Below are 72,089 nucleotides of genomic sequence, written 5' to 3'. Positions count from 1 at the left end.
CTCACCATGAGCTCCCGGTCCTTTCCCCCTTAACCACGTCATTGTTTTCGTCCTGTAGCCACTGCCCCGCGAGTAACCGGAGCCACTGTCTGCCATGGCCGATGAGGTCCTCGCTCCTGAGCACCTCAGCTCCGACCAGTTGCACCAATGTGCTCCTGGAACGCTAGAGATGCCGCCCAGCTACCTCGCCGCTCGCCCGCAAGCCGCAGTGCCCCGCCCGTGCCCCACCGAACTTCGGCTGCCGCCTTTGAGCTCGTGGCCGTCGACTCCGGCCACCCCAGGCCCGGCTACTGCCACCAGCCGACGCGCTGCAATGCCAGCTACCCGTAGAGACCAACCGTGACTCAAACCACGACCTGTACACGAAACCCGAGCAACTCCGGCGAGTTACCGCCATGGTTTTGGTCGCCACCGGCTGCACTACGGTGACTCTGATGTGGCACATCATTAGCAGCTAACCCCACTAATTAACCCCACCCTCTAGACAATGACAGTGGGCCCTGCTGCCCAATTAAGCCGCTGTTTAGTTTTAAGCTAGTTAATTAACAAAACTAGCGGACCCACGCGTCAGGGTTGACTGGCTGACGTGGTAGTTGACCAGGGCCACCTGCCAGCGACACTAACTGGCCCTGAGTCACTGACCAGTGGGCCCCTTCGGTCAGGTTTGACCTCGACCGACCCAGTTGACCTACTGACATCGCAGTGACGTAGTGCTGATGCAATAATACATTTTCTGGATTAAAATAAACCAGGAAATTCCAGAAAATAGTATAAACTTCTAAAAATCATAGAAATTCAACCGTAACTCCAAATGAAATAAGTTATATATGAAAAATTATCAGAAAAATTCAAGGAATCTGTTTATGGCATTTTCATGCATAATTGAGAAAGTTAACATCACTGTTTAGGACAAACTAAGTGAATGGCATTTGAATTTTAACATATGGGGTTTGAATTTGAACCTAGGGTTCAAACCAACTTCATTTAATATGGTTGATAGTTGCACTAGTTCAATCAACAGTATATTTCCATGTCATGAGCATGCATCATATTGTTGCATTGCATTGATTGCGTTTCTTCCTTGTTTGCCGGTATTGTCCCCTCTTAGTAAACGTGGTTTCGACGATGAGTTCGATGACACCGATTGTTGGGGATATTACTACTGGAGGTAAACCGTCCTTATGTAGCAGGGTTGACTCCTTGAAGATTAGAAGCCCATAAAGATGCAAGGATGATGGCGCTTCATGGAGGCCCAAGGCCCAAAGGCGGGTTAAAGCCTGTAAATGTAAACCGGCTTAGTCATGTAACTTGTATTATAAGATAGGAAGGATAGAGACCGAACTGGATACATTTATGATCCGGCTTCGGGACTCTGTAAACCGGCGGGCGTCAACCTATGTATATAAAGGACGACCCGACAGCGGTTTAGGGACAGACAACAACTCGAGAGCCGGACAAAGCGGATTCGCTCCCTGGCCTTCGAAACCCTAGCAATACCAATCACAACTAGACATAGGCTTTTACCTTCCTCGAAGGGGCCGAACTAGTATAAAATTCCCCGTGTCCCCTTGTCTGGTTTAACCCCTTAAAGCTAACCCGTAGCGATGGCTCCACGACTAAGTGCTTTCACAAGGACATCTGCCGTGACAAACCCATGACAGTTGGCGCCCACCGTGGGGCTATCGCACGATGGTTTTGAGTTCTTGAAGGGCAGCTTCGATGGACTTAAGGGATACGCTGTGGGCCGGATGATGAAGAGTCGTCGCGGCAAGCTCTACATCGACAACGCAGGATGGGGTCCCGAGGCCGATTCAATCGAATGCGGGTACCGGGTCCCCTTTGGTGGGATTCACGTCTTCATCGGCAAGATCGGCGAACCGGCCCCTAAGCCAGACATCTACACCGACATCATCGAAACGGCTCGATGTGCAAGTTCTTCACTGGTTCAGCCCGAGGCAAGGCATGTTTTCATGGGTGTCATCCATGGATCGAGGTACGAGGACAGACCAGTGTCCGATGGAGAGACTGTGGTCTGTTCTTATGACAAGTCTTCTAGAGAGACAGAATCACTTTACCAGTTGCAGGACGGCCGGATTGAGGAAGGATCCGAGGGCAACAGTATTCCAGATTCCCCCGAGCTACCAAACCGGGTCGCCATCTTCATGTCCGGCACACAATCGGTGCCTCATTCATCTACCGCCGCAGCAATCCTCTCCGGTTAAACAACGGCCACACCAGCAGGGGCAGGAAGCTCGGCGCCTCCTCCGGCCCAAGTCCTATCTGATTTGTTCGACGCTTTGGCAACATTGATGGCCAAAGAGGTGGATGCAGCAGCCAGGGATCAGCACAATGCAGAGATTGCAAAGGTAAAAGATCAGATAGCCCAGGCTAAAGCAGACCTGGCAACAGAGAATGCTAGGATGGCTACAGAGCGGGCTGAATTGGAAGCACAGGCCTATCGGATTAGACTGGATCAGAATGCTTTAGAGGAAGTCATGAGAAGAAGGTATCGATCACGTCTCCCGTCGGTTTATGAGCCGCAGAATCTCTTCAACACACCAGGAGCAGGAGCTCGTAGCCAACCCACACTAAACCGGGCGGGGGCGCCGGGAACAGGAGCGCCGGTTCAACCGCGCATGACGGACCCGCCTCGCCAGAACAACGTTGTGCCACAGTATGTACCAACACCGCCCGGGCATTATTCCAACCCGTTGGACAACATTGTGGCCACCGCTTCACGCTTGGCGGCCCTCCCAACCAACGGAGAGTCACCAGTTGCAGTGGAAGCGCGTCGGGCCAGAGATCTCCTTCAAACAACACTAAATCAACAGCAGGCGTATTCACATAGTTGTGAGAGGATTCATTCCACTCCCCGTCCAAGCCGGAGTTATAACAGACACGTGGAGGACGAACCGGCCGTGTCTAGTAGTGCACGTCGCCGAAATTCACCACGAGGGAACAACCCGGCTGGGGGAGGTGCTAATGCGCAAGATGTTGTGGACCATGGCCGCGCATGTCGGGAGGCCGAGTTGGCGGCCCGACACGGAGCACGACAACATACTCCGGTTCACCCCACGACCTCCGTGGAGCCAGGAGTGATGTTCAGTTCCTTAGGGGTGCCGTGTCTAACCCCCGCTTTGCGTAATGTGAGACTGTCCAAGGATTTCAAGGGACCTCGTAAGGTACCAAATTACACCGCCAATTTGCAACCAGAGGCGTGGGTGGAGAGCTATGAGATGGCAATGGAGATGTTAGATGTGGATGAGGCAGTGTGTGCTAAATATTTCACCATGATGTTGGAAGGAACAACTCACACTTGGTTGAAGAGCTTGCCGACCAACTCTGTTGGATCATGGGCCGAATTGAAGCACCGGTTTATCCAGAACTTCAAGGGTATGTGTAAGTAGCCGATGTCAATCGTGGATCTGGCCACTTGTGTCCAAGAGGAAGGGGAATCCACGACCCATTTGGTCAAACGGGTCTCAGCAATTTTGCATTCATCAGATCATATCAATGCAGACACTGTAGTGTTAATGTTAGAGGGCAATTGTCGTTTCAAACCATTAAAACAAAAATTGGGAAGGCTCAAACATCACTGCAATGATATGTCAACACTCATGGCCGCTTTGGTTAAATACGCCGATTCAGATAATACCAAGGATCTGGATTCAGAGGAGGACAAACCGGAGAAAGGTAAGAAGAACGACAATGCCTAGGGTCAACAGCATAATCCGGCAGGCCATGGAAACGGTGGTAAGCGCAAGGCCGGCAGTAGCTTGGATTTTGTTGCAAATACCAACGCGCAGGAGAATGGCCAGCGCCGTAAGGGCAAGCAGCCCCAGAGGGGTGGAGGTTCAGGCCCCAATTTGGAGCGCTTGTTAAATCAGCCCTGTCCAAAGCATGGATCGAAGGAGAAGCCGGCATCACATCTTTGGAAGGACTGTTATATCATGTGGGATTTTAAGAATTCCAATATGTTCCAATATAACAATGGCCCGCCCGGCGGTTCAGGAGGAGGTTTCCACGGGCCGGGTTATGTAGGTGGTGGTTCCGGTTTAGGGTTTCAAGGTGGCCAAACCGGACACATCAGTCAAGGGCACCAAGGCAACCAGGGAGGTTACAACCATCAGGGGAATCAGCAGCAGCAGCAGTCGGGTTATTAGAGTAATCCCAAATAGCTGAACAGCAGGCAATATCATGTCTTCACTACTAGTTTGTGCAAACGTGATAAGACGCTTCACAAAAGGGCAGTAAACTCTATGGAGCCAGTAGTACCTCAGTATTTACGCTGGTCTGAGCAATCTATTTTGTGGAGTAGAGATGATCACCCACCCCGGGTTGATAATCCAGGTCACTTGGCCCTGGTGGTGGCCCCTCAAGTTGGGGGATACAAGTTTACCAAAGTAGTCATGGATGGGGGAAGTAGTATAAATATTTTGTATTATGATACATTCCGCCGTATGGGGTTGACAGATAAGGATCTTAAACCGTCGAATACGGTCTTTCATGGTGTGGTGCCTGGTAAGTCTGCATATCCTGTTGGCAAGATAGCTTTGGAGGTAGCTTTTGGAGATGACTATGATTCAAGGTCAGAAACATTGACATTTGAGGTGGTAAAGATCAAAAGTCCGTACCACGCCTTGTTTGGGTGGCCGGATTATGCTAAGTTTATGGCAAGGCCATGTTATGTTTATCTATAGCTTAAAATGCTAGGTCATAAAGGGACTATCACAGTACATGGAAGTAGAAAGATTGCTTTGGAGTGTGAAGAAGGTGATGCAGCTTATGCTGAGTCGGTTTGTGCCACAGAGGAGTTGAAATTCTATAAGGAGCAAGTTGATCCGGCAGACATGACCTCTTTGAAAAAGCCAACTACAGAACATGACCCAGCGTTGAAGTTCAAATCGGCTACTGACACTAAGATGGTTGACTTTGTTCCTGGCGATTCATCCAAACAGTTCAGCATCAGTGCTAACCTGGATCCCAAATAGGAAAGCGCGCTCATCGAGTTCATCCGTGAGAATCGGGACATCTTTGCATGGAAACCTTATGACATGCCAGGTGTACTGAGGGAACTCGCTGAGCACACACTCAACATTGATCCTAAGTTTAAACCGGTCTGGTAGTTCCTCCGTTGTTTCAGTGAAGAGAGATGTAAGGCTATAGGTGAAGAGGTAGCCCGTCTATTGGCCGCAGGGTTTATTGTCGAAGTTTTTCATCCAGAGTGGTTAGCTAATCCGGTGCTGGTTCTTAAGAAAAAGGGCACTTGGCGCATGTGTGTAGACTACACAGATTTAAACAAGGCTTGCCCTGCAGACCCCTTTGCTCTCCCTCGCATTGATCAGATAATTGATGCTACAGCGGGTTGTGACCGTTTGTGTTTTCGGGATGCTTACTCTGGTTATCATCAGATCAAAATGGCGGTTAAGGACCAGGAGAAGACATCTTTCATAACTCCCTTTGGAGCCTTCTGCTATGTTTCCATGCCTTTTGGACTCAAGAGTGCCCAGGCAACTTACCAGCGATGTGTTCAGAATTGCCTTCATAAACAAATTGGGCACAATGTTCATGCATATGTGGATGATATTGTAGTCAAGTCCAGAAAGGAGGAGACATTGATAGATGATCTACGAGAAACCTTTGACAATCTCCGGGTTTACAAGATGATGCTCAATCCGGAGAAGTGTGTCTTCGATGTCCCGGCAGGCAAGCTCTTAGGCTTTCTGGTATCAAACAGAGGCATTGAGGCTATTCCGGAAAAGATTGCAGCAATTACATCCTTGGCTAAACCGGCGTGCATTAACGATGTTCAATGTTTGGCCGGCCGAATTACAGCCTTGAGCCGGTTTATCAGTCGCCTTGGAGAGAAGGTCATCCCTTTATATCAGATGCTCAAGAAAACAGATAACTTTGTCTGGAGTGAGACAGCTGATAAAGCGTTCGAGGATTTGAAGAGGCAGCTAGCTGAACCGCCCGTGCTTGCAGCGTCGATCGATAAAGAGCCATTATTATTATATGTGGCTACTAATGCCCGGGTTGTTAGCGTAGCCATTGTGGTAGAGCGCAAGGAGATTGGCAAGGAATATCCGGTTCAACGGCCGGTTTATTATATCAGCGAGGTGCTCATTGAGTCAAAGCAGAGGTATCCGCATTGGCAGAAGCTGGTGTATGGGGTGTTTATGGCAAGCCGGAAGCTTAAACACTATTTTCAGGGCCATCCTATCACAGTGGTCAGTTCAGCTCCTCTGGGCGAAATCATTCAAAAAAGAGAAGCAACTGGCCAGATTGCCAAGTGGGCTATTGAGCTTGGACCTCATGGACTCAAATATATACCCTACACAGCGATCAAATCCCAGGCACTCGTGGATTTCATCAACGATTGGACGGAGTTACAGGCACCTAAAGAAAAACCAGATAATACATATTGGACTATTCATTTTGATGGATCCAGACAGTTGGAGGGCTCGGGGGCTGGAGTCATACTAACTTCCCCACAAGGTGACAAGTTTTGTTATGTCCTTCGTTTAATGTTCCCTTGTACTAACAATGCAGCTGAATATGAGGCTTTGCTCCATGGTCTTCGGATGGCTAAGGAGATGAATTTGAGTCGGGTTAAGTGCTTCGGCGATTCAGATCTAGTGGCTCAGCAGGTGTCTGGCACTTGGGATTCTAAGGACCCACTCATGGCTGCGTATCGGCGAGAGGTGGACGCAGTGGCTGGTCACTTTAAAGGTTATCAGGTGGACCATATAGACCGGCGGAAGAATGAAGCAGCAGACGCTTTAAGTCGTCTTGGTTCTCAGCGTAAACCGGTCCCGCCTATTGTCTTTCTTGATGTGTTGCATAATCCGTCAGTCAAAGTGCCAACCGAAGAAGATTTGGCTGTTCCTGATCCGGAGGCTCAGTTGGTGGCAGCTCTACATGCCGTACCGGATTGGACGATCCCATATATGGCTTACATGAACCGAGTCGAGTTACCAGATGATGAAACGTTGGCTCGACAGATAATCCGGCGTTCCAAGTCCATGACCATACTCAACGGGGAGTTACATCGTTACAGTGTTTCAGGAGCAATTCAGTGTTGTGTTTCTCCTCAAGAAGGTTGCGAGATTTTGCGAGAAATCCATGAAGGGGATTGCGGTCACCATGCCGGTTCAAAGTCGTTGGTTGCCAAAGCTTTTTGCCACGGTTTTTACTGGTTGACGGCGCATGCTGATGCAGAGGATTTAGTCAAGAGATGTGATGGATGTCAAAAATTTGCCCGCCGTGCGCACGTTCCGGCTCAAGAGTTGCGGATGATTCCAATTACGTGGCCGTTTGCAACTTGGGGGCTTGATATGGTTGGACCCTTCAAGCGTTCTAAGGACAAAAAGACCCACCTGTTAGTAGCAGTTGATAAATTCACTAAATGGGTGGAGGCAGAGCTAGTCAGCAAGTGTGATGCAGCCACGACAGTTCAATTCATCAAGAAGGTGATATTCCAGTTTGGTTTTGCACACAACATTATAACAGATAATGGTACTAATCTGTCAAAAGGGGATATGGAAGAATTCTGTCAACGTGAGCACATCCGGCTTGATCTAGCGTCGGTGGCTCACCCCCAATCTAATGGTCAAGCAGAAAGGGCAAATCAAGAAATTCTACGGGGTATCAAACCAAGGCTTATGGTTCCCTTAAAGCGGACGCCGGGTTGTTGGGTTGAGGAGCTACCTTCTGTGTTATGAAGCATCAACACCACACCCAATAGGTCTACAGGTTACACACCTTTCTTCATGGCCTATGGAGCGGAGGCAGTTCTTCCTAGTGACATCCGTCACGATTCGCCCCATGTGGCAGCTTATGTTGAAGCTGATAATGAGAAATCACGCCAGGATTCACTGGACCTGTTGGATGAAGAGCGTGATCTTGCAGCAGCATGATAGGCGATTTATCAACAAGATCTCCGACGTTATCACAGCCGCCGGGTTAAAACCAGAACCTTTCAAGAAGGTGATTTGGTGCTCCGGCTCATCCAAGATCAGACTGATATGCACAAGTTATCCCCACCTTGGGAAGGACCCTTTGTGGTCAGCAAAAATCTGCACAACGGATCTTACTACCTCATTGATGTTCGAGAGCATGAAGACTCACGTCAATCGGAGGAGGAGACCAAGCGGCCATGGAACATAGCTCTCCTTCGGCCTTACTATACTTGAAGCCATAGGCTCTTTATCTGTACATATTTATGACAGTGTATATATCATATAATAAACCGAAGCCTCCATTATAAGCGGGGTATCTGTTCTTTTTATATCCTGTATGTGCTTTTACAAGTTAACTGACAAAGCGGAGTTTTTGTTAATCCGACTTTAGCAGCTGCATAGATATAAAGAAAATCACTAGGGGGCTTGGTCATATTTGAACTATAGCTACACCTCTTGATTGGTTTTTAAGCCACGAAGGGATATCACTAGGGGTCTTGGTTGTCCTCACACCATAGCTACACCTCTTGATAGGCATTTAAGACACAAAGGAAATTTTTTTGTGGAGCCAAAGAGAGTGTTGTACACAGTACAGACTCAAACATGGGCACACACTGAGCATCGCTCACAAAGTTACTTGGGGGCTCTTTTTGCAAAGCAACAAAGAGTTTGAAAGGACCCTCGTAATTGGCTATCAAGCCATGGCTTGGAAGCCTGGTGTATTCACCTAAAAACCCGGGTTAACCTGCCTTCATCAAGTAAGCCACTCCTGTCCAAGTAATCCTGGTATGACCCATCGAACGTTTGACAAGTAAATCTTTTACAGACCCTGAACTTGTCACAGTTAAAACGATGATTGGTTAACTGGAGGCCCATCTTAAAAGGCTTTGTTAAATGGTTTAACTCAGAGGCCTGGCAGGCCATGAAAAGCCTCGATTTGGAGCCTGGCAGCTCGTAAAAAGCCTTGCACATTTCCCTGTTTGAATTTTGTTTGTTGAAAATCATAAGTATTCTTTGATAAACCGGCGTCCTTGACCCGGCTTGCTTTTCAACTACAAGTTGTTGGCACATGATAAATTATAAACCGGTGTTCATTGACCCGGTCTGGTTTGACTAAATCACTAGTGTTATAAAGAAAATCCGCTAGTTATTCCGGTCCGGTTTAATATATAGACCGGTATTATGAAGATGGAGTTATCAATGTTCTGGATTGGTATTAACACCTTTGCCGTATACACGTTGGTCAACCAATGAGGTATGTTCTGTACATTACTTTTTGTACAAACACTCGATTATTCATCTAAGTACTATATACTTCTTGGACATCATGACACGTCTAGCAGTAAACCGCTAGATACTTTTAAGTTGTTGTACCCAGGAACGCAATTCATCATGGGTTATGCATAAATATATCCCAAAGGGCGGCACAGATTGTAACAAAGTACTGCTCGATGACATGGCAGGTACCAGAGTTTAAGCTATCCTATTACATGAAGCTTCAAAGCGGCTCAAATAGTATCATTGTTTCTCACAGTAGCCATATAAACTGGTGACCGGATCAGGACTCTTCATCGCGACGGTTTGACGGTTGAGGGTCAGTTGGTGTAGGCACTTCTTCATCCCTCCCCAGACGCTGGAAATCAGCCGTTGACCAATCAATTCCAGTTAACGCTTGGAACACTGCTTCCTCATGGATAAGATTGGAAGGGTTAATATCAGGGGCGTAAGTGTGCTTACGAATCGGAGGCACAAGTTCTTCGACTTCATGGATGTCGACCGACTGTTTTTTCCCTTCTGCATCATAAAACGGTTGAAAATGGGACAAATCAGTATCATCAGCCAACTTGCTGGCTGCTGGCCGCATCTGTTTAGTCAGCCGTCGAAGATCATCATTGTTGAAGTTTGAACCATCTTATTTAACGCCTGGGTATCCTTTAATGATATCCTCCGCTTCAAGGTCTGGAATCCAGGCTTTGGCTCGAATAAGGGCGGTTAAAGCTCCTGCTCTGGCAGCTGCTCTCTTCAACTCGGCGATACGGGCTGGTAACATGCCCAGCTTCTCAAGGGTCTCCTTAATCAAAGTTGGAGCCGGTTTGTTATAAGCTGCCGTGCTAATAACCCGCTGCGACCCAGAGTATAGCTGTTCAACCAATGTATATGCCGCTTTGAGCTTCATCCGCATATCTGTACCAAGATGAGCGATCTGAGTGCCTGCCAAAGATTTTATCAACATTTTGGTCAGTTATAAGATTCATCGACTGGCGCAACACACATAAGCAGACACTTACCAAAGATAGCAGAGGTCATAGCATTGATTTGGCGTTTCAAACCAGCTAGTTCTTCAACCACTGGTTTCAGGGCTGCCATGGCTTCTATAGCTCTTTTGGTTAAATCGGATTTCTTGGTTTCCCATTCAGCACACTCTTGGTTGAAGGATTCTTTAAGCTTTTCCATTCCGGCCAGGGCCTGGGTCAGCTCATCTTTGGCTTTTGCAGCCTCGACTTGTTGAGACTTCACATTTTCTTGCAAGTCAGAATTTTGGGCATCTTTGCTTCTCAGTTCAGCCTACAACATTGAAGTGCTACAATTTGTACAAGTCTCCAAAAGAATGCAAGCATTATCCTTGACACTTGGGGGCTAATGTGCGTCGATTCTAAAGCGGAGGTGCAGATTAAAACCCGGATTAACCTTCTAAGTTAAACCGGTCTTTGGAGGCTATGCTGCAGAACGTTATCTAATTATTTCAAGATGAGTTTTATCTCTTATTGGAGACCTGCCATTGCAAGGATCAATGATGAGAAGTGTAAAGTGTCACAAAGACCCAGTTTATGATTAATAATCATGTAAACGGCCCTTGGGGGCTACTTGGGATAGTAATTCAGTTGTAAATCAATCAACAAAGGGAGAGGAATTTACCTCATATCATTCTTTCATCAAGTTCACCAAGCCGGCTTCATAATTCCGGTTTGAGTGCAGACGGTTCAAGAAGCCAGAATGAAGCTCATCAACGTTAAGATGAGCATAGCTTGATAAGTCGCTGCTCCATTTACCTTTATCCCGGGCAGCTTGCTCTTCTTTGGCACTATGCTGAGCCAAAATGACGGGCTGGCCAGGAGAGCTGTGGCCCATTCCAGTAATAATAACATCATCACCTTGGCCTTCAGGATTTTTGGTTGATGATACTGGAATTTTAGTGTCTTTCACCGGACAAGACCGGTTTGGTTCTGCCGGTTCAGTATCGGGTGCGGCAGGTTCAACATCTATTGGTTCATCGGTATGTTGGCCTTCAAGGGGTGGATCATCAAAAGTAGCTTCAGGATGAGGGCCTTCCGGTTCACCAGTCTGTTCCGGTTCACCTCTTGGTTCTTCTTCTTCGGCGACAGGGTCTTCTGGCGGATTGGTGACCCGAGCTTTCTTGCTGGGTCTGGCTTTGGCCCTGTAAACAGAATAAAAGAGGATTAACATCCTATTCAAAGGATTTATGGCGCATTGAAAGGAAAGGTTTTTACAACTCACCCGACCACAGTTTTCAAAGGAGGGAGTTGAGTTGCGGTCGATTCACTAGAAGATGAAGGAGGTGTCACCTGATAATTTGAATTGGACAGATTAAGAGGCTGTCTGAAATAACCTGCCTTGGGGTAAGAATGGTCAGAAGTAGGAGAGACCTCAGACCGGTGCTTCCGAACCGGGGTATCAGGTAAACCGGCTGAAGTGACCTTTTGGCCACTGTGCCGGGTTGTCCGGCGAGCTTCATGCTGCTGAGTCTTCAAAATAAATGTTGGATCCAAGTGAGCAAGAGGATGAGAAAAGCTTACTTTCTGGACTACTTGGCGAGTTTGTTGTGTTGGCATAGAGTGTGAACCGGAGGAAAACCTCTACGTCATCAGCTTGACTAGCTTCTGCATCCTCCTGAGGAAGATCATTGTTAATGAGATGCATGAAAAGAGAGCCAAGTGAGTCAAGTTCTACCTCAACTTCTGGATCATCAGTATCATCATGAAGCTCCATATTAATCCGGTCAGCCGTTTTCCGTTTTGACGTCCATTTTACGGCTTTGGTCTTTGGGCGGGATGGCTTGACCGTTTTATCTCCAATCGGTTTTGTCGCGTTCTCTACGGATTTCCGTTTCTAGAAGGGGTCATCACCCTACATATAAAGAAGAAGGGTTACAGGTTGCATAAGTTAAAGATATTAGATATGAAGAGGAAGTATAATACTTATAGCAGGCGGTTTGTTCTTGGCATAGAAGGGACTCAGACCGGTTTGACTATAGATCAGTTCCGACTCGTTCAGAATTTTCTTTACACGTTCAGTGACTTCTTCCTCAGATAATTAGATGTTGCAATGGCGTTGAGGGTCGTCAACCTCACCAGTATATTCACACATTAAACCGGGGCGCCGGCTTAGCGGCAAGATACTCCAGGATATCCAACAGCGCACAAAGTCCATGCCTGTTAAACCATTTGCCATAAAGGCCCGGAGTTTGGCGAGTTGAGGAGCGTATTTCGCCCTTTCCAAAGAGCTCAAGCGTTGTGGCATGGGGTGAGTATTGGATAGTCTGTGATCACGAAAGCCGGGGAGGGGATTTTCATCTTCAGGTGAAGTGTCTCTGCAATAAAACCAAGTTTGATTCCATTCCTTTGGGTGGCTATGATGATTGGCATGAGGAAATTCAACTTCTTTCCGCTTTTGAATCGAGACACCACCAAGTTCTGTGTTCGGGCCATTTACAAACTCTGTGCGCCAGTTTATGTGAATGAAATCCTGGAACAGTTCTGCAGTTGGTTCTTCTTGTAAATATACTTCACAGAAGACCTGGAAGTTGCATAAGTTGGAAACCGAGTTGGGACCAATATCTTGTGGATGAAGTTGGAAGCTGGCAAGCACATCAAGATAAAACTTTGACCTTGGCGGTTTGAAGCCACGACCTATATGGTCAACAAAGACCACCACCTCGCCCTGCCTTAGGGTTGGAGGATTTTCTGTCCCTGGAACTCGCCATTTGATTTCAGTTTTCTTAGGCAGGGAGCCGATGCTAACCATCTCATTCAACTGAGTCTCAGTAACCCGGGAACGAGCCCAGTTGCAGGCAGTGAATTGTTTGTCCATTGCGAAACAAACAAGCTGAAAATGAAGGGTCGGTTTATAAATTACGCCTGATTATATGCAATATACAAGGGAGTAAGAAACATACTGATATGTGAAATGGTGTAAACCAAAGACTAATGCAGTAAGGGAAAAAGGTAATACTAGCACAGATTACTCAGACACTGTTAAACCGGAGCATAGTTATGAAGGTAAAATGTTCCTCCAGTTTATCAGAGGGCTAAGGGCATAGACTGCTTATACGAGGTTAAACCGCCTATGTTGGCGTAAGGAGAAACAGACCTCACAGGGACATAGAAACAGATCTCACAGTGACATATGGAATTTTCGGATCTACGATAAGAAAGAAAAGTAAAAATAATTGGATCTAGAAGGGGTGCAGAACCGAAGCAACTTATGAAGGACTAGATCAGTTCTTTGCGCATAAGGGTTTGTGGTGACAAGGGAAGGTTAGCTACGGCAAGGAGTACGTCAGATATGAAGTATTCACCTAAAAGCCATGAAAGAGCAACACTGAAAGCTCCGATGAACCTCAAGAATAGTGAATAACAAGGAAACCCTAATGGATCTAAGAAAGAAAGGGGAAAAGACTTACTACGATGGCGGAAGCAGCGGAAGGGCGCTGTGGAACTTTGGTGCGAACAGGTTGATGCAGTGGCCAACGGTGAAGCAAGAGGCGGAGTTCGAAGATGACAGTGGCACTCGGGTGCGAGGTCGTCGAGAGGAAGAAGAAGAGATGAATGGGTAGCGGAAAGAAAAGAAAAGGGGTCCGCTGTCCCTATTTATAAGCCGAAGAGATGAAACAGCAAGTGCGGGAATCGAGGAGCTCAAAAATGGATAAGTTAATAGGGGCGTCACCTCGATGGCTGAAGACATATTAAATGAAGGTAATCTTCGACATCAACGGATAGATGACATCAGGATGGTTTATCATGATCTTGAAGTATGACGTCATGGCGGTTTACAAGATCGAGGTGAAGATATGAGGGAAGAATTTTTCTAACTATAGAAGATTGACATGAACGAGTTCAAACCAATCTGGGGCCTAACATTGGGGATATTACTACTGGAGGTAAACTGGCCTTATGTAGCTGGGTTGACTCCTTGAAGATTAGAAGCCCATAAAGATGCAAGGATGTCTTGTATTATAAGATAGGAAGGATAGAGACCGAACTGGATACGTTTATGATCCGACTTCGGGACTCTGTAAACCAGCGTGCGTCAACCTATGTATATAAAGGGATGACCCGCCAGCGGTTTAGGGACAGACAACAACTCGAGAGCTAGACAAAGCGGATTCACTCCCTGGCCTTCGAAACCCTAGCAATACCAATCACAACTAGACATAGGCTTTTACCTTCTTCGAAGGGGCCGAACTAGTATAAAATTCCCCGTGTCCCCTTGTCCGGTTTAACCCCTTAAAGCTAACTCGTAGCGATGGCTCCACGCTAAGTCCTTTCACAAGGACATCTGCCGTGACAAACCCACGACACCGATGAAGAACTATAATATCTTCAGAAGTGCCAGGCAAGCAAAACCCCATTGTTCATTCCGATACAATCCCACTCTCTCGCTCCTGCTCTCTTTTACTGCATTAGGACAACAACGATTCAACTGTTACATGCTGCGGTAGTTGAACCCTTTTCCTCTGCATGACCTGTCATTGCCACAGTAAATAGATGAAACCCACTAGCATGAGTAGGAGTTGTTTGAGCCCTGATGTGCCTATTCGTTCATGCTTGTTTATCATGCCTGCTATTGCTTAGAGTTGAGTCGGGTCTGATTCATCGGGGATGAATTGGAATGGCGATGAACATGTCCTACTATGTGTGAGCTAAGTGTGTGAACACGATTTGGTAAAGGTAGTGGTGAGAGGCCATGTAGGAGTACATGGTGGGTTGTCTCATTGAAACTGTCCTCAGGAACTGAGTTCTCTGTTTGTGATCCATGAACAGCTACTACCACTCATTGGGATCCTTAATCGATCCTCTCGACTGATTAACTGCCCTAGTCCTCTGTCCAGGAGTTGCAACTAGTTTCTGGTGTTTATAGGATATGTGTTGGCGGTCGTGCGTAGCGCTGACCCTAGGGGTGGGCTATGATGTGGTAGATACACCGTGGCACGGTGTACCGGGCGCCCGTTTGGTGTCTCGGGAACCCTGCACACATCGTTTGGGGCTGTGAGCGAAACTCCGGTCAGATCTCCTCGCAGATGGAACCCGAATAGGCGATAAACCTGGACTAGAGACTTGTTTGGTTAGTCAAGTCATGGCCGACACCCTCGCCAGGCTTCCACTTGAAGGTTGCCTAGATACATGACATGTATATGGTGATAAGTGGTGGGAGCGTGTGTGAAGAAGTACACCCCTGCAGGGTTATCATTATCTATTCGAATAGCCGGATTCCTCGGATATGGAAACTTGGACCCCTTGCATAGTTCATAGACAAGTGAAAGTGGATACTCTAAAACTCGCAAGATAAGCGTGAGTACTATGGATGGCCTTCTCGTAGGGAGACGGGAGCGGATCCATAGTGCTGTATTGATATGGTGGATATGTGGACTCGTGTGTACCACCTCAAAAGAGTTGCTTGCAGTCATAGTTCAGGTTAGCCACTGAGTCAAAGCTGGCTTGCTGCAGTTAAACTCCACCACCCCCCTTGTTGATTGATACGTCTCCGTCATATCTACTTTTCCAAACACTTTTGCCCTTGTTTTGGACTCTAATTTGTATGATTTGAATGGAACTAACCCGGACTGACGTTGTTTTCAGCAGAATTACCATGGTGTTGTTTTATGTGCAGAAAACAAATATTCTCGGAATGACCTGAAACTCCACGGGAGGTCTTAGAAATAATAACAATAAATCCTCGCCAAATATGAAGACCAGGGGGCCCACACCCTTTCCACGAGGGTGGGGGCGCCCCCCCTAGGGCACGCCCCCTACCTCGTGGGCCCCTTGGAGACCCTCCGACGCCAACTCCAACTCTATATATTGTATTTCAATGAGAAAAAAAGGAGAGAGAAGAAATCATCTCGTTTAACGATACGGAGCCGCCGCCAAGCCCTAAAACCTCTCAGGAGGGCTGATCTGGAGTCTGTTCGGGGCTCCGGAGAGGGGGATTCGTCGCCATCATCATCATCAACCATCCTCCATCACCAATTTCATGATGCTCACCGCCGTGCATGAGTAATTCCATCGTAGGCTTGCTGGACGGTGATGGGTTGGATGAGATTTATCATGTAATCCAGTTAGTTTTGTTAGGGTTTGATCCCTAGTATCCATTATGTTCCGAGATTGATGTTGCTATGACTTTGCTATGCTTAATGCTTGTCACTAGGGCCCGAGTGCCATGATTTCAGATCTGAACCTATTATGTTTTCATGAATATATGTGAGTTCTAGATCCTATCTTGCAAGTCTATAGTCACCCACTATGTGTTATGATCCGGCAACCCCGAAGTGACAATAATCGGGACCACTCCCAGTGATGACCATAGTTTGAGGAGTTCATGTATTCACTATGTGCTAATGCTTTGTTCCGGTTCTCTATTAAAAGGAGGCCTTAATATCCCTAAGTTTCCAATAGGACCCCGCTACCACGGGAGGGTAGGACAAAAGATGTCATGCAAGTTATTTTCCATAAGCACGTATGACTATATACGGAATACATGCCTACATTACATTGATGAATTGGAGCTAGTTCTGTGTCACCCTATGTTATGACTGTTACATGATGAACCACATCCGGCATGATTATCCATCACTGATCCGGTGCCTATGAGTTTTCCATATACTGGTTCTCGCTTATTTACTTTCCCGCTGCTACTGTTACAATCACTACAAAATACCAAAAATATTACTCTTGCTGTCTTTACTTTTGTTACTGTTACCACCACTATCATATTACTTTGCTACTAAACACTTTGCTGCAAATACTAAGTTTCCAGGTGTGGTTGAATTGACAACTCAGCTGCTAATACTTGAGAATATTCTTTGGCTCCCCTTGTGTCGAATCAATAAATTTGGGTTGAATACTCTACCCTCGAAAGCTATTGCGATCCCCTATACTTGTGGGTTATCAAGACCTTTTTCTGGCGCCATTGCTGGGGAGCATAGCTCTATTCTTTGAGTCACTTGGGATTTATATCTGCTGGACACTATGAAGAACTTGAGAGATCCAAAAACCAAGATCTATCCCTCAACTACGAGGGGAGGTAAGGAACTGCCATCTAGCTCTGCACTTGATTCACCTTCTGTTATGAGTAAGTTTGCGACACCTACACCTGCTTCTGCTATTCGTTCTGATATGTCGCATGTTATTGATGATGCCACTTCTGCTATGCATGATACTTATGATGAAACTGCTTCTATGTCTGATACTACTGTGCCCCTTGGTGAATTTCTTGATGAACAAATTGCTAGGGATGGAGAAAAAGAAATTATTGAATCTGAATACGATGATGATAGTGATGATGAAAACATGCATGTTATTCCTAAAGGTTATCTTTTTGATAGAGAATCTTCTACTGCTATTTTTGCTTGCAAACATAGATATGAGCTTAAGAGGTTATTAATTAAATGGAACAAAGAATCACTTAGAGATAGAATGAGACCCGACCTTGCTTTTGCTACTTCACCTATATGTGTTCCTGATAAAGATTATGAATTCTCCGTTGATCCTGATATAATTACTTTGGTTGAATCTGATCCGTTTTATGGCTATGAATCTGAAACTGTTGTGGCACATCTTACTAAGTTAAATGATATAGCTGCCCTGTTCACTAATAATGAGAGATCACGTTACCTCTATTTACTCAAAATATTTCCGTTCTCATTAAAGGGTGATGCTAAGATATGGTTTAATTCTCTTGATCCTGGTTGCGTGCGTAGTCCCCAGGATACGATTTATTACTTCTCTGCTAAATATTTCCCTGCTCATAAGAAACAAGCTGCTTTAGGGGAAATATACAACTTTGTGCAAATTAAAGAAGAGAGTCTCCCACAAGCTTGGGGGAGGCTTCTCAAGCTACTTAATGCTTTGCTTGACCATCCTCTTAAGAAACCTGAAATACTTGATATCTTTTATAATAGACTAACCGATGCTTCCAGAGATTACCTGGATAGTTGTGCTGGTTCTCTTTATAGGGAAAGAACACCAGATGAAGCTGAAATTCTATTGAATAATATGTTGACAAATGAAAATAATTGGCCAGCTCCTGCTCCAATTACTGAGCCTATTCCTAAACCAACTCCGAAGAAGAGAGGTGTTCTATTCCTCAGTCCCGAAGATATGCAAGAGGCAAAGAAATCTATGAAAGAAAAAGGTATTAAAGCTGAAGACGTTAAGAATTTACCTCCTATTGAAGAAATACATGGTCTTAATTCACCGCTTGTTGAAGAAACTTATGAGCTCAATTATTTATTTGTTGAAGAACCTCCTGATCCCGATATCCCGACACAGGTAGTAAAGGTAAATTCTCACTATAGATATGATAAAGCTGAAGTTCCTCCTACTAAAATTGCTAGTCAGCGCTTGGATGAGTTTGATAACTTTATGTTTAAACAAGACGACTTCAATGCTTATTTTGGTAGACAATTAAAAGAAAATGCTTATATGATTAGACGCTTGGGTGATTATATGGCTGATATTAAGGGTGAACTTAAACTTATTAACAAACATGCTTCTATGGTTACCACTCAAGTAGAACAAGTACTTAAGGCTCAAAAAGAAGTGCTTGATGAAATGAATAGTAAGAAAAATGATTATGCTGCTAGAGTGGCTACTAGAACTGGTGGAATGACTCAGGAACCTTTGTATTCTGAAGGCCACCCTAAGATAATCAAGCAAGATTCTCAAAGAAATAATATTGATGTTCCTAGTTCTTCTAAAAAGAAGAAGAAGAAAAATGATAGAACTGTGCAAACTTCTAGTGAACCTATTGCTGAACCACCTGATAATCCAAATGATATATCTATGTCTGATGCTGAAACACAATCTGGTAATGAACATGAACCTAATAAAAATATTAATGATGATGTTCATGATGATGCTCAACCTAGTAATGACAATGATGTAGAAATCGAACTTGCTATTGATCTTGATAACCCACAATCAAAGAATCAACGTTATGATAAAAGAGACTTTGTTGCGAGGAAACATGGTAAAGAAAGGGAACCTTGGGTTCAGAAACCCATGCCTTTTCCTCCAAAACCATCCAAGAAAAAGGATGATGAGGATTATGAGCACTTTGCTGAAATGATTAGGCCTATCTTTTTGCGTATGCGATTAACTGATGTGCTCAAAACAAATCCTTATACTGAATATATGAAGGATATTATTACTAATAAAAGAAAGATACCGGAAGCTGAGATTTCCACCATGCTTGCTAATTATACTTTTAAGGGCGGAATACCAAAGAAACTTGGAGATCCCGGAGTACCTACTATACCTTGCTCCATTAAAAGAAATTATATTAAAACTGCTTTATGTGATCTTGGAGCCGGTGTTAGTGTTATGCATCTCTCTTTATATCGTAGACTTGACTTGAATAAGTTGACACCTATCGAAATATCTTTGCAAATGGCTGATAAATCAACTGCTATACCTGTCGGTATTTGTGAGGATGTGCCTGTTGTAGTTGCGAATGTTACTATTTTAACGGACTTTGTTATTCTTGATATTCCCGAGGATGATAGTATGTCTATTATTCTTGGAAGACCTTTTCTTAATACTGCAGGGGCTGTTATTGATTGCAACAAAGGCAATGTCACTTTTCATGTTAATGGTAATGAGCATACGGTACACTTCCCGAGGAAACAACCTCAAGTTCATAGTATCAACTCCATTGGAAAAATTCCATCGATTATAATTGGAGGTTTTGAATTTCCTCTTCCTACTATCAAGAAGAAATACGATATACTTATTATAGGGGATGTGCATATCCCCGTTGAGGTAACTTAGTGTTATTCGAAATTTCTCCGGTTTCATGATTATCGGAATGAGTCTGTTAACAAGACTTGATCAACCTTGTTAGTGGATTCTTTTTGATGAGCATGAGATGGATGAAACTAGAAGCACAAACTTCTGTACCCTCTTTATATTTTCTGTTATTTATATTAAATAAAGTACAAATAGTAATTTTCTATCTGTTATCTGATTTTCCGTGCAATATAAAAATAACCCAAAAATAAAAGTCCTCAGAATGACATGCCAATTTAATATGATTTTTTTGGGAGTATTTGAGGATTTACTGTGCAAAAATCACCGCAGGAGGAGCTGCCACCTGGCCACGAGGGTGGTGGGCGCGCCCCCCCTATAGGGCGCGCCCCCCCTATAGGGCGCGCCCCCTGCCACGTGGGCCCATGGTGGCCCTCCTCCACTTATCCCAGCACCCATCTTCTTCCTCTGTCTCACACAAACCTGAAAAACCAACTCAAGCACGAGTTCCAGCCACTTTTGCTGTGATTTTCGATCTCCCTGCTCAAAGCACCTCTTGCAAAACTGCTTGGGGAGATTGTTCCTTGGTATGTGACTCCTCCATTGGTCCAATTAGTTTTTGTTCTAGTGCTTTATTCATTGCAAATTTGTGCTGCATAGGTGACCATGTTCTTGAGCTTGCATGTCAAATTTATATGGTTCCAAGTAGTTCTAATGCTTGATATAGGCTCTAGGCACTTGTAGGAGCAGTTACTATAAGTTTTATTGAGTTTGGTTACTTTTATTTTGAAGTTACTAAAAATTTCAGATTATTTCAGAAAATGATGAGGAGATTATTGAGGGGCTCATCGAGCCAAAGCTCAAAGGAAAAGGCACCCAAGCCTAAGTATAATTTTCCACGCACCGCGGAGATTCGGGCGTGTGAATGGCCTTCTGAAGATTTCTAGAGAGCAGCCGGTATCTATGAAGATTTTCATGAATTGGCTCACAATGCTGGCCTCACCACTTCCCTCCACGACCAATGCGATCAGTATCTCTTACTCACAAATACCTTTATGCAAAACTTTTATTTTCATCCTAGGAACTCACCACCTACGGTAGAATTTCATTTATATGATGAGCCTAAGGAGATGTCACTTTTTGATTTCTATCTTATTTGTTTAGTCCCTTTTGAGGGCAAGACAGAAGAACCACACCACGATGATGTGGAGGGATTTATTAACAATATCACTATAGGAGAAACCAGGAAGGTTTCTGATGCACGAATCACTAGCATACATTTTCTTGTTTTACGTTACTTTGCATTATTTGCTAGTCATTGTTTAATTGGACGCGGAAACAGTGGAAACCTTAGTATCCCTGATTTAATTATTCTACTCCAAGGTTTATACAGGGATAACACTTTTAGTATGGGCGGTATTATTGCTAGACGGTTAAATATGAACGGTACTAAGGGCCCCATCTTTGGAGGCATTTATGCTACACGCATAGCCGCACATTTTAGCATACCTATTAGGCATGCTGAAAAGGAAGAAAAAGTGCTACCCCATGTTTATCTAGATCGTAAAAGTATGGTAGCACATGATTTTATTGTTAAGAATAGGGCAGGGGAGCTTAAATATCAATTGTTCTTTAATAAACATCATCCTGAGACTATCACCTTGCCTGCTCCTTCTTTGCTTGACAGCAGGCACGTACCTTGTTCCATTGACGGCTATTCACGCCTACCGAAACCCTGCACCAGTCGAGGAGCCAGAACAGGAACCACAAGATGAGCCTCTGCGACAATTTGTTTATTCTTGGGATCCAGAGATGACTGTCAGCCAGTGGTAGTCAGAGTCTTCTTCTTCATCACAGTATGATCCCAACTATTCTTCATCGCAGTACGACCCCAACAATTATTATTATGGATATCTGCCAGGCCAGCCGTGGCCATAGACCAACTTAGGCCAAAAGCCTAAGCTTGGGGGAGTACGTATTTCTCACCGACATTACATTTATGCTCACACACACTCATTGCTAGATGTCGGTGCTCATACTTTTTCACTGTAATATCCATGCTAGTTTATTTTCCTTTTCCTGCTTTCTTCTTGTGTGATTGTTAAAACTTAAGAAAAACCAAAAAAATTAGTAGTAGTTTATTTTTTGCTGTAGTAGTAATAATCAAAAGGAAAACCCAAAAATATTTCCCGTTCTTCTTTTGCTTGTTGGGAGCTTTCCCGTGTAAATAGTTTTATTTATTTTCTTTTCTTTGGGGGTCAGTAGGAGAAGACCATAATTAAATTGTTGAAGTGGCTCTTTTATGCATTATTGTTGAATTAACCCAAGAGCCCATATTGCCTTGTCTTCTCCTGTTTATTAAATGCTCACAGATTCCAGCTTAGTCCAATGCACGTGCACTCTTATTATTATTCATACCATTCGGTCGTGCAAGTGAAAGGCAATTATGATGATATATGATGAACTGACTGAGAGGAGAAAAGCTGGTATGAACTTGACCTCTTTTGTTTTTGTAAATATGATGAGTCTCGCATTCTTGATTCGGCTTATTATGAATAAACATGTTTGCAATGACAATTAGAGATCATAGTTGCTTGTGCCATGCTTGATTAGCTATGAGTTATAATGATTTACCTTGTATGCCAACATGCTATTGAGATGATTATGATGTGGTATGATGGGGTGGTATCCTCCTTTGAATGATTTAAGTGACTTGACTTGGCACATCTTCACGCATGTAGTTGAAACGAATCAACATAGCCTTCACGATATTTATGTTCATGGTGGATTATATCCTACTCATGCTTGCATCCAATGTTTATTAATTTTAATGCATGTACGTGGCTGTTGTCGCTCTCTAGTTGGTCGCTTCCCAGTCTTTTGCTAGCCTTCACCTATACTAAGCGGGAATACTGCTTGTGCATCCAATCCCTTAAACCCCAAAGTTATTCCAGATGAGTCCACTATACCTTCCTATATGCGGTATCTACCTGCCGTTCCAAGTAAATTTGTATGTGCCAAACTCTAAACCTTCAAATAAACATTCCGTTTTGTAAGCTCGAATAGCTCACGTATCAACAAAGGTTGTCCTTATCTTCCGTGTTAGGCGGGTTATTCTCAAGAGGAGTGGACTCCGCTCCTCACTCACGAGAAAATGGCTGGTCACCGGGATGCCTAGTCCCATGCTTTATGCAAACTAAATCAAAATTAATTGCAAACAAAACTCCCCCTGCGACCTGATGTATGTTGGAGGCACTCGTTGTTTCGAGCAAGCCATGGATTGATGTTTGTTGGTGGAGGGGGAGTATAAACTTTACCATTCTGTTTGGGAACCGCCTATAATGTGTTTAGCATGGAAGATATCGCCATCTCTTAGTTGTTACGTTGACAATGAAAGTATACCGCTCAAAATACAATTTATCTCTATTTCAAAACCGAGCTCTGGCACCTCTACAAATCCCCGCTTCCCTCTGTGAAGGGCCTATCCATTTACTTTTATGTTGAGTCATCACCCTCTTATTAAAAAGCACTAGCTGGAGAGCACATCCGTCATTTGCATTCATCACTATTAATTTATGTTGGGTGTGACTATGATTGGATCTCTTTTACCATGACTTACAATGTCTAGTTAGTCCTTGATCTTTAAAGGTGCTCTGCATTTATGTTTTGCGGTCTCAGAAAGGGCTAGCGAGATACCATCTTGTTATATCATATTATGATTGTTTTGAGAAAGTGTTGTCATCCGAGATTTATTATTATGACTTGCTAGTTGATTATGCTATTGATATGAGTAATGATGAGACCTGAGAATTATTGCAAGTGTGGTTAGTTATGATCTATGCTGAAAACTTGAATGCTGGCTTGACATAGTTACAACAAGAAGAGCAAACAGAGTTTGTAAAAGTTTTTCTTTCTTTCTTTCAGTTTGTCAACTGAATTGCTTGAGGACAAGCAAGGGTTTAAGCTTGGGGGAGTTGATACGTCTCCGTCGTATCTACTTTTCCAAACACTTTTGCCCTTGTTTTGGACTCTAATTCGTATGATTTGAATGTAACTAACCTGGACTGACGCTGTTTTCAGCAGAATTACCATGGTGTTGTTTTATGTGCAGAAAACAAATATTTTCGGAATGACCTGAAACTCCACGGGAGGTCTTAGAAAAAATAATAAAAAATCCTCGCCAAATATGAAGACCAGGGGGCCCACACCCTATCCACGAGGGTGGGGGGCGCGCCCCCTACCTCGTGCCCCCCCTGGAGACCCTCCGACGCTAACTCCAACTCTATATATTGAGTTTCGATGAGAAAAAAAACGAGAGAGAAGAAATCATCACGTTTTACGATACGGAGACGCCGCCAAGCCCTAAAACCTCTCGGGAGGGCTGATCTGGAGTCCATTCGGGGCTCCGGAGAGGGGGATTCGTTGCTGTCGTCATCATCAACCATCCTCCATCACCAATTTCATGATGCTCACCGCCGTGCGTGAGTAATTCCATCATAGGCTTGCTGGACAGTGATGGATTGGATGAGATTTATCATGTAATCGAGTTAGTTTTGTTAGAGTTTGATCCCTAGTATCCATTATGTTCTGAGATTGATGTTGCTATGACTTTGCTATGCTTAATGCTTGTCACTAGGGCCCGAGTGCCATGATTTCCGATCTGAACCTATTATGTTTTCATGAATATATGTGAGTTCTAGATCCTATCTTGCAAGTCTATAGTCACCTACTATGTGTAATGATCCGGCAACCCCGAAGTGACAATAATCGGGACCACTCCCGGTGATGACCATAGTTTGAGGAGTTCATGTATTCACTATGTGCTAATGCTTTTTTCCGGTTCTCTATTAAAAGGAGGCCTTAATATCCCTAAGTTTCCAATAGGACCCCGCTGCCACGGGAGGGTAGGACAAAAGATGTCATGCAAGTTCTTTTCCATAAGCACGTATGACTATATACGGAATACATGCCTACATTACATTGATGAATTGGAGCTAGTTCTGTGTCACCCTATGTTATGACAATTACATGATGAACCGCATCCGGCATAATTATCCATCGTTGATCCAGTGCCTACGAGTTTTCCATATACTAGTTCTCGCTTATTTACTTTCCCGCTGCTACTATTACAATCACTATAAAATACCAAAAATATTACTCTTGCCGTCTTTACTTTTGTTACCGTTACCACCACTATCATATTACTTTGCTACTAAACACTTTGCTGCAGATACTAAGTTTCCAGATGTGGTTGAATTGACAACTCAGCTGCTAATACTTGAGAATATTCTTTGGCTCCCCTTGTGTCGAATCAATAAATTTGGGTTGAATGCTCTACCCTCGAAAGCTGTTGCGATACCCTATACTTGTGGGTTATCATTGATACTGATGCATATGTAGTGAGTTCTGATGTAAGTCTTGCTGGGTACATTTGTACTCACGTTTGCTTAATTTATGTTTTGCAGAGAGACGTCAGTCTCGCTAGTAGTTCCGTGTGGACTTCGACGTTTATCTTGATACCTCAGCTACGATCTTGTGCCCTTGGTAGGATCTGGTAGATAGTCAGGCTTCTCAGCCTTTTCATTTGTAGTTGTCTGTACTCAAACAAGTTAAGCTTCCGCATGTGCTTGTTGCTTGTATGCTCTGAATGTTGGGTCATGAGACCAATGTTTGTAATACTTGGCTCCTCGGAGCCTAATGAGTAAATACTTGAGTCGTAGAGTTATATTGTGATGCCATGTTGTATTTACACATATCGAGCATATTGTGTGTATGATTTAAATGCTTAGTATGTGTGGGATCCAACAATCTAGTTGTTTATCCTTGGCAGCCTCTCTTATGGGGAAATGTAGTCTAGTGCTTCCATGAGCCATAGTAGTCCGCTACAGCCCGGTTCACCGGAGTCCTGTTAGCCCAGCACTACTGCTCTGGAACACTTGACTGGCCGGCATGTGATTCACTTCGTTCCTGTGTCTGTCCCTTCGGGGAAATGTCACGTGGTGACATCCGGAGTCTTGCCTAGCCTGCTACAGCCCGGGTTCCCGGAGTCCTGTTAGCCTAGTGCTACAGCCCGGATTCGCACACTGCTGACCGACATGCTCGATGTTGATTCATGTATGCCTATCCCCGTAAGTTAGTGCCACTTTGGGTTCACGACTAGTCATGTCGGCCCGGGTTCTCTGTCATATGAATGCTAGCGACACTATCATATACGTGAGCCAAAAGGCGCAAACGGTCCCGGGCCATGGTAAGGCGACACCCATGGGAATACCATGCGTGAGGCCGCAAAGTGATATGAGGTGTTACCGGCTAGATTGATGTGACTTGGAATCGGGGTCCTGACAGCTTTGGTATCAGAGCCCGACTGCCTGTAGGATTACCAAGCCATACTGGTCGAAGTTGTGTCTAGAAATGCTTTATTTATATAAGGGAATTGATTGTGGATGGGAACGTAAGGCTCCTTTTACTCCTTTACCTTATGCCCTTATGCTCTGAGTCAACCTCTTCTTTTCTACAGGGGTTGAGAACTAGGCTTCTCTTCTATCTCTCAGGATGACGTGTTACTAAACCGTAGTTGCCTAGGACTGTTGAGTTCAAGCCTCAGTTCAGTTCCTACTACTTCCATATGTCATAGCTGGCCTCAGAACTTTGATATTGTGATGTTGAGTGGTTATGCCACCATTTTGCAGGATGTCTCAAATCATTTTGAGCATTTACAACCGTTATGCTTTCCGAGTCATCCTAGGTTTCTAAATAGTCTAGTGCACTTGCAAATCTTTCCTCCATGTTCCTGTTGTATTTTTGGGCCAGATTAAGCACACTAATCGGTTTGTTGAGGTACTCCGTTTCCTTGACGTGTATGTTGGAGTTAGTATTATGACCCTAGGTGTCCTCGAGAATTTAGCAATGCTTCCGTATCCCCAGTGTGATGATTCTGGCCATCGTTCTTGAAAGCATCCCGTGATGCCATTTAGTAGTAGGTATTCTACTCCTAGGTTTTGAACCCGAGATTCACCCTACTTCATGGTGTTAGTATTTGCTAGTTCCCTTAAGATATTAGTAACCTTGTGATAGTCCTCGGGGTCCGTGGTATTTCCTTCTTCCAAATACCATGAACCATTAAGGCAGAAGTTCTTTGAACCAAAAGATCACCATTAGAGTACTCCTGAGGAGTTCTCCATTCATAATTGTGATTCTGCCAGTTTTACCTTTCTGCATGGGTTATCCTGAAGAAATATGATGAACTCATTCGACATACTAATCTATGCATCCACAACTCAGAAAGTTATATGTTCCTTTGAGTTGTCCCCCTTCATTTGTATTCCGACCATCACCTATCAATTGATAGTCAGGAGTAATTGTGCATCCGTGTTATCGATGCTTATTATTCTTGTGGTCCGTCAAGCCATTCTATCTCGGAATGACTAGGAGAAACAAACTCCAGTACCTCATCCATATCCAGGATTAGGTCAAAGTAGTTGTGTTCTGCAGATCAAATGCCCATCCAGCTTTTACTCTGTTCTACCCTGGAGTATTACCCCCTTTATGTCAGGATTGTCATGAGAATCGCACCATCTCTCATGAATTCTTGACGTAGTGATACTTCGTGCCATCATTTTTCATTCCTCGGTTCCGTGTTGTCGCAACCGAAATGCCGGCAAGTGAACCATGATGTGTGAAATCAATACTCCTAGCAACCGTGTTGCTTGGTAGTTAATGGACACTAATATCGTTCTTAGCGTGTTGGTTATTGAAACACTATTCTAGGATTGATTGTGCTACATTGTCCTTATTTCCGGTGCACTCTTCGATCAATGAGTTAGGATTATTCAATCCCTTGCTTATTTGTCCATATCATCTTTCTCTGAAAAGAAAGATTGTTCTCGAGCTTAGTAACATATTGGTGGTTCGTGATTTTCCGAATATCTTCTCGGAAGCATTACCAGGTTGTCCCCTGACTATTATGTTGAGTTCGTGATCAAGTTGGTTTTCCAATAAATCACTCCTTCTCCAAGAATCTGTGTTGGATATCCCTGAGTTAGTTGGTTGAGCTAGACAACAACTTGGAGAGTTGGAAGATAAAAGCTTGTCTGACTTAGTTCATGTTAAGGGATATCTTTTTGTGTGTGTGCGTTGAAGAAAGATAATATCTCCATCGATTGGTCCTCGTGATCAGTTGTTGGATCTATTGCCTTGTCAAAACTTTGACTTGAGTATGGGCTATCGTCAAATCAAGCCAGAACCAATGATGTTCGTAATGTTATCTTACTCGTGGTTGATCCCTTGAGCATACACCATTACATATTTTGGTCTGATCAATGCTATTGCTGTGTTCACATGATGGTGGAAGTCTAGTGATATGGAATTCCAATGAGTTGCTGTTGAGCCCATCAGCAGCATTTTGTCTCCCCCATAATTCATGTTGAACATCAACCTAGTGTTGAAAACTTTGTAAGCAATGTCTTCGTGTTTCGTTCATGAAGTATATGTTTGGTGTAAGAGGTGACTTTCTCCAAGTTCATGTGCATCAGGTGCAAGTTGCCACCGTGAATTTGAGAAAGGTTTGTTTTGCTTCCTCGGAAATCATCCCAAGTCAGTCATCCATATGTGCGAAGTATTCTGTGGTCTGGAGACTTGCAACCTTCATTCTATATGTATTCCTAGCACACCAAGCCACTCATTGAATTGTTCAAGGAGAAGAAGTTCCTTCTTAAGAGCATTCCTTATGCAAGGACTTTGATATCCTCGATGATGGTTCCCAACCAGAACTCGATAGTGTTTTATTATAAGACTACTATGTGGTCATTCTTGTCTTGGACAACATGCTCACATGTATGTAGCAAAACCGGCTCATGTTTTGGAGCTTGCTATCGTAGTTCATATCCTCAGAATACCGCAATGTCATCTCGTCGGTTTGTGTTGCAAAACTTTCTTTTCCAGGCATGCTGTCTGAAATATTCCATTATCAACCAGATCTAAATCTCAGGCAGATATGATGGTTGGAACATTCCCAGCATTTGCATTTTGTTCCCAGCTTGCACCCACCTTTATGCCATTCTACTATGGTCTGCTTTCTTAGTAATTGGTATTCAGGGTCATCCTCAAAAGTGGGCTTACCCTGGGTTCCATCCATTTCTGATGATAAGCAAAAATCATCCATTGCGTTGTCTTCAACAAGGTAGTCCACATCATCCATTCTAGTCCGGGTATGCCATCCCTTCGTACTCCGCCAAACGATTGTTGTGGTTTGCCTTAGGCTGGTATAAAGAGTGTCAATGATATCTGAATCAAAAGTAATTCTTTTTGCCACTTAAGGGAATATTCCTGCGAGTCACCTTCCTTAAGGTGTCTCGTTGTGGTATCATGGCAATCTAACTCCTCGCTACGTTGACACCATTCACCACCCTCCTAGGTGTGGGAATTCCGCTACTTATTTAAACCTTATCATATGCTCATTTCCATCATTCTTGACGTGTGTATCGTGTCTCATCTCGACAGATGTCGCTATGTCTTGTTCTGTGAGTTGATCGTCGGTTGCTCGATCTTCGAGAAGATCAATTCTTCGAGAGTTTCCTTTCTTCCCGTTATCGTGTTGGATGGAGTTCTTAGAGCAAAACATCGAGACAAAGATGGTGCTCATGTAAATGTTCTTATGAAGTGCAACCTGGATCATGAAGATTGTGTTGGTCTTGTGCCCCCTCTGTCTTCTTACCTCACGTCTTGAATCTCGGGACGAGATTCTTGTTTAGTAGGGGTGAGTTGTCACAGCCCTAGAATTCGCTTGCCATTAGTTGCCTTAAAGCATCCATGCATCATGTTCATTTTTCAATTAAAGTTGAAATGGGGATGAAAAACCCTAGCACCAAAATTAAATTAAATAGGTTCAACTTAAAAACATTTTCAAGAACCTAGAATGCTCTTTAGAAAAGTTCATCATTTTTGAATTGGTCTAGAACCTCTGACAAAAATGGTGCACACCTTTCTAGGTCATTTTTTGGATTTTTGAATTAAATCATAAGTACTTGCATTTGGACATTTAAATCCTATAAATAATTTTAAATGTCCAAATAATCTCGAAAGTATTTTAAGGTTGTTGGAAATAATCCAAACATATGCCACAATCATTTTCAAGATTTTTCAAAATGAATTAGTATTTCTACTAATTCAAAGCAGAATAAAAGTAATAGAAAAACTGAAACAGAAATGGGAAAGAGAGAGAGAGAGGAAATAACTCGCACCTACCTTCAGCCCAGAGGCCCAACACTGTGCAGCCCAGCAGCAGCCCAACCCACCACAACCGCCACCGTCTTCAACCTCCTGCCAGTAGGCAGGAGGGCGTGTGCCCAATGCGCGCGCGCACACGCCGGCCACCTCCTCCCTGCCTGGCTGCTCCCTCGCCGCCCTGGATGCCTCCTGCGTCACCATGCAACGCCTCTGGTCTTCTCTCACCCTCCCCGTGCTCTTCCTCCCCTCAGTCTCTCTCCCTTTCGCATGGTCCGAGCGCCACCGTCGCCGCCGACAAGCACCACCACAGCCACCGCCTCCCCCTTGCTTCTCTGACCAGCCCAGAGGCTCCGCCTCAACCCCCTCTTTCTTCCACCCCGAGCCACGCCACCGCGGGAGCCCCACATCGCCACCACGAGTTGTCTTCCCCGAGCACGGCCGCCGGACTCCATCGACGGATTCGTCGCCTTCCAGTCGTCCCCGAGCCAGCTGAGCCTGTCGTCAGCCTCACCGTGAGCTCTCGGTCCTTTCGCCCTTAACCACGTTGTCATTTTCGTCCTGTAGCCACTCCCCGCGAGTAACCGGAGCCGCCATCTGCCATGGACGATGAGGTCCTCGCTCCTGAGCACCTCAGCTCCGACCAGTTGCCCCAATGTGCTCCTGGAACGCCAGAGATGCCGCCCAGCTACCTCGCTCGCTCGCCCACAAGCCGCAGTGCCCCGCCCATGCCCCACTGAACTCCGGCTGCCGCCTTTGAGCTTGTGGCCGTCGACTCTGGCCACCCCAGGCCCGGCTACTACCACCAGCCGACGCGCTGCAACGCCAGCTACCCGTAGAGACCAACCGCGGCTCAAACCACGGCCTATACATGAAACCTGAGCAACTCCGGCGAGTTGCCGCCATGGTTTTGGTCGCCGCCGGCTGAACTACGGTGACTCCGATGTGGCACATCATTAGCAGCTAACCCCACTAATTAACCCCACTCTCTAGACAATGATAGTGGCCCTGCTGCCCAATTAAGCCGTTGTTTAGTTTTAAGCTAGTTCATTAACAAAACTAGCGGACCCACGCGTGAGGGTTGACTGGCTGACGTGGTAGTTGACCAGGGCCACCTGCCAGCGACACTAACTGGCCCTGAGTCACTGACCAGTGGGCCCCTTTGGTCAGGTTTGACCTCGACCGACCCAGTTGACCTGCTGACATCGCAGTGACGTAGTGCTGATGCAATAATACATTTTCTGGATTAAAATAAACCAGGAAATTCTAGAAAATGGTATAAACTTCTAAAAATCATAGAAATTCAACCGTAACTCCAAATGAAATAAGTTATATATGAAAAATTATCAGAAAAATTCAAGGAATCTGTTTATGCATTTTCACGCATAATTGAGCAAGTTAACATCACTGTTTAGGACAAACTAAGTGAATGGCATTTGAATTTTAACATATGGGGTTTGAATTTGAACCTAGGGTTCAAACCAACTTCATTTAATATGGTTGACAGTTGCACTAGTTCAATCAACAGTATATTGCCATGTCATGAGCATGCATCATATTGTTGCATTGCATTGATTGCATTTCTTCCTTGTTTGCCGGTATTGTCCCCTCTCAGTAAACGTGGTTTCGACGATGAGTTCGATGACACCGATGAAGAGCTATAATATCTTCAGAAGTGCCAGGCAAGCAAAAACCCCTTGTTCATTCCGATACAATCCCACTCTCTCGCTCCTGCTCTCTTTTACATGCTGCGGTAGTTGAACCCTTTTCCTCTGCATGACCTGTCATTGCCACAGTAAATAGATGAAACCCACTAGCATGAGTAGGAGTTGTTTGAGCCCTGATGTGCCTACTCGTTCATGCTTGTTTATCATGCCTGCTACTGCTTAGAGTTGAGTCGGGTCTGATTCATCGGGGACGAATTGGAATGGAGATGAACATGTCCTACTATGTGTGAGCTAAGTGTGTGAACACGATTTGGTAAAGGTAGCGGTGAGAGGCCATGTAGGAGTACATGGTGGGTTGTCTCGTTGAAACCGTCCTCAGGAACTGAGTTCAGTGTTTGTGATCCATGAACATCTACTACCACTCATTGGGATCCTTAATTGACCCTCTCGACTTATTAACTGCCCTAGTCCTCCGTCCAGGAGTTGCAACTAGTTTCTAGTGTTTATAGGATATGTGTTGGCGGCCGTGCGTAGCGCTGACCCTAGGGGTGGGCTATGATGCGGTAGATACACCATGGCACGGTGTACCGGGCGCCCGTTTGGTGTCTCGGGAACCCTGCACAAATCGTTTGGGGCTGTGAGTGAAACTCCGGCCGGATCTACTCGCGGATGGAACCCGAATAGGCGATAAACCTGGACTAGAGAGTTGTGTGGTTAGTCAGGTCATGGCAGACACCCTCGCTAGGCTTCCACTTGAAGGTTGCCGAGATACATGACGTGTATATGGTGATAAGTGGTGGGAGCGTGTGTGAAGAAGTGCACCCCTGCAGGGTTATCATTATCTATTCGAATAGCCGGATTCCTTGGATATGGAAACTTGGACCCCTTGCATAGTTCATAGACAAGTGAAAGTGGATACTCTAAAACTCGCAAGATAAGCGTGAGTGCTATGGATGGCCTTCTCATAGGGAGACGGGAGCGGACCCATAGTGGTGTATTCATATGGTGGATATGTGGACTCGTGTGCGCCACCTCAAAAGAGTTGCTTGCAGTCGTAGTTCAAGTTAGCCACTGAGTCAAAGCTGGCTTGCTGCAGTTAAACTCCACCACCCCCCCTTGTTGATACCGATGCATATGTAGTTAGTTCTGATGTAAGTCTTGCTGGGTACATTTGTACACACGTTTGCTTAATTTATGTTTTGCAGAGAGACGTCAGTCTCGCTAGTAGTTCCGTGTGGACTTCGAAGTTTAGCTTGATACCTCAGCTACGATCTTGTGCCCTCGGCAGGATCTGGTAGATAGTCAGGCTTCTCAGCCTTCTTCATTTGTATTTGTCTGTACTCAAACAAGTTAAGCTTCCGCATGTGCTCGTTGCTTGTATGCTCTGAATGTTGGGTCATGAGACCAATGTTTGTAATACTTGGCTCCTCGGAGCCTAATGAATAAATACTTGAGTCGTAGAGTTATGTTGTGATGCCATGTTGTATTTACACATATCGAGCATATTGTGTGTATGATTGAAATGCTTAGTATGTGTGGGATCCGACAATCTAGTTGTTTATCCTTGGCATCCTCTCTTACGGGGAAATGTAGTCTAGTGCTTCCATGAGCCATAGTAGTCCTCTACAGCCCGGTTCACCGGAGTCCTCTTAGCCGAGCACTACTGCTCCGGAACACTTGACTGGCCGGCATGTGATTCACTTCGTTCCTATATCTGTCCCTTCGGGGAAATGTCACATGGTGACATCCGGAGTCCTGCCTAGCCTGCTACAGCCCGGGTTCCCGGAGTCATGTTAGCCTAGTGCTACAGCCCGGAATCGCACGCTGCTGACCGACATGCTCGATGTTGATTCATGTATGCCTGTCCCCGTAAGTTAGTGCCACTTTGGGTTCACGACTAGTCATGTCGGCCCGGGTTCTCTGTCATATGGATGCTAGCGACACTATCATATACGTGAGCCAAAAGGCGCAAACAGTCCCGGGCCATGGTAAGGCGACACCCGTGGGAATACCGTGCGTGAGGCCGCAAAGTGATATGAGGTGTTACCGGCTAGATCGATGTGACTTGGAATCGGGGTCCTGACAGTGACATTGATGGTTATGGCTGCTTCGTGTTCGAGAAAGATCCCAGCTCCGTTGGGCCAGGCGTATTCAACTGGAGGCGGGTTTACAGCCTCGACAACCACTCCTTGTTCCTCAGGCTCAATTATCCGATCATCCAACCAATCATCGATCATATCACCGGCGATGATTACTGTGCTATGCAACTTCCATTCGTGAGGGGGGCTGTGTTTACACATCATACCATGGGTTTCATGAATCACCATATCCAGAGATTCATCGACACAGCTTGTTGCCAGATAATCTTTAGTGTGTGAAAGGCATCAAGCTTCCATGCGATGGATGGCTTTTGCAAACCGTTCATGCATCGATGTGGTTCATGCCAACAACAAATATGCACAACTTGATTCGTGCTGATATCTAGACTGAGCCATGTATTCTGCTGCTGTAGCACGACCCTCTTTTGTTGGATATTATGTACTGTTGTTAGTTTGAAGCACTCCTCTGGTTTGAAGGATAGATACCTTCCTGGGATCAAGTGCATCCTAACTCACCTGCGTAGGATGTATTGATAATGATGATGGAGATGTTGTGCAGAAGCCATATATATATCAGTTAGGCTTCAAGTGCGTACTTGTTAGTTAAACCTATGTATAAATTGTGACACTAAATACAACTAGTAAGTAGTACAGTAGCAGTACTAGTATACGTCGGTCAAATTATTCATCATGGCCACACATTGAATTGACGTGACAACACGCTGCACGTGAGGTGACACAAGAATCCCGACGGCGTGTTCGGGTATTCTGGACTTCAGATTTGGAGTACCACTTATCTGTCGAAATATTTCATCATTCACTTAAAACAGTCGGTTGATCAAACATTGAGTACCATATAATTGGAATTACCGATGCAAGTCGAAGAAGGATTGGCCCGTGCTGCCGGCTGGCGTCAAGTTCGATCCCATGGATTAGGAGCTGATCGAGCACCTTGAGGCCAAAGTGAGTGCTGACAGCGCGAGATTTCAGTCTCTCATTGATTTGTTCATACCAACCATCGACAGCGAGCATGGCATATGTTACACCCAACCTGAGAAACTTCCAGGTAAGACATCGACCGGCCGTCTACTTGCACAAACATATTCCTTTGTTTATAGCTCTAATTTTCTTTTTAGACACAGACCTGGTGAAGCAATTACAATTTGACAGTTAATAAAAAGTGAAACAAGTGACTGCAACATGCCAAAGATGTTATGAAAATGCCAACTAGGTACACTAAAACCTGTATTCCACAATACTGCAGGTATCACACTGAGGGGCCTAAGGAAGCATTTCTCCCAGCGCAATTCCAAGGCATTCAAAAGGGGCGCGTGGACGCGTCGCAAGATACAGTCGGAATGCGGCATGCACGCGATGTGGCACAAGACCGACAATACCTTGTGGGTGATGGTCAACGGCCGGCAGAAGGGCAACAGAAAAGGTTCTGGTGCTGCACACCAACAAGAACTTCGACCAGCAGAGGACCAACTGGGTGATGCACCAGTACCACCTCGGGGACCTGGAGCAAGAGAAGGAGCGGGAGCTGGTCCTATGCAAGATTTTCTACCAGACGAACACTAGGGCCAAGAGTAAAAAGATTATAAGTTAGTTTGGTATTGGTAGTTGTACTACCTTGTCGTCCGCAAGTTGGTATTGTTGTTAATGATCTTTTGGTATGAACTTGCATTTGCTTCCAACCATCATGACGAGGGTCAAGGTGGATATAAAGCTGAATCATTTGTTTCAAAACGAATTTTCAGGCACCTGATTTTTATTTGATGGGTAGCATAAGCACCCGCCGTTCGAATTCCCAGTTCTCCAATTTTTTAGAAACAACTGCATGCACTTATTATCACGATAAAAAAACAATATCCATGCTGCATCCCAGTTATCAGTGTGTACTTGCAGAATTCTCTCGTTTATCGAGCACGTATATTGTTTTTTCAGGTCGAGCAAGTTTCAACTGGGCTGTAGATTGCCCAGGGTTGTTTTGTTTTTAACAAGCCCAGCCCATGACGACAACGGGGCACAAAGATCCAGCAGGTATCTACTGGCCTCTGGCCCGCCAGTGTTAGTTATATTTTGTCTTACAACATCCGCATGCAGTTTTTTTACTGAATCAAACACACAACCCAGTTCTGTTTTCCTCTTGAAACGCATATCCTACATCCGTTTTCTAATCTCTACCTATAGTTCTACTAGTTCATATACACGTATCATTATATTGAAAACACATAAAATTCCCTTTTCATATTTACATCCTTATTTTTGTTGTTTTTTCCCACCCAGCGCTGATTTTTTTACCACTGGTTTTCCCTTAAATCAACTAAATTGCCCCACGTCTTATTTGCTTACAAAAACAAAATGATTTTTTTGGCAAATCAATAAGTTCTTAAAAATGTTTATCATTTCGGGATTACAACAGTTCAGACTCCACTGAAATATGCAAAATAAGGTTGGACTTTTTGACCGTGGTCCTGGGCAGAAAATGGGCCGTAATAAATTACTTAAGAATTAGGAAATGGGCTGCAAATTATAAAAAATAGCAAATGGGCTTTATGTTTTCTGCCACATATCTGGAGGCTGACTTGTGGGCCTACTAAGTTCATGTGTACACAAGGTTTCTCAAAAAAGAAACTTAGTCAACAATCGACTCTACCAGCGTCAGACCGTTAGATGTCAATCTAACGACAATCGTGCTTCTTCAGTCTCTGATCTTCCTGCCCCAGCCGCCCAAACCAGCGCCGTCGGAACCGCCTGCTCCCGCCTCCTGTGGCCGGGAGTGCTTCCGCGAAGGCCTCAAAGCCCAATCATACTCGCATCCCTGGCATGTCTATCCCTCTACTCACCCACACCTCCTGTTATTTTCTGGCGACGGCAGCCGAACCAGTCAACCCTTGTACTCTCCACCACGTGGGCAGCCACTGCCGTGTCTTCCCCGGCTCCGTGTCGTTCCCTTCGTAGGCCTCGCCATCGTCCACCGCCCTGGTGCTCTCGGCGAGACGTGGTCAACGATGTCCATCCAACGGCCGTAGTGCTTCTTCAACCTCTGGTCTTCTTGCCCCAGCTGCCCAAAGCAGCGCCGGTTGTGCCGCATGCTCGTGCCTCCCATGGTCGGCTGTGCTGCCGCGGAGGCCTCACCGTCCCCATACTACTCCCACCATTGGCCAGGCCATCCCTCCACTCACCCACTCCCCCTGTTATTCTGCAGCAACGGCAGCCTCACACCGCAGCCGAACCAGTGAACCCTCGTACTCCTCTCCGCGTGGGCATCCACTGCAGCATCTTCCCCGGCTCCGTGTCATCCCCTTCCTAGGCCTCGCCATCGTCCACCGCCGTGGTGCTCTCGGCGTGGCGTGGTCAATGTGGTCAACGACCGACTTCCATCGGAAGAGTACTGTACATGGAGAGGTTGACAGCTGGGTCCATGGCAGCCGCAAGGAAGTGCCTCCTTATTACGCGCAAAATAATTATTCCTCCACCTGACAGCAGGGATCCACCGGACAGGCCACCAGTATTTTGCGGAAAAAATGTTTCCCCCCTGACTGCTGGGACCCACCGGACGGGCCACCGTATTTCGCGAAAAAAACATTTGCCCCTGACTGCTGGGACCCACCAAACGGACCACCGTATTTCGCGAAAAAAATGTTGCCCCCCCGCTGTCAGCTCGGACCCACCGGAAGTGCCTCCTTATTACGCACAGAAAAATGAATACCCCCCTGCTAGCTGGGACCCAACCTGGTGGGAGGCTGACTTGTGGGCCTACTAAGTTGACAAGGATGGAGGGCTTTGTCAACTTAGTCAATATGAACGATTCTAGCTCCAGTGACCGTATGATGTCCATCCAACGGCCGTAGTGCTTCTTCAATCTCCGGTCTTCTTGCTCCAGCCGCCCAAAGCTGCGCCGGTCGTGCCGCGTGCTCCTGCCTCTCGTGGCCGGCTGTGATGCCGCAAAGGCCTCACCGCCCCAACTACTCCCACTGCTGGCCCATGCTATCCCTCTACTCACCCACACCCCCTGTTATTCTGCGGCGACGGCAGCCTCATGCCGCAGCCGAACCAGTGAACCCTCGTACTCCTCTCCGCGTGGGCATCCACTGCCGCGTCTTCCCCGGCTCCGCGTCATCCCCTTCCTAGGCCTCGCCGTCGTCCACTGCCATGGTGCTCTCGGTGCGGCATGGTCAATGTGGTCAATGACCGACTTCCATCGGAAGAGTACTGTACGTGGAGAGGCTGACAGCTGGGTCCACGGCCACAACCCAGTTTTTTTTGTGATTTGTCAAGTAAGTCGCTTTGTCAGGCCTGTTGGGCTGCAAATCTTTCAAGACAAGGAGAGCTTCATTCGGCTGGTCGAGAAAATGGCCCATCAGTAATGAGAAATGGGCTGTACATTTTTATAACACATCAAACCGGCAATTAGTTTAAAATATCTTTTTTTTATTTCGAGATTTTAAATTACATTAATTTTTATGCGTGGAGAATTTCTTGGATTTTATATTGATATACATTTATTTTTTAAATCAGTTTGAATGTGAGTCGAAATTTCGGGATTAAAAACAGTTTGGACCGCACCGAAATATGCAAAATTTCGTTAATTTTTTAACTGTGGCCACAATATGGGCTGTAATGCTAACAAAAAGAATATGGGCTCCAAAAAAACCTTAAGAATTCGCAAATGGGCTGTAAATTATTAGAAATAATGGCAGATGGGTTGTATGTTGTTTTCCACAGATTTGAGGCTTTCCTAAAAAAAGGTCGACACACAAGCAGTGACTGTTGGATGTCCATCGAACGGCCATCGTGCTTCTTCAATCTCTGCTCTTCCTGCTCCAACCGCTCAAATAAGCGCCAGCGGGACTGCCTGCTCCCTCCTCCCCGCGGCCGGCTGTGCTGCCGCGCAAGCCTCACCGCCCCACCGTACTTCCATCGCTGGCCTAGCCATCCCTCTACTCACCCACACCTGCTGCTATTCTCTGGCGACGGCAGACGAACCAGTAAACCCTCGTACAGTTGTACTCCCCTCCGCATGGGAAACAACTGCTGAGTCTTCCCTGCCTCTGTGTCGTTCCCTTCCTAGCCTCGCCGTCGTCCACCGCCCTGGTGCTCTCGGCGCGGCCCGGTCAACGTGGTCAACGACCGACATGCATCTGAAGTGGACTGTACGTGGAGAGGCCGACAGCTGGGTCCATGGCCGCACGCAAGGAAATGCCTCCTTATTACGTGCAAAATAATGATTCCGCCACCTGACATCAGGGACCCACGAAAGGGCCTCTATATTTCGCGAAAAAATGTTACCGCCGTTGACAGCTCGGACCCACCAGCTATATCTTTGCACGCAAGGAAGTGCCTCCTTATTACGCTAAAAAATGAATACCCCCTGCTAGCTGGGAGCCACCTTGGTGGGAGGCTGACTTGTGGGCCTACTAAGTTGATGGGGACGGAGGGCTTTGTCAACTTAGTCAATATGCACGATTCTAGCTCCAGTGACCGTACGATGTCCATCCAACGGCCGTAGTGCTTCTTCAACCTCTGGTCTTCTTGATCCAGCCGCCCAAACCAGCGCCGGTCGTGCCTCGGGCTCCTGCCTCCCGTGGCCGGCTGGGATGCGGCGGAGGCCTCACCGCCCCCTACTACTCCCACCGCTGGCCAGGCCATCCCTCTACTCACCCACACCCCCTGTTATTCTGCGGCGACGGCAGCCTCACACCACAGCGAACCAGTGAACCCTCGTACTCCTCTAAGCATGGGCATCCACTACCGCGTCTTCCCCGGCTCCGCATCGTCCCCTTCCTAGGCCTCGCCATCGTCCACCGCCTGTGTGCTCTCGGCGCAGCGTGGTCAATGTGGTTAAGGAACGTCTTCCATCGGACGTGGACTGTACATGGAGAGGCTGACAGCTGGGTCCACGGCCGCAACAAGGAAGTGCCTGCTTATTACGTGCAAAATAATTATTCCTCCACCTGAAAGCAGGGACCCACCAAACGGGCCATTGTATTTCACCTCCCTCCCTGACTGTTGGGTCCCACCAGCTACATCTTTGCAGGCAAGGAAGTGCCTGATAGTCGGGACCCACCTGGTCGAAGCGTACGGAGCATTGTCATTCTGGTCGTGAACGTGTACTTACATACTGGTCGATGTAGAGGCGCGCACGTGTCGTAGTAGAGGCGCGCACGTGTTGTAGTAGAGGCGCACACGTGTCGTAGTAGAGGCGCGCACGTAGCATGCACACGTACGTACAGCGGCCAGGGTGCAAGAAAGAATATACGGCCACGTATGTGTACATACGGGCGGGGTCTCGAACGCCTACTTGCGCATACGTACGACCAGGGCTCATGTACATGGCTGGGTCGGAATGTAGAAACAGCGTCGTCATCGTGTTCATGGGGAGGCAACAGAATGTGTCGTGTTCATGGGGAGGCAACGGAATGCGTCATGTTCATGGGGAGGCAACAGAATACGTCGTGTTCATGGGGAGGCAATGGAATGCATCGTGTTCATCGAGAGGGATTGGACGGAACAGGCGATGGAAACGAGGCCTGGCGTACTGCAGAACGGAGGAAACGGCCTTGTGTTCGGCCGGCCACGTTCGAAACAGGATCCTGTTCATCGGGAGGGTTCTGGTGTACCGCAAAACGGAGGAAACGGACCTCCTATGGTCGAAACAGGGGTCCTGTTGATCGGGAGGGGTGTGGCGTACCGCAAAACGGACGAAACAGACTTGTGTTGGAGCGCTACGGTCGAAACGGGGGTCCTGTTCACCAGGAGGGGTGTGGCGTACCGCAAAACGGGACTCCACGGGATACTGTTCATCTCCACCGTCGACCCCCTCCAGCCTCCACGAGCTACTGTTCATCCACCGTCGACCTCCTCCCGCCTCCACCTGTGACTGTTCATCCACGGGCTCCTGTTCATCTAGCCTCCTCCGTGCGCTACTCCACCGGCTACTGTTCAACCAGCCCTCTCCACGGGCTCCTGTTCAACCACCCCTCCACGGGCTACTATTCATCCTGCCCTCCACCGTCTACTTTTCATCCTGCCCTCCACGGGGTGGTCCTGTTCATCCAGCCCTCCACGGGGTGCTGTTCATCCAGCCCCAACCGGCTCGATCGATCAGGGTCCTGTTCATCCAGAGACAACACCACGGGGTCCTGTTCATCCACCCCCACCGGGAACTGTTCATCCAAGCCCCCCCGCAACGCTCACTGTTCTTCCAGAGGCAGCATCGATCGGCTTCAGTTGGCAGCAGTAGCGAAGGAATCGCTCGATCGGGTTCAGTTAACAGCCATAGATCGATCGCTCGGGTTCATTAACGCGTAGCCTGCAGTGCAATCGCTCGGGTTCAGTTAGAGCCCAATGCCTAGCTCGGGTTCAATTAGAGCCAACGCCTCGCACACACGCGCGTACATGTACGAGAGAAGCGCACATCGCTCGGCCCCCGACCTCCCACCATAACTGGGAACTCCCCGAAATTTTCCTCCCCCTCGCTTCTACCATGGTTTTTTCCGTCATGGACGGCCCAAAGAATGTCATGCAGCTGCGTCTCCGGCCCGCCCAGGATGAAAAGCCCATTTTCTATCATGATTCTTTGTCATAGAAGTAGGAGCCCACCACATCTATGATGATACTGGGTTTTGTCACAATTATCGTCGTAGAAGTGTCATATGTATGACAGAAAAAAATTCGTTCGGCCCAAAATGTCACGGATGTGTCTTTTTTTGTAGTGAACATACCATGTACTGAATAGATGAGAATATGTAGGATTGAAAGTATGTCTAGAGGGGGTGATTAGACTACTTGACCAAATAAGAATCTAGCCTTTTCCCAATTTTAAGTCTTGGCAGATTTTAACAACTTAGCACAAGTCAAGTAATCAACCTACACATGCAATTCTAAGAGTATAGCAGCGGAATGTAAAACAATTGCATATGAAGGTAAAGGGAGGAGTTTGGAGGGAGCAAACGCAATGTAGACACGGAGATTTTTGGCGTGGTTCTGATAGGTGGTGCTATCGTACATCCACGTTGATGGAGACTTCAACCCACGAAGGTTAACGGTTGCGCGAGTCCATGGAGGGCTCCACCCATGAAGGGTCCACGAAGAAGCAACCTTGTCTATCCCACCATGGCCATCGCCCACGAAGGACTTGCCTCACTAGGGTAGATCTTCACGAAGTAGGTGATCTCCTTGCCCGTACAAACTCCTTGGTTCAACTCCAGAATCTTGACAGAGGCTCCCAAGTGACACCTAACCAATCTAGGAGACACCACTCTCCAAAGGTAATAGACGGTGTGTTGATGATGAACTCCTTGCTCTTGTGCTTCAAATGATAGTCTCCCCAACACCCAACTCTCTCTCATAGGATTGTATTTGGTGGAAAGAGGGTTTGAGTGGAAAGCAACTTGGGAAGGCTAGAGATCAAGATTTATGTAGTTGGAATGGAATATCTTGACCTCAACGCAAGTGTAGGTGGTTCTCTCTCAGAAAATATATGTTGGAAGTGTAGGCTTGTTTTGATGGCTCTCTCCATGAATGAAGAGTTGGTGGAGGGGTATGTATAGCCTCCACACAAAATCTAACCATTACACACAAATCACCAAACTCGGTGGGACCGAATCATGAAACTCGGTCAGACCGATTTAGTTCAAAATGTGAACGTTAGGATTTTCGGTGGGACCGACATGTCAACTCGGTGGGACTGATTCAGTTAGGGTTAGAGCATAACATAATCTCGGTGAGACCGACTACACAAACTCGGTGGGACCGATTTTTGTAATAGGCAAACAGAGAGTTGGTTAGGCAAACTCGGTGGGACCGATTCGCTCATCTCAGTTAGACGGAAACGTTATGAACGGGAAACAGAGAGTTTGCATTGCAATCTCGATGGGACCGATCGCTCATCTCGGTTAGACCGAAACGTTACAAAGGGAAACAGAGAGTCTGCAATCCCATGTCGGTGAGACCAAGATCCCTATCAGTGAGACAGAAGTGACTAGGGTTTGTGGCAGTGGCTATGTCAAGTGAACTCGGTGGCGCCGGGTAGGAAATTTTGGTGGGGCTGAGTTTGACTTTTGGTTTGGGACATATGTGGATATGAGAAAGTAGTTGAGAGTTTTGGAGCATATCACTAAGCATTTTGAGCAAGTAACTCATTAAGCAACACCTCATCCCCTTTTAATAGTATTGGCTTTTCCTATGGACTGAATGTGATCTTGGATCACTAAAAGTAAAATGTAGAGTCTTGAGTTTGAGCCAACATGTGTTCTTAGTATTTTGAGGGGTCCACTTTCTGATCCATGCCATGCCAAACATTGAGCTTTCCAGAAATATTTATCTTGAAATAGCATTAGCTCAATGGGCTATATGTTGTTAGGAATTACCAAAACCACACAGGGATAGTTGCACTTTCAGAATACAAGATAAAGGCTTACACTCGCACAAGCCACAACATTCATACAACAATACATCAATATATGGCAACCGTCATACAGAAGAGCAGGATCTGACTATAGATGAAATCAAACAAAAAATAAGAACGACAACCACCCTGCTAATCCCAGGTTCCCTGACCCGGAACCTATCCCTTGATCAAAGAAGAAGAAGCAGAAGAACTCCAAACAGGCAAGCATCACACTCATGTCAGATCATCGCATTTCCTGTACCTGCAACTGTTGTTGTAGTAATCTGTGAGCCACGAGGACTTGGCAATCCCATTACCATGGGTATCAAGACTAGCAAAGCTTAATGGGTAGGAAAGGGTAAGTGGTCAGGTTGCAACAAGCGGCTAAGCAATGTATGGTAGCTAACTTACGAGTACAAGAGTAAGATGAGAAACTATGCAAACGGTCGCAAACTAGCAATGATCCAAAAGTGATCCTGAATTACTTACGTTCTCCTCTCGAACTTCGTCGAAAAGAGACCATCATGGTTACGCACGCGGTTGGTTTATTTTAATTTGGATCTGGTGTCAAGTTCTCTACAACCGGATATTAACAAATTCCCATCTACCACATAATTGCGGGCACGACTCTCAAAAGTTTAAACCCTATAGGGGTGTCCCAACTTAGCCCATGACAAGCTCACGATCCGCGGAGACAATCCTCCATCGCGGGACCCTCCGATCAGACTCGGAATCCCGGTTCACAAGACATTTTGACAATGGTAAAACAAGTCCAGCAAGACCTCCCGGCATGCTGACACCCTGATAGTAGCCGCGTGTATCTCATCTTAGGCCATGACCAGATAAGCGAAGCGTACAGGATCCAAATACCCCAAGTTGCCTAGGGGCAGTCCCGCATGGTGCTCTAGTTTGGGACCAACACCATCGACACTGGCCCCCCTATATGTAGAAAAGAATCCTCGGGTTCATGACGCCCTATGCCAATTAATTATTTAGTTCAATATTATTATGGCAAATGTTAAAACCAATGTTGGGCCTTGCTGGAAGAGTTTTATTCAAAGCGAACTGTCAAGAGGGGCCCATAAACCCTCACCGTGTTAGGGACGCAAAATCAAGGAATATAACACCGGTATGACGGAAACTAGGGCGGCAAGAGTGGAACAAAGCACTAGGCAAAAGGACGAGCCTTCCACCCTTTACCAAGTATATATGTGCATTAATTAAATAAGATATATTATGATATCCCATGATATCCATGTCCCAACATGGAACAAACTGCAACTAGCAATGCTATAAGAGGGGTGAGCAAAGCGGTAACATAGCCAAACAATGGTTTGATAGGATGGGTGAAAAGGTTAGAGGCTGTCATGGCAATTTGAGAGGCTTGATAAACAGGTGGTAGGTAGCGCGACATAGCGATAGCATCAAGACAACTAGCATAGCAAAAATAGTAGTGAGATCCAAGGTGATGGTCATCTTGCCTGAAATCTCGCTAGGAAGAAGACCGAAACCATGAAGTAGACGAACCAACATAGTCCAACGGATCCTCACAATCGCAATGTAACCGGAACTATCAAGGAGAAGCGCAACCGGAAAGAAACAAACATCATGGTAAACATACATATCATAACCATGGCATGATGCACAATCAAGTTTGATGCATGTCCGGTTTAATGAGGCGTGGCATGGCAAAGTGCAACAAACAATACTACAAATTAAATGGAGCTCAATATGCAACGAGTTGCATATTGACGAAACACGTCATTCAATATTTAGTTCCCTCTTGTTATGAACCCAACAAGTTTAAATGTTCTTAACATGGCAAGAGGTGAAGCATAATTAAACTACCTATCTAGGCAAGTTTAAATGAGGCCGGAAACAACAAAAAATAACTTTGAAAAATCCCATCTGCATATTTTCGAATTTGGTACTGTTCTGCCCTATACACAATTTTAGAGTTGTTAAACATGTAAAGTAAGTGCACCATGTTAAACTATGCAATTTTCTAGACAATTTACATATGTAGTTTATTTAATTCGGAGCTACGGTTATTTAGTTATGAAATAAACCATTTAAACATGTCATTTATGCGAATTAAATAAACAACAAGTTTAAAACATTTCTAACATGGAGGAAAGTTGTAAATTATGAAACTAGATAAAATTCTAGGCATTTTACATGTATAAAGTTTTTATATATGATGCATGGTTATTTAGTTATTAAATGTGTGAACATGGAGGGGTTTTCTGCAAAATAGAAAATCCCTGGATAAATGCTAATGCTAAAATTGCAGACAGGAAAAAAACACTATCGGGCCGAAACTGTGAGTGCACGATAACTGAACATCACTAAAGAGCGAGGGTTTTGGGTCGGTGCTCACATCGGGCTATATCTGGCCGAATCTGGAGCTGGGCTGGCTCTGGAAGAGGCCCAAGCAGGGCGCTGGAGTGGGCCTTGACGACGGCTGGAGAGGAGGCGGCCCACGTGGGAATCGCATGGGAGCCGGCTGGGCCTTTCTCGGCGCGGTTGGACGAGCCCCAAGCGGGCGAGTCGATCTAGATTGGGTCGATCCATACAAGCACGAAGCCGCGAGCGCTCGCTGTCTTCGACAAAGCAGAGCAGCGCAACAACAAGAGGGCTCGTGGGCATGGCTCTGGCAGTGGAGGCCGGCGGAGGAGCGCACTCCTCGTCAGGAACCGATGAAGACGACGGCGACAGGGTACGCCAGCGAGATGCGGGGGTAGATTCGGGTGAAGGAGTTGGGCAGCGCGACCGCTGGCGGACTTGGGGCGACGCAGACAAGCACGAGCCGGTGGAGGCGGGCGAGGTCGATCCTCCTGGATCGCGTGATGAGGAGGAAGACGTGGCGCGGCATGAGGCGGGGCTTGGCGCGGTCAGGCACGACCATGGCAGGGCTAGAGCTCTTGGTGATCCGGTGCCGTTGGACAGCGGGATGGAGCTCCGGTGGTGCGACTGGTCTGCTTGCTCCGACGGACGACCAGCGTGAGGAGGGGTTGGTGATGACGGGTTCACACGAGAAGATTCGAGGAGGAGGCCTCTGTCGGTGTCAAAACCGGTGGATCTCGGGTAGGGGATCCCGAACTATGCGTCTAGGATCGATGGTAACCGGAGACAGGGGACAAGATGTTTACCCAGTTTCGGGCCCTCTCTATGGAGGTAATATCCTACGTCCTGCTTGATTGATATTGATGAATATGAGTGTTACAAGAGTTGATCTACCACGAGATCGTGATGGCTAAACCCTAGAAGCCTAGCCTATATGACTATGGTAATTAGCATATACTTTCTGGACTAACCCCTCCGGTTTATATAGACACCGAGGGGATCTAGGGTTTACATAGAGTCGGTTACATAAGAAGGAATCTTCATAGTCGGTCGCCAAGCTTGCCTTCCATGCCAAGGAGAGTCCAATCCGGACACAGGTACAGTCTTCGGCCTTCATGTCTTCACAGCCCATCAGTCCGGCCCAATAGATAACAGGCCGGACGCCCGAGGACCCCTTAGTCTAGGACTCCCTCAGTAGCCCCCGAACCAGCCTTCAACAGCGAGGTGTTCGGCACACAAATTGTCTTCGGCATTGCAAGGCGGGTTCCTCCTTTAATGATCTCCAAGTGATGAATTCGGCCATTGGTTCCATGTCGCTCCCCTTGGCTTCTGTGCATTAAATAACTTCACCTCCCACGTGTCAAGCGAAGGCGGAAGGTCAGGGTATTTTTGCAGATAACGCCCCACCCATGCAAGGAAGAGCGCCTATTAAAGAGATTGGATCCTAGATCCATTCGGCACCACAAAGAGGAAATCCCCAGAAACTGCTTGGGAGAAACCATTCCAGCATGGCTAGCGCCCCCAACTCCTCCACCCGTTCCGGCCCAGAGAAAGACCAGTGGGAGAGGTGTTCAATGTCCCACAATCAATTGACGGAGCTGCAGACGCAGGGATTTCTTCCCCCCGCAGATCTATTTCCTGTTCGAGTGGGGCTAGATTCCTTCAACGGTGAGATTCAGGCAGAGGATTTCCCCAATCCATCCGGGGGAGAGCAAGTATGTTTCATCCCCTACCTGCTAAAGGGCGTCGGATTTCCCATTTATCCGTTCCTCTGAGGGCTTCTGGAATACTATGGTCTCCAGTTACACAACCTCACCCTGCCTCCGTTCTGCACATTGCGGGTTACATCGCTTTATGTGAACTATTCCTGGGTATCGAGGCTCACTTCGAGCTATGGAGGAAGTTGTTCTGTCTTGTCCCGCGTAATCATGAGGGGTCAATATTTGAAGCGGGCGGAGCCGAAGTATGGCGTATCGCTGATACCGGATATCTGTCTAACACACCAAGGAAGGCATCCAAAGAATGTCCTTTCGAATGGTTCTATATTGAGGACGTCGCGCTTCCCGACCCAGTTCGAAAGGGCCTTCCTGAATTTGCAAGCGTCCCGCTGAAGAAACACCACAGTTGGCGTCCTCGGAATCTTGAAGAGGACGACAGCGCAGAAGTTTGCTAGCTTATGAGCAAGATAAAGACGCTCGCTCAGTCTAGACTTACAATAACCAAGGTAATGGCGATCTCCATAATGCGTGGGGTTCATCCGCTACAATACAGAGGGCTGCCCATGTGGCACTATAATGGAGAGGATGACGCCTCCCGCTATGGCCGGAAGGGTCCGGATACCCCCGCTGCTCTGTCCAAAATATTGGCCGAGCTATTTAAAGGGGAGGAAGAGGAGTTTCTTCGTATTAAGCACAGAGATGGATATTCTATGTATAATCCTCCCAGTTGGGTAAGCTTCGACCCCTTGATTCCACTCATTCCCCTTCCGGATTACTTTTGATAAATCTCAAGTCTGTCTATTATGACAACACTGGCAGAAGGTCACCGAAGGACTTCATAGTCCTGCCGCACACCCGGAGATCCACAATCGGGAACTAGATCTTGGGTATGAAGAGGATCCGGACATATTCGTGGTGCTCGCGGGGGGAGTGTTCTAGCAGACAAGCTATGACGACACCGAAGTGGCCATCACCGCACACTACCCTGGCCTTCTTCCTACTTCACCTGTAAATAATTAAGAAACACCTTCTCTAAAAGAGTGCTCTTATTCCGTCTCACCCACCGCACTGTATGGTGCTTCACAGGGGAGACATTCGGCAATTTCGAAGAGATCGGTTCCCATGCCGGACAAGCCTTCCAAGAGGAAACCAAATGAAGACACGACCGTGCCTTCATCGAAGAGGTATGAATTCACCAACCTGCACCTGAGCAGTCACGTCCAAGCATGACCTTCCCGTTTTCCATGTGTCAGGAGGAAGGTGCGCCGGACGATATCCCGAGGTCCGAGCGGCCGTACTTCCCACAGCCAGGATTCAAATCCCGCCATGAAGACGGGAGCTGATGCAGGGGCGACGCCGGACTATCCTCTAGCCGAGGACTCGGACGATGTATCCGTCACCAACTCAGAAGTGGAGAGTTCTATGAATCATCGGCGCCGCCGGGCCATTTTACAAGACCCTGGATTTTCAGAAGACTCGTTTAACGCCTTCAACTCAGCCGATGCATACATCTGGGCTGCTCGAGATGGGATTAACAGGGCCATAAAGCAACATTTGAAAGATGTGCAGGTAAATTCGCTTTGTTTGACTATGATAACCATATGCCAGTAGCCCCCGAGACTTAAAAGGGTTGAAACAACTGATTTAAGGATCAATGTATGACCAGGTGCTTATGGAGAAGAATACCCGGCTAGCTCAGGAACTAGAAAAGTGTTAGCGGTAGCTGCTTCCTGCCAATGCCGAACTGGAGAAATACAAGGCATCTCCCGGTAATAGTTTCCTCTATCAAAAACTCATAATGATACACCAATAGTGTGAATCTGGGTTCTAATCATTATGTTGGGTCGTTAGACCAAGTATGAGAGCAGTTGGACGCCGCTCGAAGCGAAGAACACGGAGCCAAAAAGCTACTAGCAGTGGGCGAGCGTGTATTGACAAAAGTTGTTGAAGAGAAAAAGAAACTCCAGGATTCAAACACCAAACTAGGTGAAGACCTGAAAGATGTGCGAGTGCAGCTAGCCGACTCTGTGAAGGAGAACAAGAAGCTGCGAGGCGGCATATTCAGTACATGGCTACTAAGGGAGTCCTGGATTAGGGGGTCTCCGGACAGCCGGACTATATCCTTTGGCCGGACTGTTGGACTATGAAGATACAAGATTGAAGACTTCATCTCATGTCCGGATGGGACTTTACTTGGTGTGGAAGGCAAGCTAGGCAATACGGATATGTATATCTCCTCCTTTGTAACCGACCTTGTGTAACCCTAGCCCCCTTCGGTGTCTATATAAACCGGAGGGTTTTAGTCCGAAGGACAAGATACAATCATACCATAGGCTAGCTTCTAGGGTTTATCCTCTCTGATCTCGTGGTAGATCGACTCTTGTAGTACTCATATCATCAAGAACAATCAAGCAGAACGTAGGGTATTACCTCCATCAAGAGGGCCCGAACCTGGGTAAACATCGTGTCCCCTGCCTCCTGTTACCATCCGCCTTAGACGCACAGTTCGGGACCCCCTACCCGAGATCTGCCGGTTTTGACACCGACATTGGTGCTTTTATTGAGAGTTCCACTGTGTCGTCACCATAAGGCTCGATGGCTCCTTTGATCATTGCTAGCGATGTGGTCCAGGGTGAGGTTTTCCTCCGCGAACAGGTCTTCATATTCGGGGGCTTTGCATTGCGGGCCAATTCGCTTGGCCATCTGGAGCAGATTGAGAGCTACGCCCCTGGCCATCGGGTTAGATTCGGAAACCTGAACTACACGGCCGATATCCGCGGAGACTTGATCTTCGAAGGATTCGAGCCCATGCCGGACGCGCCGCGCAGTCACGACGAGCAAGACGCAACTCTACCGTTGGATAGTGTTCGGGAGATCACATCCGCAGTTACTCCGTCGATCAATCCGGAGCAAGTTGCGCCACCCGAGAGCGGAAGGATGGACCCCGCCATGGAGGTCGCACTCTCAGTGGTGATAGAGCCGGATACTGACTTCACCCCTTACGAGAGCCGTGTCGCCGAACCACTGGATTCATCTCCGGCCATGGACGCCAAGCCGCTCATATCCGCACCCGTCGAATCCAACTGGGCGCCGATCATCGAGTTCACCTCCGCGGACATCTTTCAGCACTCACCCTTCGGGGATGTGCTAAATTCATTAAGGTCTCTCTCCCTGTCAGGAGAACCTTGGCCGAACTACGTCCGACTAGAATGGTATGCGGACGACAAAGAAATTCGATGCCCACCCACCACCCACTTAGTAGCTACTGTCGACGACTTAACCGACATGCTCGACTTCGGCTCCGAAGACTTCGACGGAATGGACGACGAAGCCGGAGACGAACAGGATCCACCGCCCTTGGGGCACTAGACCGCCACCTCATCATATGATATATATATATGGTGGACACCCCCAAAGAAGCCAATGGGGATGAGAAAGCGAAGGATGACCCCTCCAAGAAGCAACCCAAGCGCCGACGTCAGCGGCGTCGCTCTAAGTCCCACCACAGCAAGAGGAGTGATACCGGCACATGAGATAATAACACTCCGGATAGCGCCGAAGACAAGAACAATCCCCTCCAGCACGGTGAAGATCTAGAGGACGAACAAGCTAGCCCTCCAGAGCAGGCAACAGATGGAGAACCGGAGGAGGACAATTACATGCCTCCCTCTGAAGACGAGGCGAGCCTCGGCGACGACGAGTTTATCGTGCCTGAGGACGCCGTCGAGCAAGAGCGCTTCAAGCGCCGGCTTATGGCCACGACAAATAGCCTAAAGAAGAAACAACAACAGCTTCAAGCTGATCAAGACTTGCTAGCAGACAGATGGATCGAAGTCCTTGCGGCCAAGGAACATGAACTCGAGTGCCTGTCCAAGAGTTACCCAAAACACAGGTTGCTACCTCACCTCGAGGAGGAAGCATTGAAACCTCATTCACCAGTGTACGATGTGGCTGACCGGCCACTACGCGGCCGAGCCAGAGAGGCGTTTCAGCCTAAAGTTCAGTCTGCACCCCGTCGCCACTCAGTCAAAGATACTAAGGCCTGGGGCAACACAGAGGACCTACGAGACATCTTGGACAGCAAGGCAAAAATCGCAAGGTCAATATACGGGACACGAACACGTGCGGCCACACAGGACGATGATCATCGCGTCGCATACACCAAGAGTAAATCCCGCCGGGCTGAATACAACAGACAAGACTAATGCGAACTACGTCGGGATATAGCCCGGCACAGAGGCGCCGCACACCCCCTATGCTTCACTGATGAAGTTATGAATCATGAATTCCCGGAGGGTTTCAAACCCGTAAATACGACGGCACAACAGATCCCGCTGTATGGATTGAGGATTTCCTCCTTCACATCCACATGGATCGCGGTGATGATCTACATGCCATCAAGTACCTCCCACGAAAACTCAAAGGACCAGCTCAGCATTGGCTGAATAGCTTGCCAGCAGATTTCATCGACAGTTGGGAGGATTTGGAAGATGCATTTCTTAACAACTTCCAGGGCACTTATGTGCGGTCACCGGATGCCGATGACTTGAGCCACATAACCCAGCAGCCAGGGGAATCGACCAGACAATTCTGGACATGGTTCCTGACTAAGAAAAATCAAATTGTAGACTGTCCGGATGCAGAAGCCCTAGCGGAATTCAAGCATAACATCCGCGACGAGTGGCTCGCCCGCCACCTCGGCCAGGAGAAGCCGAAATCTATGGCAGCCCTCACAACACTCATGACCCGCTTTTGCGCGAGCAAGGACAGCTGGCTGGCTCGCAGCAACAACACATCAAGGAATCTGGATACATCGGATACCAAAGACGTCAACGGTAGGCAGCATCGTAATAGACCAAAGCACCGCAATAACGGCGATAACACCGAAGACACGGTAGTCAATGCCGGATTCAAAAGCTCTAGATCCGGTCAGCGGAAAAGGCCATTCAAAAGAAATACTCCGGCTCCATCCAGTCTGGATCGCATACTGGATCACTCGTGTCAAATCCATGGCACCCCTGACAAGCCAGCCAATCACACCAATAGAGAATGTTGGGTGTTCAAGCAGGCCGGCAAGTTAAATGCCGAAAACAAGGACAAGGGGCTGCATAGCGATGATGAGGAGGAGCCCCTCCGCCAAACCCAGGAGGACAGAAGGGGTTCCCCCCATAAGTGAAGACAGTGAATATGATATACACAACCCACATCCCCAAGAGCGAGCGGAAGCGTGCACTGAGGAACGTCTACGCGATGGAGCCCGTCGCCTCGAAGTTCAACCCATGGTCTGCTTGTCCGATCACCTTTGATCGTAGGGACCACCCCACGAGCATCCATCATGGCGGATTCGCCGCACTGGTCCTAGACCCCATCATTGACGGATTTTACCTCACTCGAGTCCTTATGGACGGCAGCAGCAGCCTAAACCTGCTGTATCAGGATACAGTGCGAAAAATGGGTATCGATCCCTCAAGGATCAAACCCAGTAAAACCACCTTTAAAGGCATCATCCCAGGTATAGAGGCCCATTGCACGGGCTCGATCACACTGGAAGTGGTCTTCGGATCACCGGATAACTTCTGAAGCGAAGAGTTAATCTTCGACATCGTCCCGTTTCGCAGTGTCTATCATGCACTGCTTGGACGGACATCATTTGCAAAATTCAATGCAGTGCCGCATTACGCATACCCCAAGCTCAAGATGCCAGGACCTCGCAGGGTCATAACAGTAAATGGAAACACAGAACGCTCGCTCCGTACGGAAGAGCACACCGCGGCCCTTGCAGCAGAGGCACAAAGCAGCCTGTTCAGGCAGACCACTCATTCGGCATTACGGGCCCCCGTACACCTTCAAGCGAGTCCGGAACAATCTACAACAGGATCGCTTGGCGCGATCAGCGCTCACCTAGAAATCCGGCCCCCGTCCCAATCCCAGTGCAGCGATGAAATTCGTGCCGCGCGTACATAACTACACATTGAAAATACCATGGACATAGGCGGGGGCACAATCAGGAGACGCCCCGCATTGTGTCTTAGCCACACCAGGGGCTGTACACCTTTGACATTCCTTTTCTCTTCCAGGGCCTAACTCTTTGGAAGCCCTTTCCGGAAGTCTGATTGCCGGACACATTCCGGAAGCAACAACCAAGGATGCAAGAAGCTAAGATGAACACGGGAACCGCCAGGTGGTCTCCAGTACTACTTGATATACCCGCTTTTCACTATTTATGCATAGATTGACTTGGGATAGGACATTTCGAATTGTCCTACTTCATGCTTATTGCACTACTTGTACCAGTACGCTTCGACGTATTACTCAAATAACAATGCATATTATTAATCTGTCATTGCATTATTTAGGTTTTTCTCTTTCTCTTATATGTCCATTTACGACATCCCGCACCTGCACTCTTGGGTACGGTCAGTACGCCAGGGGCTCTCATTTACCCCATAATACGGCGCAAGAAGTCCGAACACTTTCGACAGTGCGGCACCCCGAACTTATAACATTATATGCATCAGCTCTGAATCATGTCTTGGGTCACATGTTGGGTTTCCCGACTCCCATGTTTTGGTACCTTACATTCCGCTATATTGGCTAAGGTAGCGGTGGGAGAACTACTGGGATTGTGTCCCGGTTCTTCCGGACGAGCACCTCAGTAGAGAAAGCCAAAAACTGACTGTCATGATAAGGCGAGAGACTGGTCGCTGTTCGAGAGGTCTCAAGTCCTTAAAGACTTTTTCCGCCTCGGGCGAGGAGTCGGCCTTGTCCGGCTTAGGCGTGTATAGCGCCCCAAATTCGGCCCTCCAAATACCAGGGGCTTCGCCAAAAATTTAAAATCATAGACTTCTATGGCTAAGTGAGAGTGATAAAGCATTATAGTCCGATTGCCTGGTTCATTGCGCTAAGCACCTCCCTTGAAGGACCCAAAAGTGGGGTAAAGATTGTTCAGATTTACCCCGAACGCCCCAGTACTAGCTACATGGGGGCAGAAACCGACGACTGGCCATCTCTCAGATTTTATAAATGGCCGCACAGAAGGTAATATTTTAAATTAAGAAAGCGTTGCATGGTGCAAAAGAACTTGTTTCGTATTACATGATCACATGGGCATGTTCATTCAAAAATTACATCCTTGGTACACTCATCTGCCACTAAGCGGGAACCCTTCAGGACGCTCTCATAATAATTCTTGAGGCAGCGATGCTCCTTGCCCTCCGGCGGCCCCTCCTTCACAAGCTTCATAGCGTCCAGCTTCGCCCAGTGCACCTTCGCCCAGGCAAAAGCTCTGCGTGTACCTTTGATGCAGACGGATCGCTTGATGACTTCAAGCCGTGGGCAGGCTTCCACCAGCCACCTCACCAGACCGAAGTAGATGCCGGACAGGGGCTCGCCAGGCCACATCTGGACTATAAGTCCCCTCATGGCCTGTTCGGCCGCCTTGTGAAGTTCGACCAACTGCTTCAGCTGGTCGCTCAAGGACACGGGGTGTTCGGTCCTAGTATACTAAGACCAGAACAACTTCTTCGTTGAGCTCCCCTCCTTAGCCCGGTAATACTCTGCAGCATCCAGCACACTGCGGGGAAGATCTGCAAACGCTCCTGGAGAGCTTCGAACTCGGGTAAGAAAAAGGAAAGTCTCCTTCACATGCTTGCTTTGCATATTGAATGCCTTACCCACTGCTATCTTCTTTGACGCACCAATCTCCTGGAGGGCCATGTGGGCTTCGGCCTTGGCGCTTCGGACACTTTCAAGCGCATGCGTGAGCTCGGACTCCCGCATCTTGGAGTCAAGCTCCAAGCACTCATGCTTTTTGGCAAGAGCCTCGAGCTCTTGCTGCACCTCGCCCACTCGGGCTTCTTGTTTCTCCCGTTCAATACGCTCTTTGGCCGCTTTGTCTTCGGCTGCGGACAACGCCTTCCTCAGGGCCTCCACCTCGGTAGTGGCCCCTGACAAATTCATGATGACCCTATTACTTTACACCGAACTTCTTTTTAACTATATAAACTGGGATATATCTTACCTTTTCTCTCTTCGAGCTACCCCTTGGTAAGGCAGAGCTCGTCCTCGGACCGCTTCAGGGCCCGCTTCATCGCAGAGACCTCCGCAGTACGTGCGGCAGCGGCGAGTAGGGAAGCATGCACATACACATAGACATACTCTAATTAGACTCCTGAGTTATCATTTGATACTCTATTCGGCTTTTCTTCGCGAACGCCAAACAGAGCATCAGGGGCTACTATCTATGCGGTAATATTTTCATATTTTGAATGCTTACCTCAAAGCCTGTTAGGAGGCTGGTGCAAGCTACGATCAGTCCATTTTTGGCAGACTGGACCTTCTTCACCACCGCACTCATGATAGTGCGGTGTTCATCATCGATGGAAGCACTGTGAATCGCTTCCAGCAAGTTGTTCAGTGCCTCTGGATGGACAGAGGACACGTGCACGGATGGTTGGCCCCCCTTAATGGGGGATCGCCTGCCGGAGTCCGGAACCATTGAAGGTTCCGACGCAGTGTCCGGCTGGGGTCCGAACTCGAAGCCTGTAGGAGCCTCACTCCCTTGGTACCCAGGGTCCGGGAGGTCGCCGTGAGGCGCCCCCAGGACCGCCTCCCCTTGGGTTGGTGCCTTTTGAGACACCACCTCGGTGTTTTCCGTAGGGCGAGGGGTGGAAGCCGTCAGAGGAGAACCGATGTTCATATCCGACGAGCCCAAAGAGCCGCTCGACGAGGGTACGTCGAGACGAGCTCAGGCGGACTGCATAATCAGGTCTGGCATGATCAAATGCAGTACAATAAAACATACTATGACGTACTATGGTGCCCGGACACTTACGATTTTGCCAGGGGGCTTGTCCCTGGGTAGCCACTCGTCGCCGCTGTCGGCGGCCGTCGTGGCACAGTCCGAAGGGAGGGTCTTTCCCTTCTTGGACCCTTCGGCCTCCCTGGATGGGTCGGCTTTCCTTTTCTTGTCTCCCCCGGCTGGGGGGGGGACTTTTCTCCTCCTCCTTGTTTCCGTGGGAGGAGTGCATGTCGGACTCATCGGATGATGAGTCCGACAGAACCACTTTGCGCGGGAGACCCTTTCGGGTCCCCGTGGCCTTCTTCTTGGCCGTCTTTTCCGGCACCTCGTAAGGTGCCGGAGTCAGCATCTTCGTTAGAAGAGCGTTTGTAGGATCTTCGGGCAGGGGGGCTAGGCAGTCAAGCTGCTCCGCTGTCTTTATCTAGTCCTGTTAATGACATGAAAGCTTAGATCCAGCACATAACTAATCCAGGGCACATAAATACCCTAAGTAATATAAAAGCCTACCGGATGGGCGCGACGCTTTGCGCGGAGTCCGCGGTCCTCGGTGAGGGAGAACAGCATGCTCCAGACGTCCTCGTGCGTTGTGTCGTAGAGCTCTCGCAGCGTTTGGTGCTGGGCCGAGTCGAACTCCCACAAAACAAATGCCCGTTGTTGGCACGGAAGGATCCAGCGCAAGAGCATAACCTGGACCATGTTGACGAGCTTGATTTTCTTGTTCGTCATGTTCTGGATGCAGGTCTGGAGTCCGGTCAGCTCTATCGAAGAACCCCAGGACAGGCCCTTCTTTTTCCAGGAGGTGAGCTGCATGGGGATTCCGGATCAAAATTTGGGGGCCGCCACCCAGTTGGAGTCGCGTGGCTTGGTGATGTAGAACCACCCTGGTTGCCACCCCTTTATGGTATCCACGTAGGTACCTTCGAGCGAGGTGACATTAGGCATCTTGCCCACCATGGCGCCTCCGCATTCCGCTTCTGGCCACCCACCACCTTCGGTTTGACATTGAAGGTTTTCAGCCATAGGCCGAAGTGGGGCCTGATGTGGAGGAAGGCCTCGCACATGACGATAAACGACGAGATGTTGAGGATGAAGTTGGGGGCCATATAATGGAAATCCATCCCGTAGTAGTGAAGGAAATATGCCCTAGAGGCAATAATAAAGTTATTATTTATTTCCTTATATCATGATAAATGTTTATTTTTCATGCTAGAATTGTATTAACCGGAAACATAATACATGTGTGAATACATAGACAAACAAAGTGTCACTAGTGTGCCTCTACTTGACTAGCTCGTTAATCAAAGATGGTTATGTTTCCTAACCATGAACAATGAGTTGTTATTTGATTAACGGGATCACATCATTAAGTGAATGATCTGATTGACATGACCCATTCCATTAGCTTAGCACCCGACCGTTTAGTATGTTGCTATTGCTTTCTTCATGACTTATACATGTTCCTATGACTATGAGATTATGCAACTCCCGTTTGCCGGAGGAACACTTTGTGTGCTACCAAATGTCACAACGTAACTGGGTGATTATAAAGGAGCTCTACAGGTGTCTCCAAAGGTACATGTTGGGTTGGCGTATTTCGTGATTAGGATTTGTCACTCCGATTGTCGGAGAGGTATCTCTGGGCCCTCTCGGTAATGCACATCACTTAAGCCTTGCAAGCATTGCAACTAATGAGTTAGTTGCCGGATGATGTATTACAGAACGAGTAAAGAGACTTGCCGGTAACGAGATTGAACTAGGTATTGAGATACCGACGATCGAATCTCGGGTAAGTAACATACCGATGACAAAGGGAACAACGTATGTTGTTATGCGGTCTGACCGATAAAGATCTTCGTAGAATATGTAGGAGCCAATATGAGCATCCAGGTTCCGCTATTGGTTATTGACCGGAGACATGTCTCGGTCATGTCTACATTGTTCTCGAACCCGTAGGGTCCGCATGCTTTAGGTTACGATGACAGTTATATTATGAGTTTATGAATTTTGATGTACCGAAGGTTGTTCAGAGTCCCGGATGTGATCACGGACATGACGAGGAGTCTCGAAATGGTCGGGACATAAAGATTTATATATTGGAAGCCTATGTTTGGATATCGGAAGTGTTCCGGGTGAAATCGGGATTTTACCGGAGTACCGGGAGGTTACCGGAACCCCCCGGGAGCTATATGGGCCATAGTGGGCCTTAGTGGAAAAGAGAAGGGGCAGCCCAAGATGGGCCGCGCGCCCCTCCCCTCCCTTGGTCCGAATAGGACAAGGAGAGGGGGCCGGCCCCCCTCTCTCTTTTCCTCCCTCCGCGAATCCTATTCCAACTAGGATTGGGGGGGGGGGGAATCCTACTCCCAGAGGGAGTAGGACTCTCCTGGCGCGCCTCTCCTAGGCCGGCCGCACCCCCCCCTTTAGTCCTTTATATATGGAGGCAGGGGCTCCCCAGATACACACAAGTTGATCCACGTGATCTTATTCTTAGCCGTGTGCGGCGCCCCCTGCCACCATAGTCCTCGATAATATTGTAGCGGTGCTTAGGCGAATCCCTGCGACAGTAGTACATCAAGATCGTCAACACGCCGTCGTGCTGACGGAACTCTTCCCCGACACTTTGCTGGATCGGAGTCCGGGGATCGTCATCGAGCTGAACGTGTGCTAAAACTCGGAGGTGCCGTAGTTTCGGTGCTTGATCGGTCGGGCCGTGAAGACGTACGACTACATCAACCAAACGCTTCCGTTGTCGATATACAAGGGTACGTAGATCACACTCTCCCCTCGTTGCTATGCATCACCATGATCTTGCGTGTGCGTAGGAAAATTTTGAAATTACTACGTTCCCTAACAGTGGCATCCGAGCCTAGGTTTTATATGTTGGTGTTATATGCACGAGTAGAACACAAGTGAGTTGTGGGTGATATAAGTCATATTGCTTACCAGCATGTCATACTTTGGTTCGGCGGTATTGTTGGACGAAGCAGCCCAGACCGACTTTACGCGTACGCTTACGCGAGACCGGTTCTCCCGACGTGCTTTGCACAGAGGTGGCTTGCGGGTGACAGTTTCTCCAACTTTAGTTGAACCAAGTGTGGCTACGCCCGGTCCTTGCGATGGTTAAAACAGCACCAACTTGACAAACTATCGTTGTGGTTTTGATGCCTAGGTAAGATGAGTTCTTGCTTAAGCCCATAGCAGCCATGTAAAACTTGGAACAACAAAGTAGAGGACGTCTAACTTGTTTTTGCAGGGCATGTTGTGATGTGATATGGTCAAGACATGATGCTGAATTTTATTGTATGTGATGATCATGTTTTGTAACCGAGTTATCAGCAACTGGCAGGAGCCATATGGTTGTCGCTTTATTGTATGCAATGCAATCGCGATGTAATGCTTTACTTTATCACTAAGCGGTAGCGATAGTCGTGGAAGCACAAACTTGGCAATACGACAACGATGCTACGATGGAGATCAAGGTGTCACGCCGGTGACGATGGTGATCACGATGGTGCTTCGAAGATGGAGATCACAAGCACAAGATGATGATGGCCATATCATATCACTTATATTAATTGCATGTGATGTTTATCTTTTATGCATCTTATCTTGCTTTGATTGACGGTAGCATTATAAGATGATCTCTCACTAATTATCAAGAAGTGTTCTCCCTGAGTATGCACCGTTGTGAAAGTTCTTCGTGCTGAGAGACCACGTGATGATCGGGTGTGATAGGCTGTACGTTCAAATACAACGGGTGCAAAACAGTTGCACACGCGGAATACTCAGGTTATACTTGACGAGCCAAGCATATACAGGTATGGCCTCGGAACACGGAGACCGAAAGGTCGAGCGTGAATCATATAGTAGATATGATCAACATAGTGATGTTCACCAATGAAACTACTCCATCTCACGTGATGATCGGACATGGTTTAGTTGATTTGGATCACGTAATCACTTAGAGGATTAGAGGGATGTCTATCTAAGTGGGATTTTTTTAAGTAAATTAACTGAAATTAAATTTATCATGAAACTTAGTACCTGATAAGTATCTTGCTTGTTTATGCTTGATTGTAGATAGATGGCTCATGTTTGTTGTTCTGTTGAATTTTAATGCGTTCCTTGAGAAAGAAAAGTTGAAATATGATGGTAGCAATTACACGGACTGGGTCCGTAACTTGAGGATTATCCTCATTGTTGCACAGAAGAATTACGTCCTGGAAGCACCGCTGGGTGCCAGGCCTGCTGCTGAAGCAACGCCGGATGTTATGAACGTCTGGCAGAGCAAAGCTGATGACTACTCAATAGTTCAGTGTGCCATGCTTTACGGCTTAGAATCGGGACTTCAACGACGTTTTGAACGTCATGGAGCATATGAGATGTTCCAGGAGTTGAAGTTAATATTTCAAGCAAATGCCCGGATTGAGAGATATGAAGTATCCAATAAGTTCTATAGCTGTAAGATGGAGGAGAACAGTTCTGTTAGTGAGCATATACTCAAAATGTCTGGGGTATAATAATCACTTGATTCAATTGGGAGTTAATCTTCCAGATGATTGCGTCATTGACAAAATTCTCCAATCACTGCCACCAAGCTACAAGAGCTTCGTGATGAACTATAATATGCAAGGGATGAATAAGACTATTCTCGAGCTCTTCGCGATGCTGAAAGCTGCGGAGGTAGAAATCAAGAAGGAGCATCAAGTGTTGATGGTCAACAAGACCACTAGTTTCAAGAAAAAGGGCAAAGGGAAGAAGAAGGGAAACTTCAAAAAGAACAGCAAGCAAGTTGCTACTCAAGAGAAGAAACCCAAACCTGGACCTAAGCCTAAAACTGAGTGCTTCTACTGCAAGCAGACTGGTCACTGGAAGCGGAACTGCCCCAAGTATTTAGCGGATAAGAAGGATGGCAAGGTGAACAAAGGTATATGTGATATACATGTTATTGATGTGTACCTTACTAATGCTCGTAGTAGCACCTGGGTATTTGATACTGGTTCCGTTGCTAATATTTGCAACTCGAAATAGGGACTACGGATTAAGCGAAGACTAGCTAAGGACGAGGTGACGATGCGCGTGGGAAACGGTTCCAAAGTCGATGTGATCGCAGTCGGACATCTACCTTCGGGATTAGTATTAGACCTAAATAATTGTTATTTGGTGCCAGCGTTGAGCATGAACATTATATCTGGATCTTGTTTGATGCGAAACGGTTATTCATTTAAATCAGAGAATAATGGTTGTTCTATTTATATGAGTAATATCTTTTATGGTCATGCACCCTTGAAGAGTGGTCTATTTTTATTGAATCTCGATAGTAGTGACACACATATTCATAATGTTGAAACCAAAAGATGCAGAGTTGATAATGATGGTGCAACATATTTGTGGCACTGCCGTTTAGGTCATATCGGTGTAAAGCGCATGAAGAAACTCCATACTGATGTACTTTTGGAACCACTTGATTATGAATCACTTGGTACTTGCGAACCGTGCCTCATGGGCAAGATGACAAAAACACCGTTCTTCGGACTATGGAGAGAGCAACAGATTTGTTGGAAATCATACATACAGATGTATGTGGTCCGATGAATATTGAGGCTCGTGGCAGATATCGTTATTTTCTCACCTTCATAGATGACTTAAGCAGATATGGGTATATCTACTTAATGAAACATAAGTCTGAAACATTTGAAAAGTTCAAAGAAATTTCAAAGTGAAGTTGAAAATCATCGTAACAAGAAAATAAAGTTTCTATGATCTGATCATGGAGGAGAATATTTGAGTTACGAGTTTGGTGTACATTTGAAAAATTGTGGAATAGTTTCGCAACTCACGCCACCCGGAACACCACAGCGTAATGGTGTGTCCGAACGTCGTAATCATACTTTACTAGATATGGTGCGATCTATGATGTCTCTTACTGATTTACCGCTATCGTTTTGGGGATACGCTCTAGAGACGGCCGCATTCACGTTAAATAGGGCACCATCAAAATCCATTGAGACGACGCCTTATGAACTGTGGTTTGGAAAGAAACCAAAGTTGTCGTTTCTGAAAGTTTGGGGCTGCGATGCTTATGTGAAAAAGCTTCAACCTGATAAGCTCGAACCAAAATCAGAGAAATGTGTCTTCATAGGATATCCAAAGGAGACTATTAGATACACCTTCTGTCACAGATCCGAAGGCAAGACTTTTGTTGCTAAATTCGGAAACTTTCTGGAGAAGGAGTTTCTCTCGAAAGAAGTGAGTGGGAGGAAAGTAGAACTTGATGAGGTAACTGTACCTGCTCCCTTATTGGAAAGTAGTACATCACAGAAAACTGTTTCTATGACACCTACACCCGTTAGTGAGGAAGCTAATGGTGATGATCATGAAACTTCAGAACAAGATACTACTGAACCTCGTAGATCAACCAGAGTAAGATCCGCGCCAGAGTGGTACGGTAATCCCATTCTGGAAGTCATGCTACTAGATCATGATGAACCTACGAACTATGAAGAAGCGATGGTGAGCCCAGATTCCGCAAAATGGCTTGAGGCCATGAAATCTGAGATGGGATCCATGTATGAGAACAAAGTATGGACTTTGGTTGACTTGCCCGATGATCGGCAAGCAATTGAGAATAAATGGATCTTCAAGAAGAAGACTGACGCTGACGGTAATATTACTGTCTACAAAGCTAGACTTGTCGCAAAAGGTTTTCGGCAAGTTCAAGGGATTGACTACGATGAGACCTTCTCACCCGTAGCGATGCTTAAGCCTGTCCGAATCATGTTAGCAATTGCCGCATTTTATGATTATGAAATTTGGCAAATGGATGTCAAAACTGCATTCCTGAATGGATTTCTGGAAGAAGAGTTGTATATGATGCAACCAGAAGGTTTTGTCGATCCAAAGGGAGCTAACAAAGTGTGCAAGCTCCATCGATCCATTTATGGACTGGTGCAAGCCTCTCGGAGTTGGAATAAACGCTTTGATAGTGTGATCAAAGCATTTGGTTTTATACAGACTTTTGGAGAAGCCTGTATTTACAAGAAAGTGAGTGGGAGCTCTATAGCATTTCTGATATTATATGTAGATGACATATTACTAATTGGGAATGATATAGAATTTCTGGATAGCATAAAGGGATACTTGAATAAGAGTTTTTCAATGAAAGACCTCGGTGAAGGTGCTTACATATTAGGCATTAAGATCTATAGAGATAGATCAAGACGCTTAATTGGACTTTCACAAAGCACATACCTTGACAAAGTTTTGAAGAAGTTCAAAATGGATCAAGCAAAGAAAGGGTTCTTGCCTGTGTTACAAGGTGTGAAGTAGAGTAAGACTCAATGCCCGACCACTGCAGAAGATAGAGAGAATATGATAGATGTTCCCTATGCTTCAGCCATAGGCTCTATCATGTATGCAATGTTGTGTACCAGACTTGATGTGTGCCTTGCTATAAGTCTAGCAGGGAGGTACCAAAGTAATCCAGGAGTGGATCACTGGACAGCGGTCAAGAACATCCTGAAGTACCTGAAAAGGACTAAGGATATGTTTCTCGTATATGGAGGTGACAAAGAGCTCATCGTAAATGGTTACGTTGATGCAAGCTTTGACACTGATCCAGACGATTCTAAACCGCAAACCGGATACGTGTTTACATTAAACGGTGGAGCTGTCAGTTGATGCAGTTCTAAACGAAGCGTCATGGCGGGATCTACATGTGAAGCGGAATACATAGCTGCTTCGGAAGAGACAAATGAAGGAGTCTGGATGAAGGAGTTCATATCCGATCTAGGTGTCATACCTAGTGCATCGGGTCCAATGAAAATCTTTTGTGACAATGCTGGTGCAATTGCCTTGGCAAAGGAATCCAGATTTCACAAGAGAACCAAGCACATCAAGAGACGCTTGAAATCCATCCGGGATCTAGTCCAGGGGGGAGACATAGAGATTTGCAAGATACATACGGATCTGAAAGTTGCAGACCCCTTAACTAAGCCTCTTCCACGAGCAAAACATGATCAGCACCAAGGCTCCATGGGTGTTAGAATCATTACTGTGTAATCTAGATTATTGACTCTAGTGCAAGTGGGAGACTGAAGGAAATATGCCCTAGAGGCAATAATAAAGTTATTATTTATTTCCTTATATCATGATAAATGTTTACTATTCATGCTAGAAATGTATTAACCGGAAACATAATACATGTGTGAATACATAGACAAACAAAGTGTCACTAGTGTGCCTCTACTTGACTAGCTCATTAATCAAAGATGGTTATGTTTCCTAACCATGAACAATGAGTTGTTATTTTATTAACGGGATCACATCATTAAGTGAATGATCTGATTGACATGACCCATTCCATTAGCTTAGCACCCGATCGTTTAGTATGTTGCTATTGCTTTCTTCATGACTTATACATGTTCCTATGACTATGAGATTATGCAACTCCCGTTTGCCGGAGGAACACTTTGTGTGCTACCAAACGTCACAACGTAACTAGGTGATTATAAAGGAGCTCTACAGGTGTCTCCAAAGGTACATGTTGGGTTGGCGTATTTCGAGATTAGGATTTGTCACTCCGATTGTCGGAGAGGTATCTCTGGGCCCTCTCGGTAATGCACATCACTTAAGCCTTGCAAGCATTGCAACTAATGAGTTAGTTGCCGGATGATGTATTACAGAACGAGTAAAGAGACTTGCCGGTAACGAGATTGAACTAGGTATTGAGATACAGACGATCGAATCTCGGGTAAGTAACATACCGATGACAAAGGGAACAACGTATGTTGTTATGCGGTCTGACCGATAAAGATCTTCGTAGAATATGTAGGAGCCAATATGAGCATCCAGGTTCCGCTATTGGTTATTAACCGGAGACATGTCTCGGTCATGTCTACATTGTTCTCGAACCCGTAGGGTCCGCACGCTTAAGGTTACGATGACAGTTATATTATGAGTTTATGCATTTTGATGTACTGAAGGTTGTTCGGAGTCCCGGATGTGATCACAGACATGACGAGGAGTCTCGAAATGGTCGAGACATAAAGATTTATATATTGGAAGCCTATGTTTGGATATCGGAAGTGTTCCGGGTGAAATCGGGATTTTACCGGAGTACCGGGAGGTTACCGGAACCCCCCGGGAGCTATATGGGCCATAGTGGGCCTTAGTGGAAAAGAGAAGGGGCAGCCCAAGATGGGCCACGCGCCCCTCCCCTCCCTTGGTCCGAATAGGACAAGGAGAGGGGGCCGGCCCCCCTCTCTCTTTTCCCCCTCCGCGAATCCTATTCCAACTAGGATTGGGGGGGGGGGGGAATCCTACTCCCAGAGGGAGTAGGACTCTCCTGACGCGCCTCTCCTAGGCCAGCCGCACCCCCCCTTTAGTCCTTTATATACGGAGGCAGGGGCACCCCAGAGACACACAAGTTGATCCATGTGATCTTATTCTTAGCCGTGTGCGGCACCCCCTGCCACCATAGTCCTCGATAATATTGTAGCGGTGCTTAGGCGAAGCCCTGCGACAGTAGTCCATCAAGATCGTCAACACGCCATCGTGCTGACGGAACTCTTCCCCGACACTTTGCTGGATCGGAGTCCGGGGATCGTCATCGAGCTGAACGTGTGCTAAAACTCGGAGGTGCCGTAGTTTCGGGGCTTGATCGGTCGGGCCGTGAAGACGTACGACTACATCAACCAAACGCTTCTGTTGTCGATCTACAAGGGTACATAGATCACACTCTCCCCTCGTTGCTATGCATCACCATGATCTTGCGTGTGCGTAGGAAAATTTTGAAATTACTACGTTCCCCAACAAGTAGAACATGAGCCCGTGGACAAACGGGTGGAGAGGAAATCCCAGTCCACGGACGAAATGGGTAAGAAAAACTACCCTCTCATGGGGTTCTGGCGTTGGGACGATCTGCCCCGCATTGAGCAGTCGGTGCGCGATATTCGTAGGTAGGTATCCGGCCTCCCGTAACTTTTTGATGTTTTCCTCCATGACGGAGGAAGCCATCCACTTGCCTCCTGCTCCAGACATGCTTGGAGTGGTTTGAGAAGAGGAACACGAGCTTGGGCGCTAGAGCTCGAGTGTGCGGGAATGGGTAAGCGAGAAGGAAGAAGGCGTGGGTGAAAAAAGTAGATCTTTGTCCCTTTATAAGGGCGGAGGAGGCGATGAGCCTCCCCACTTGCCTGGCGAAACTGCTTATTCCCTAGGTGCCATAATTGATGGCGCGGTTGGGTTACCCACGTCCGTATTGATGAGAATCCCGTGATAAGGGGAACACGATCTCTGCTTTGACAAAACGTATCAAGAAAACCGCCTCGCGATATGTGCGGAGCTGGTTGAGAAAAGCGGTTCGAATAATAACCGGGCCATGAAGTGATGTCATACTATCGAAACGTGTCAGCAGGTTAGATTTGTGGAAGTATTATTCTCTCTACGTGTAACACCCCGTATGTAACTTGCCATATTTGTATTCCAACTCTTGCCATTTCCAGCACTAAGTTATGATATTTCCTCGTTGTCGGGTTTTTGTCTTCGTGTGTTTTTGTCTCTGTCTTGCATCACATATCATGTCATCATGTGCATCTCATTTGCATACGTGTTCGTCTCATGCATCCGAGCATTTTCCCCGTTGTCCGTTTTGCATTCCGGTGCTCCTATGTCCTCCAGTGTCCCTTTCTACCTCTTTTCGTGTGCGGGTGTTAAACTTTTTCGGATTAGACCAAGACTTGCCAAGCGGCCTTGGTTTACTACCGGTAGACCGCCTGTCAAGTTTCGTGCCATTTGGACTTCGTTTGATACTCCAGCGGTTAACCGAGGAACCGAAAAGGCCTCGTGTGTCTTGCAGCCCAACACCTCTCCAAAGTGGCCCAAAACCCACCTAAACCCCCTCCATCATCTAGTTCGTTGGATCACGATCGCGTGGCCGAAAACGGTGCTCAATTTGGAGCCTCGTAGCTCCTCCTACCTATAAAAAGGTCCTTCCATTCCAAATCTCGGATCAAACCCTAGAGTCCTCCCTCTCCTCACGCCGCCGGACAAAAACCGGCCGGCCGGACACGTCCGCCCATTCTGCCGGACGAATCAGCAGCCACCATGTGTCCCGCGGGCGAGCCCCACTTCGCCGCCGACTGCGCGGGCCCGCCAGGCCCAGCGCCGGCCCCCGCGGCCCATCCCACCGACGCTGACGCCTACCTCCTTCACCCCCTCCTCCGCCAGATCGCCGCCTCCGCCCGCCGGAACCCTCGCCTGCCGGAGCAGAGCTCTGCCGCGGCGAGCCCCGCGCCCGCCGCCGCCTCGGGCGTCACCCTCCTCCCCGTCCGGCCCGCCACCTCGCCGCCAGCACCGACGACCGCCCCGGCGACCTCTCCTCCCTCCTCCTCGACTCCGGCCGCCGTCTACAGTGATTCCGGCGAGCCTCGGCCATCCTTGGTTTCTGCGCCGACCGATCCGGATCCAGATCTGAGACATTCGGACTTTTTGCCCTAATCCCCGTAATTTTTTGCATATTTCATCATGTCATATCTCTGCATCGGTGGCTCCATTTTGGGCCTGTAGCATATCAAATAGTTCGTCTCGACGAGTACTTAATTTCATTCCATTGCATCATGTTCATTCGAGATCATCTTGATGCACTAAATGTTGTTGCAAGAGGGCTATGCAATGTTAGTTTCAGTTTCTTAGCAGAGATTGGACATTTGTCATTTTTGCCATGATTATTGTGTGCCTCCTATGAACTTGAGCCCTACATGTGTTTTGAAGTATGCCATGCCATCTTTACAGGGGTGTATGCCATGTATTTTTGTGATCTTTGTGGTGACTAGCACACGCATGCAAAGTAGCTCTCGTAATGTTGCTGATATCAGGGACTTAGAAATATTCTAAGTCTTTGTCCTGTCTATATTTTTATGCCATGTATTCTTGTTGCTACAGAGTGATCCATGCCTCTTTTGAGCATGATGAGTAAGAATGTTTTGTAGATATTGTTGTGATCTATCCATCCATGTCTTTGTTTGCAACTATGGAGAACCCCAGCTTGACTCAATCGAGCTCTACTTCTGCTATAAAATGTTCCTGACAGAATGTTTACGTGTTAAGCATTTTTGCCGAGGTTTTTGTAGTTGATCCATGCATGCTATGAGTGTGTTCTTGCCATGTTTAGCTTCTATGCCATGTCTACTTGTTGGGTGTATGCTTAGTTTGTCATGCAATGCCTTGTCGTGAGTGCATCGAGCTCGTAAACATGTCTACTTAATATTTGTTTTGCCATGTTCCAGTTTTCTACTAAGTGAATCTTTTAACGATAATTGCTTTATTCACATGGTTGCCATTGTATTTTCTGATCCCTTTTGGCTTACGGTCAGTAAGGAACTTTTGTTGTATACTTTGAGTAGCTTCATGCCATGCCTTGCTTTTCCGTGATATGTTCCTGTAGCATGTTGTTATCGTGCTCTGAACATTGCTTCCTGATGTTAAATTCCTGACTTGATGTTATTTTCTCTAAGTCTGTAACCTGATATCTTTTGCACTTTTGCCATGCTTGTTTGAACCTGCTATCGAGTGAATTAGCCGTAGCTCAGTATTCATCTTTTGTCAAGCATCTTGAGTGGATCCCTGCCATGTATTTTGTTGCTATGTTAGAGTGCTGTAGCTTGTTGTTCTTGATGCATTTAGATTGCCTCATGCTGTTAATCGCAGATCGGTGCCATATTTGTTTTGCTTGTCATTTGCAAACATTCCGGTGATCTTTATATCGATTTCGACCGAAATCAACTCATCTTTCCAGTGGCACTCTTGGTTTTCCAAGTTGAGGCCAGGTTCAATCTTTCCTTTCTGAAACATGCATATGCATCACATATCACATCCCGCATATCATGCCATGTTTTGCATCATTGTTGCTTGCGCATTGCACATGGTTGATTGTGTCTCTCTTTGCTTGTGTTCTTGCTTTGAGTAGAGTCGGGAGACGAGTACGTGATCGAGGAACCCGTTGAGTACGCTTACGAGGATCAAGCTAACGTCAACTCGGAGAACTTTGCAAGCAAGACGACCATACCCTCGAAATCACTTCTATCTTTGCTTGCTAGATGCTCGCTCTTTTTCTGTGCCTATGCTACGATACCTAACACTTGCTTATCATGCCTCCCATATTGCCATGCCAAACCTCTAACCCACCTTGTCCTAGCAAACCGTTGTTTGGCTATGTTACCACTTTGCTCAGCCCCTCTTATAGCATTGCTAGCTGCAGGTGAAGATTGGAGTTTGTTCCTCATTGGAACATGTTTATCATTGGGATATCACTATTATATATTGTCTACTTTAATGCATCTATATACTTGGTAGAGGGTGGAAGGCTCGGCCTTATGCCTGGTGTTTTGTTCCACTCTTGCCGCCCTAGTTTCCGTCATACCGGTGTTATGTTCCTTGATTTTGCGTTCCTTACACGGTTGGGTTATAATGGGAACCCCTTGACAATTCGCCTTGAATAAAACTCCTCCAGCAAGGCCCAACCTTGGTTTTTACCATTTGCCACCTAGCCTCTTTTCCCTTGGCTTTCCGGAGCCCGAGGGTCATCTTTATTTAAACCCTCGGGCCAGTGCTCCTCTGAGTGTTGGTCCAAACTATAGTCCCTTGCAGCGCCACCTCAGGGAAACTCAAGGGCTGGTTTTAGTTGTACGGATTACTTATCCGGTGTGCCCTGAGAATGAGATATGTGCAGCTCCTATTGGGATTTGTCGGCACATTTGGGTGGCTTTGCTGGATTTGTTTTACCATTGTCGAGATGTCTTGCAACCGGGATTCTGAGTCTGATCGGATTGTCTTGGGAGAAGGAATATCATTCGTTGACCATGAGAGCTTGTGATGGGCTAAATTGGGACACCCCTGCAGGGATTTGAACTTTCGAAAGCCATGCCCGCGGTTATGGGCAGAGGGGAATTTGTTAATGTCCGGTTGTAGAAAACCTTAACTTAACTTAATTAAAATGAATCAACAGAGTGTGTGGCCGTGATGGTCTCTTTTCGGCGGAGACCGGGAGGAGAACACGGTCTCGTGTTATGCTTGAACGTTGGTTGTTTTACGATCACTTCTTCATCATAGTTACTCGACCGTGCCTTTACCTTATCTTCTCGCTCTCATTTGCGTATGTTAGCCACCAATGCTAGTGCTTGCTGCATCTCCACCTCATACAGTTTACCCTTCCTATAAGCTTAAATAGTGTTGATCGCGAGGGTGTGAGATTGCTGAGTCCCCGTGACTCATAGATTACTTCCAAAACCAGATGCAGGGACCGATGATACCGCTCCAAGATACTCAACTGAGCTCAAGTGGGAGTTTGATGAGGACTCAGGACGATACTACGTTTCCTTTCCAGACGATCAGTAGTGGTGCCCAGTTGGGGCGATTGGGGACTTTGTTGCATTTGGGGTTGTTCTTTATTTTGGTTCCGTAGTCGGACCTTGATTGTATCTAGATGAATGTAATGATATTTATGCTATTGTGTGACGTGGCGAGTGTAAGCCAACTATGTACCTCTTTTCCTTATTCTTACATGGGTTGTGTGAAGATTACCCCACTTGAGACATTGCTTAAAATGCGGTTATGCCTCTAAGTCGTGCTTCGACACGTGGGAGATATAGCCGCATCGTGGGCGTTACAAGTTGGTAATCAGAGCCTTCCCCGACTTAGGAGCCCCCTGCTTGATCGAATCACTGGCGCTGTTGAGTCTAGAAAAAATGTTTTGAGTCATTTAGGATTATATATATCGGAGAGTAGGATTCTTTTTACTCCTCAATCCCTTTGTCGCTCTGGTGAGGCATCCTGACGTAGAGTTTTGACTCTTCTCTTCTCAAATTTCACTAAAAAAATTTAGGATCATGCGGGTATCTTGGAATCGTTCCGATGGTTTTGTGACGAGAACATTGTTCTTGGTGCCTCCTGACATTTAGGGGTTGTGGCAGTGTCCCGGGGAGTTGAGCTTCGAGGTGTTGTCGTCACGATTTTATCGTTGCAATTCTGGAATACCTGAGTTCCGCCAACATTGAAAATCTCTTTTATGCAGTTGTTGGTTAGATAACCTCGACGCCACCCAGTACTAGGGCGGGAGTTCAGGAGTATCACCATAACTCGTATAATGGATGCTTTTGAAGGTTGAGGTAAATGATTTCCGAAGGTTTCTTGGTTATGTGTTGAAGGATGGATACAGCTAGATGTAGGATTTGCTAGCTTTGGGTGAGATATTATGCTTCCCCTGTATCCCCAACACCTGATTGCATAATCAGGAGAATTTCGGGAGTTTCATAGGTGGGAATTAATGTAGCTCTAGTATTTCTTCCGCGAATATTTGGTTTGTGATTGGGTAATCCTTACCAAGTATTTATTCTTGTCCATACCTTGTTGTTTTATTCTTCTACCTCTATCTAAGTGGCTTCTCAATTTATGGAAGTGTGACCATTTCAATTGGAATTCATTCGTTCATTTTGTTCGGATGTTAAGACAATATGTTGCAATTTCAATCCATTTGATTCAGCTTGAATATATGTCTGTCAAGATGCTAACGGATGTCACCCTCTTCAGGATGGCTCCTCCAACGCGTCAGAATCCTGAACCGCCACCACCACCTCCTCCTCTGGAGGCATGGCAAGCTGTGATGGCCACTACCAATGCAAACACGCAGATGCTCATGCAACTCTTGCAAGAGCGCAACCAAGGAAATCAAGGCCATGACAACTTTCAGAATCAGTTTGCTAAACTCAACCAGTTCCTCGCTAACCAGCCAAAGACCTTCACTAACTGTGTCAAGGCAACAGACGCTGATGATTGGCTCATGGATA

This window comes from Triticum dicoccoides, chromosome 3A, assembly GCF_002162155.2.
Source record: "Triticum dicoccoides isolate Atlit2015 ecotype Zavitan chromosome 3A, WEW_v2.0, whole genome shotgun sequence".
Lineage (NCBI taxonomy): Eukaryota > Viridiplantae > Streptophyta > Magnoliopsida > Poales > Poaceae > Triticum > Triticum dicoccoides.
This window is presented reverse-complemented; position numbering follows the sequence as displayed.